General features: G+C 35.1%; 2 protein-coding genes and 2 non-coding genes across 4 annotated transcripts; 2 read left to right on the top strand and 2 right to left on the bottom strand.

Annotated features, from left to right (window-relative positions):
* Nucleotides 1–6,084: 6,084 nt before the first annotated feature.
* On the top strand, nucleotides 6,085–6,726 carry LOC128559220 (uncharacterized). Its single transcript, XM_053550436.1, has one exon. It carries the CDS (start codon nucleotides 6,085–6,087, stop codon nucleotides 6,724–6,726), a length of 642 nt encoding a protein of 213 aa, XP_053406411.1.
* Nucleotides 6,727–10,761: 4,035 nt separating this feature from the next.
* Nucleotides 10,762–10,834, bottom strand: Trnar-ccu (transfer RNA arginine (anticodon CCU)). Its single transcript has one exon. It is a non-coding gene; the product is annotated as a tRNA-Arg (tRNA).
* A 2,935-nt stretch (nucleotides 10,835–13,769) lies between these two features.
* Trnar-ccu (transfer RNA arginine (anticodon CCU)) lies at nucleotides 13,770–13,842 on the bottom strand. Its single transcript has one exon. It is a non-coding gene; the product is annotated as a tRNA-Arg (tRNA).
* Nucleotides 13,843–23,146: 9,304 nt separating this feature from the next.
* Nucleotides 23,147–28,348, top strand: LOC123546630 (trace amine-associated receptor 1-like). Its single transcript, XM_045333071.2, has 2 exons — nucleotides 23,147–23,952; nucleotides 26,298–28,348. Exons 1-2 carry the CDS (start codon nucleotides 23,281–23,283, stop codon nucleotides 26,844–26,846), a joined length of 1,221 nt encoding a protein of 406 aa, XP_045189006.1. The 5' UTR covers nucleotides 23,147–23,280; the 3' UTR covers nucleotides 26,847–28,348.
* Nucleotides 28,349–72,089: the final 43,741 nt, after the last annotated feature.

The following is a 72,089-nucleotide window of genomic DNA, read 5'->3' on the forward strand; positions in this document are numbered from 1 at the left end:
GGCTAAACGATATAGACGTATAATTTCTGATAATACAATTAGTATTATAACAACCTTCAGTTGTTATTTATATCTATGTGTGTTTTTATTATACAATAAGACCTGAAATTCTATATTATAAACTTTTAACGCCTCAAGAAAGCTAGATCCTAATATTGAAAGAACTGATAGGCATTCCGATAGACATATGACAGAACTGATAGACATTCCGATAGACAATTGATAGAACTGAAAGACTTAGTCAATCTTCTTGAAATCAAGTTCCATTTGAAAAACAGTTTAGTTCAATAGTCACATTATCATTATGTAACAATTTAGTCACTTTTAGTTTGATGTTAGACTGATATATGCATGATTTCTTCAGATTTTCTCAAGAATATTTTGAGATTTAACGCGGAATCTTTCACTTCCGGTTGTCTGTAATGCTAAGTTTTCCAGCAATCTTTACAGTATTCTACAGTGAGTCTGAAGTAATCATTATTTCAAGGTTTTTAAGTAAGGTTTTACCATCATTCTGTCAATTTAACTTTTACTGTAGCATATGCTATAGGCTGTTTTCAGATCGATTCTGCTCAAAAGTTGAGTGAGCGCCATATTTTGAAATGTCTTTCGCTCACTTCATTCGTGAAAGACATATGTCTTTCGCCCTCTATCTGATAAAATAAGCAGTTCTACCAACCTTAATTTGCATGGATAAATTCCTTTTATTCCAAAGCATCCATTTGTTTAATGATAGATAACTTTCAACTGGTTACATTTATGTATTTCATCACTAAAGATATTTCAACTGCGAGATGTCTTTCAAGATGGCGGCATTCTGATAGATTTGCCAGAGATGCTGGCTGTAACGGCTCATTTCATTGGTCGACATTTTTAGACCGCGTTTTTTCATTGGTGTTAGACTTTTCTTGCCAGACTTTTTCTCTATAAATATAAGTGTGTCACTGGAAAAACCTTAACCTTCACGCCTACGTAAAAGTATATATTGAAACTAGACTACTCTTTGTAAACTGCTACGCGACTAGTAAAACTTAGTCGTGACTTATTGTATGCCTGATAACTTAATACACCTATTTTAATGAGATGTACAGTTAATTATCATGGTTCAAAAGTAGCTTAAGTGGTAATGAACATCTGATTATAGATATTTTGAGCTGTTTACATCAAAATTACCAATTTGTGATGTATTGCTAAAGACTACTGAATCAGTTATTAAGTTAGTAAAAACTTCCAGCAATCTATATTGCTCATTACAACCATGAACTTAAAACTGTGTTGACTTTAATTTCTTCCGCCTGCCATTACTGACTTAGCACCTACGGGTGTTACAAGTGGTGTCATACCAGTGGGATCACCTTATAGGAACCCACACGGCTAATGAAGAATTATCGCGTACTACTTACAAAAGAGTGACATAACATTTAGAATGTAAACAAAAGTATCAAAGTACTTGAAGTACAAAGTAAACAATTAAAAAAAAAAATAATAAAAGAAGAAAAACAGTATCACAGTATGAGCTTATCACAGGGCCTATAAATAACAATAGCAATAAATATATAACAGAAATAAGATCAATAAATAGATAGATATATAAATTATCAATCAAAAAATAGTATTGTTACTAGAAGTAAGCATTAAAACAATTATAGAAAACAAATTTAGAAAAATCTAAAAGAAGAACAAACACAACTGATTATCTTTCATTTATTTGCTGATAAGTATGGCTGATTCAGACAGTGAAGTAAATTTCAATATAAACAATCAAAATGAGGAAGAAGCAGGTGGTACTGCTCAGTCTCTGGAACCACAAGAACAACCTCCATCTCCAGCTTCAGTGATGAATGCAGAGGAAAGTGACACAGATGATGATGTGCCACATCTTTATGAACCTCAAGCACAACCTCGACAAAGACCCGCTATGAGAGAACAACCAGCGGTGCCTCAGAACAGAAATCACTCAAACAGATCAATATCAGGTATTTGGATCTTCCAGTAAATCAACCAGGTCACTATGAGGGCCAACAGCCAAAGAATGGTCATTTAACAATCAAACCTCAGTGCTTCAGTGGTGAGGAAGACTGGGAAGTTTACTTGCGTCATTTTGAAGTATGTGCTGAACTTGGCCAGTGGACAGATCGTGAGCGAGCATTAGCACTTCTAGCCAGCCTGGGGGGTGAAGCTCAGAACTTTTCTATGACAATTCATAGTGCGGAGAGGGAGAGGTACTCAGACATAGTGTATCACCTTAGCCAAAGGTTTGGTAAAGCCAGACAGCAACCAATGTGGATGACAAGGTTCGAAGCCCGACTTAAAGGTCCCAATGAAACCTTTGCTAAGCTTGGAGATGATCTGCGTCGTTTAGCTCAGCGCGCTTACCCATCCATGACCCATGATGCCCAAGAAATGATTGCGCTTAACCAACTGTACAAGTCTGTTCCAGCTGAAATAAAATTTAAATGTCTTACAGAACAATGTCGCAGTGTTGAACAAGCAGTAGGTATCATAGAAATGTATGAAGGCGTCTTCTTCCCAACAGGTAACATGTCACAATATGCCACAGCTAGAATGGTGAGAAATGTAAATGGTACCGGGAGTGGTCAAAACTCTGAGGAGGCTGCAAACATTCCATCAGCATCAATGATGACACAGACTCTCCAACAACTCCAGGACTGTGTTAAGAAGCTTTCAGAAGCACAAGATGAGCTCAGAAGCAGACGAGGTAATCGTACTCTAAAGCAATGCTTTCAATGTCAGTCTCCAGACCATCTCATTAAAAACTGCCCTTACAACAGACATGGGTTCCGTCAGGCAAATCAAAACCAACAAAGACGATGGCTAGTGAGACCTCCTCAACAGAACCAAGTGCCACAACCCAACTCTCAGAACCAAGGTCAAGCAACTGTGCCACAGAAGAGCCAGGAAAACACCAGGCCGTCGACCCAGTAGGCCCACAGTCGATGGCGAGCAATGGGCCTGAAACTCCTGAAAATGAAATAAAAACAAGTTATGTCGGTAAAACATTTAAAAACACTGAAAAATGGGACAATGGATTTTATACAGGTGTTACATTTCAATGTTAATGTAGATATGCTTATAGACAGTGGTTCTTCCACAACCCTGTTGGCTAATAGAATATTTGAACAAATTGAAGCAGGAGTTAGGCCAATTTTGCAGAAAGGAACTATTCGTATGAAAGATGTTACTGGTTCTGAAATAATGTCTATGGTACAGCAAATATTCAATTCAAATGGGAGAAAACTGAGTATACACACACAGTAACTGTTTGTGACATAGCACCTGATGGAATTCTTGGTCAAGACTTTATGTTACAATATGTTAAAGGGGTTGATTATGTAGAATATTCATTACAAACTAAACAAGGGGACAAAATTCCATGTTGGTTAGGGGGGAAAGACTCTATGGTTTGTAGAGTACTTGTGAAAGAGAAAACTACAATTCCAGGGAACTCTAGTGCATGGGTAACTGTGACAATTCCCAGCAAAGAACATCTTGATCAAATGGCTTTAATTGAACCTGTTAAGCAAAATAAGGCAATTCAGCTTCTGCCAGGCATTGTAAATACCAGTGATAATAGCTCAGTTAAACTAAATGTTGTAATGGTGAAGAAGACCCAGTTGATATTTTTCCTCAAACTGTGCTTGGTAAATGCCAGTCTTTTAACATGTCTGTTACAAAACAGGAACACTGTGCACAGGTAACTTCTGAAATTAAAACTGAAGCATTAAGTAATAATTTTGACAATGAATCAGAATTACCGGACTTCTTATGTGACTTGTATAACCGCAGATCCAAAGGCCTCCTTGAATCTGAAAAGAAATCCTTAAAAACATTACTGTTTAAGTATCAGGACATATTCGCTAAGTCATCTAATGATTTAGGGTTAACAGACAGAATTGAACACAAAATTGAGGTTATACCGGTACTGAACCTATTAAACAACAAATGAGAAGGTTACCACTATCAAAACGTGAAACTGAAAGAACTGAAATTCAGAAAATGCTGGACAAAGGCGTCATTGAGCCCTCAATGAGTCCCTGGTGCAGCAATCTGGTAATAGTGACTAAGAAAGATAAAACTGCTCGAATATGTGTGGACTATCGCCAGGTCAATGAAACCCTTAAGAAAGACTCTTACCCACTACCAAGAATGGATGAATGCCTAGATGCCCTTAGTGGAAATTCCTACTATAGTAGTATGGACTTATTCTCGGGCTACTGGCAAATAGGTATACGTCCTGAAGATCGTGAGAAAACTGCATTTGCATCCAGTATGGGTTTGTTTCAGTTTGTTCGTATGCCTTTCGGTATGGCTATTGGACCGGCAACATTTTGCCGACTAATGGGCGATGTAATGCGTGGTCTCCAATGGTCAAAATGCGTAGTGTATATGGACGATATAATTGTTCCTAGTAAGACAGTCGCCGAAAACATTGAACGCTTAGAACTGGTCTTTAAGAGATTAAAAGATGCAAAACTGAAGCTTAAACCATCAAAATGTGTATTTCTGCAAACATGTGTAAATTTTCTCGGTCATCAGGTATCTGAAAAAGGTATAAGTACAGATTCTGACAAAGTCAAGGACATTGTTAATTGGCCAATACCTAGGTCAGCCAAACAAGTTCGCTCTTTTTGCGGGTTGTTTGCGTACTATAAACGTTTCATAGAAAATCACAGTGAAATTGCAAACCCCTATATAAACTCTGTGAAAAGAATAGGAAATTCATCTGGACAGACGAATGCCAAACAGCCTTTGAAAATTTGAAACAAAAGTTGACCAGCGCCCCAGTCCTTACATTTCCAGTAATTGGCGAACCATATATATTAGACACGGACAGTTCTCATCATTCTGTAGGGGCCGTGTTGTCACAGATACAAGAAGGATCTGAACGTGTGATTGCCTACATGAGTAAAACAATGTCTAAACACGAGCTTCAATACTGTATTACCAGGAAAGAACTGTTGGCTGTTGTCAAGGCTCTGAAACACTTTCATCCTTACTTAGTTGGACACCATGTAACACTTCGCACTGATAATGCCGCTGTGAGTTGGCTCCGCAACCTGAAAAACCCAACCGGACAAATTTCTAGATGGTTGGAACAAGTATCAAGTTATGATCTTACAGTGGTACACCGGCCGGGTAGATTACACCAAAACTCAGACGCATTATCCAGAATTCCATGTAAAGCATGTTCAAGACAGGAAAAGTATGAACTTGAACTCCAACAAAACCCTGATGAGCAAGAACATGATATATCAAAACCTGTTCCCCTTACCAGTAGAGAATCTACTGATAAACTACAAGGTAATATTTGCGCAATCAGTAGAAGTAAACAGCAGGCAGCTGAAATTGACATGAAGCCACACCCTTTACTTCTGGATGGCTGGGAACCAAGTACTGTACGCAAGAATCAATTAGAAGATCATGATATTGGACATCTGTATGTTGCTCTTGAAGGTGGTGAACGTCCGGACTGGAACAGTATTGCTAAACACTCAACAGTCGCAAAAACTCTGTGGCGTCAATGGGACCGGCTACAAATGAAAAATAATATGCTCTACAGACAATGGTTTGACCAAACAGGGGATTTAGTACTCCAGCTGATTGTTCCTACCAAACTGCGTTCAGATGTCCTGTACAATTACCATAATATTCCTTCAGCTGGTCACTTAGGTGCGGAGAAAATGTTAGCAAGAATCCAGCAACAGTTCTATTGGCCAGCAATGAAAGACTGTGTACAAGATTACTGCAAGCAATGTGACATTTGCCAGGTTAGAAAGAAGGCACAACCGGCCCACGCACCACTTGGTCAGGATCCGGTATATGCAGCTATGGAAAAGTTTCCATAGATTTAACTGGTCCACTCCCAACAACAACAAATGGCAATAGATACATTCTAGTGATAACTGATGTGTTCACAAAATGGACTGAAGCAGTAGCTTTACCTAATATGGAACATCCACCGTAGCAGAGGCTTTCATAAGTAACTTTGTAGCTCGATTTGGTGTACCTCTTGTTGTCCTCACTGATCAAGGTTCAAATTTCGAGTCAGAACTATTTAAGGAAATGTGCCAGTTATTAGGTATAACCAAAGTCCGAACCTCTGTCATGAGACCGCAAGCAAATTCAGTCGTAGAGCGCTTTAACCGTACCATTAAGACCATGCTATCATCGTTCTGCACAAAGCAACAAAATCTATGGGATCAGTATCTTCCGCAGTTGTTAATGGCATATCGTGCATCACCACATGCCAGCACAGGAATATCACCAAACAGAATGGTTTTTGGTCATGAGGTCATGTTACCAATGGCAGCAATGATTGGTCATCCTGAGTCAACCAACAACCTTACTGGTGGTCCCTACATCACTGATCTGAAAAAGAAAATAAAAGTAGCTCATGATATTGCTAGAGAAAACCTCCAGACATCTGCAAATTATCGTAAGCGCTATTATGACGTAAAATCAAAAGCTAGAGTTCTTGAACCAGGACAAGCTGTATGGCTCTATGATACTAGGACTAAACCAGGTGTTTGCTCAAAATTAGTACCAAAATGGAAGGGACCATTCCTTGTTCAGAAACGTATCGATGATTTGACATATCTAGTTAAACAAAAGAAAACTTCCAATGCTAAGGTATACCACATTGACCGGCTACTGAAGTACCATGGAAATGCACTTCCAAAGTGGTTTAAATCTGCTAAATTGTAGACAAGAATGGTACAATGAACTGAAAAGTAAAAACAGACAAATGTATTAAACTGTTACATGTTATACAAAAGTTTAAGTTTTGTTCTTTATGTTAGAGTAAAAAAAAAAAAAAAAGAAAAAAGGGAAAAATAAATAGAAAGTAAGACTGAACAATTAAATAGTATTACATAAAACCATAGAACAGACAAAGAAAGACAATAAAAAGTTAAAAATTCTAATATCACATAATACTGGTATCACAGACAAAAAATGCTTACTTCTAGTGACAAAACAACATACATATATAAATATATAGCTATTTCATATGTACATGACCACTGGTGAAAAAGGTCATGGTCGCGGCAATTTAAAAGTTTAGCAGAAGAGGGTATGCACAATAATGACTTGGAATGTAGAAGTAAAAAAAATAACGAACTTTGTAGTGTTAACAGAGTAAGGCGGCGCCGCCCGATTGATTTCGTTAAGGGCAGGAGTAGCTACCCATGTCACTTAGCGAGGCGTTTGGTCAAAAAGGAAACTGGAGCGCGTATAAAACTTAGCCTAGTTGCAGATTAGCGTTCTTGAAATCTGGAATCCGATTGACTATGTAAAGCGCGAAAATGGAACAGTATATTTAAATTTCAAAGACAAATTCCAAGTCAGTATTGAGAAATCAGTGCTAATTAAAACCATTTTGTGATGGGCTAACCTCTCACTCATTTTGCCGGATACAGATGAAAATGATCAATTTAGACGTGCATAAGTAAATGATGTCCTTAATAAGTACTCATTCCCCCCCCAAAAAAAAAAAAATGTAAAAGACAAAGTTAGGAATTGTTTTTTTTGTTGTTTTTTTTATTCTTTTCTGACAGTAACTGTTATGAAAAACAAAACAAAACAAACAAACAAAAAAAGCCTGTAACAGAATCTAAGTGCAAGACAGTATTAAGTTATTAGGCATACAGAGGCTCTTGTGTGAAGAAAGAGCTCTTCTTAAATTTTAATTATCTTCCAGGATGGCTATGCAGTGTTGGCTCTGTCCAGGCATTTTTGCCTCTAGAAAGGACCTGAAAAACCATGTAGGGGGAGCAGTTCACCAACGCTTAAAAGTCATCTGCCCATGGTGCATAGAAGTTGAGAAAGTCAGTAACAGAATGGGAGACTTGAAGAAACATGTAATTCAAAAACATCAAGGGCTGGTGAACACTGTGTCAAACACCTTCTTTTCAGAAGCTTCAGGTTTTTTATCTCTCCTTATATCCGACGATTACAGCAAAATCATAAAACCAGCTGCTGAAAATTCCCAAGATGCCGTAGCAATAAAAAATACAGTAAGACTCTGGCACACAATGGTTAAGAGCCCTAGTAAGGACTTGAACAAATGGGAGGCTGGATGGGTGCAAGGAAGCAGTACACCCCTACAAACGGAGGGTTTCTTAAGTCCAAATCCAGGCAGCATAGCACCGACAGGAGTAATTACGCATACAGCCCTAGCAGGCCTGAAGTCAGCATCAAGATTGGGGTGTTGACCAAAGGGTAGACTGTTTTAAATTACCTGTGGTCTACAGAAATACAAACTATACTGTGACACTATCTAGATCCATCCCAAATAATGTTATACAGAAGCTGGAAAGGTATGCTAGTGACATAAGTCATAATGAAAGTGGCCAAGAGCTCACTGGTTCCGAGTTCGGAGACATCTCAAATGAAGTAAGTGAGTCACTTGGATTCTCAGACTGCTACGTCGATAACATCATAAGGCATGTTAAGGCAGTATCTCTGCCTTTTCCTTTTCCCACCTATCAGCACCAGTCACCGTCTTTGCCATCTGCAGCAGCAGCTCCAGCATATGAACAGTCTAAGCCAAGTGATGAAAAGACCAACTTACAAGATGAAGCAATAATTATCTTGAAAACAGGTGCCATGCCACTTCTTCCCCTGCTAGGCGAGAATGGGACCTGTGAGAACATAGTCACCTTCAAGGGATAACAGTACATTGCGTTGCATTGCCACACTGCTGATAACATTGGATGAAAGGCAACCACAAATTCAAAACATGCCGGAAAATTGGCTTGGCGATGGGCTGCGACGCTTTCCTTTATCCCGTGGGAAATATTAGAAATCTGTAACTATATTCCAGTGATGGAGGTTTAGACAGTTTTACCGATGTGGAAGACCACTGAAGCTAAAATTTTAATTGATACAATTAAACAGTTTTAATCTCCATCGGTTACCTAACAATTTCCAGACATTGACTTCGGGATATCAGTTTCGAAAAGGTAACACATCAAATCGATGAGTAAATGACAACAAATTTAATCATTTAAAGTTTTTAAACATACCTAAAGTTTCATTAGGGCGCGAACCATTTATCAGTAACATTTTTTTTCTGATAAGTACAATTAAGTATAAACAACCTTCAGTTGTTATTTATATCTATGTGTGTTTTTATTATACAATAAGACCTGAAATTCTATATTATAAACTTTTAACGCCTCAAGAAAGCTAGATCCTAATATTGAAAGAACTGATAGGCATTCCGATAGACATATGACAGAACTGATAGACATTCCGATAGACAATTGATAGAACTGAAAGACTTAGTCAATCTTCTTGAAATCAAGTTCCATTTGAAAAACAGTTTAGTTCAATAGTCACATTATCATTATGTAACAATTTAGTCACTTTTAGTTTGATGTTAGACTGATATATGCATGATTTCTTCAGATTTTCTCAAGAATATTTTGAGATTTAACGCGGAATCTTTCACTTCCGGTTGTCTGTAATGCTAAGTTTTCCAGCAATCTTTACAGTATTCTACAGTGAGTCTGAAGTAATCATTATTTCAAGGTTTTTAAGTAAGGTTTTACCATCATTCTGTCAATTTAACTTTTACTGTAGCATATGCTATAGGCTGTTTTCAGATCGATTCTGCTCAAAAGTTGAGTGAGCGCCATATTTTGAAATGTCTTTCGCTCACTTCATTCGTGAAAGACATATGTCTTTCGCCCTCTATCTGATAAAATAAGCAGTTCTACCAACCTTAATTTGCATGGATAAATTCCTTTTATTCCAAAGCATCCATTTGTTTAATGATAGATAACTTTCAACTGGTTACATTTATGTATTTCATCACTAAAGATATTTCAACTGCGAGATGTCTTTCAAGATGGCGGCATTCTGATAGATTTGCCAGAGATGCTGGCTGTAACGGCTCATTTCATTGGTCGACATTTTTAGACCGCGTTTTTTCATTGGTGTTAGACTTTTCTTGCCAGACTTTTTTTCTATAAATATAAGTGTGTCACTGGAAAAACCTTAACCTTCACGCCTACGTAAAAAGTATATATTGAAACTAGACTACTCTTTGTAAACTGCTACGCGACTAGTAAAACTTAGTCGTGACTTATTGTATGCCTGATAACTTAATACACCTATTTTAATGAGATGTACAGTTAATTATCATGGTTCAAAAGTAGCTTAAGTGGTAATGAACATCTGATTATAGATATTTTGAGCTGTTTACATCAAAATTACCAATTTGTGATGTATTGCTAAAGACTACTGAATCAGTTATTAAGTTAGTAAAAACTTCCAGCAATCTATATTGCTCATTACAACCATGAACTTAAAACTGTGTTGACTTTAATTTCTTCCGCCTGCCATTACTGACTTAGCACCTACGGGTGTTACAGTATACAATATACCCGTAGTAAGGTTTCTCTAGCTGACGATGTACACAAAAAATCACAAGCTCTCTAGAAAGAATACCACTGTGAAAGAATAAATGAATTTCGTATATAGAGGTAATTGTCCACATTCTTTACATCTTAGAAATTAATCTCATGTAAACGCATATAACTACCCTAACAGTGAGATTTTTGCTTTTCATAGGAGTCTTTAACATGGGTTTCACCGTATTTGTTCTAATACTGCAACAATAAAATGTTTTCAAAACAGGAAAAGGGACAAAATTATGTGTATATCAGTGAATATTAAGTCGTGTTCTATGTGGTAAACAAAAATACAAAAAGGAGAGAATTCAAACATTCTATCAACCTCCGGCGGGACTCGAACCCGCAATCCCCGGCTTAGGAGGCCGATGCCTTATCCATTAGGCCACGGAGGCACTTATTTCAAATTAAATAATTTCCGCACTTTCAAGATTTCAAAAAATGTACCTTTTTGTCAATCATTTATCGTCTCCTTGTAGGTATACTGATATAATAGGAATGACAACATGTTATTGAATACCTTAACCAAATTCCAGTAGAGTGATGATCTACAATGACGCAGAGTGACTACACATTGTCGCATTTAAGGATATGTTGACATTACCGAAAGCAAAGTTAATGAAAAAAAAAAACGGAACTGACTGACTGTCAGTCTTTTTACAATTGCATTCTACTAAGAAGCGATTATAACAAAAGAGAATAGTGATTGGGATGCAGTGAAAATCGAAAACAAAATGTTGGAATTAAGAAAATAAATTCCTATGCCTCGAAAGACAGTGGCATTTCAAACATCTTCCCAGCCTCCGGTGGGACACGAACCCGCAATCCAGAAGGACACGAAGGCACTTATTTTAAATCAGTGCGTTTCCGCACTTTTAATATTTCAAAAATCAATTTCAATTAACAAGAAATTAACAAGAATGAGTGTGTGTGCCGTTTTGTCGACCGTCTATTGTCTCTTGACAGATAGTATTATGTAATGGAAATGACAACATGTTATTGCATACCTTGACCATATTCCAGTAGTGAAATAATCTATCAATTACACAGCCTACACTGAGCCTAGAGACATGTAGACATAACCGAATACAAAAATAATGAAAAAGGAAACTGTCAATTTTTGAACGTGAACATTCACTTGTGTTTGTTTTGGGTTTTCTTCTCCGTTATATATGATTTATCAATGATAAAATGAGTAAAAAGTGTTTCCGCTGAGGACTGAATACATTACCTTATGCGTGTCAAGCGGCTGTGATTAAGCCTCTATTGGTTCCAATAGTAAGGTTTCTCTAGCTGACAATTTACACAAAAGAATCACAACCTCTCTAGAACGAATGACAATGTGAAAGATAACAGGAATTTCTTGTACAGAGGAAATCGTTCCACAATCTTTTCAACTAAGAAATTAACATCATGCGAAAGAATATATCTGCCTTAACAGTGAGATCTTTGCTTTTCATAGGAGTCTTTTACAGGGGTTTTATCGTATTTGTTCTTGAACTGTAACAAACAATAAACTTTTTTAAAAGAGGAAAAAGAACAAAACCACGTGCATATCAGTGAACACGAAGTCGCTTTCGATGTGGATTAATCTTGTAAAGCGGATGTGAAAACCACTACACTACGGAAACCTTTGACAATTATATATCAAACTATGTTATGATATTATACTATCTCCGATATCTTTGAATAAAGTCTATAAACGACAGTCACAAATTACAAAAACAAATTATACCTGCATTGGTCCCAGTTTATAATAAACAGTATACAATACGAGTATACCCGTATAAAGGGTTCTATAGCTGACAATACAGCACAACCTCGCTAGAAGAAATACTAGTGGGAAAGATAAAAGGAATTTCTTGGTCACAGGTAACTGTTCCACGTTCTTTTCAACTAAGAAAATTATCTCATGTGAAAGCAGGGAGATGTTTGCTTTTCATAGGAGTCTTTAACATATTTGTTTTTTAACTCCAACAATAAAATCGTTTTCAATACAGACAAGGCAGTCTGAATGACAGCTAAATCCCCCGCCACTGCTATGGATAGTGAAAGGGTAAAACCTTTGATTTTAGCTGTGACCTTGACCTTGAACTGACATGGCTGACTCATGAATTCTGCACAACGTCTTGATGAGGTGATCATTTGACCAAAGTTTCATGAAAATCCTTCAAGGGGTTTAGGAGATACAGAGCAGAAACCTTTGACCTTCAGTTGTGACCTTGACCTTGAGTAAACATAGCTGACTCATGAGTTCTTGATGAGGTGATCATTTGACCCAAGTTTGATGAAAATCCTTCAAGGGGTTAAGGAGATACAGAGTGGACAACAAATGGAAGGCTCAAACCTTCGACCCTTAGTTGTGACCTTGACCTTGAGCTGGCATTGTTGACTCATAATTTCTGCACATCGTTCTGATGAGGTAATCATTTGACCCAAGTTTTATAAAATTCCTTCAAGGGGTTTAGGAGATATAGAGCGGACACGAAATGGAAGGCTCAAACCTTTGACCTTTAGTTGTGACCTTGACCTTGAGCCGACATGGCTGACTCATAAGTTCTGCACATCGCCTTGATGAGGTGATCGTTTGACCCAAGTTTGATGATAATCTTTTAAGGGGTTTAGGAGATATAGAGCGGACACAAAATGGAAGGCTCAAACCTTTGACCCTAAGTTGTGACCTTGACCTTGAGCCGGCATGACTGACTCATGAGTTCTGCACATCGTCTTGATGAGGTGATCATTTGACCAAAGTTTTATAAAATTCCTTCAAGGGGTTTAAGAGATATAGAGCGGACACAAAATGGAAGGCTCAAACCTTTGACCTTGAGTTGTGACCTTGACCTTGAGCCAGCATGGCTGACTCATGGGTTCTGCACATCGTCTTGATGAGGTGATCATTTGACCCATGTTTTATAAAATTCCTTCAAGGGGTTTAGGAGATATAGAGCGGACACAAAATGGCAGGCTCAAACCTTTGACCTTGAGTTGTGACCTTGACCCTGAACCGACAAGGCTGACTCATGGGTTCTGCACATCGTCTTGATGAGTTGATCATTTGACCCAAGTTTCATGAAAATCCTTCAAGGGGTTTAGGAGATATGGACCGGGCACGATTTTGTTACGGACGGAAGGACAGAAAGATGGAAGGACGGATGGAAGGACGGAAGGACGGACGGACGGAAGGACGGACGCAGACCATTCCTATAATCCCTCCGCCACGGCGGGGGATTAAAAAAATGGACAAAGCCAAGTGCATCAGTAAACTTGAAGTTGCTATCTTTGTGATAAAGGAAGATACAAAACGAAATAAAATTCATATATTCTACCAACCTCCGGCGGGACTCGAACCAGCAATCCCCGGCTTAGGAGGCCGATGCCTTATCCATTAGGCCACGGAGGCGCTTACGTCAAATTATTGCCTTTACGCTCTTTCAAGATTTTAAAAATCAATTCCACTTACCATTGATAAGATTAACGTATTTATTGATAAAGTGTAACATATACGTAAGTTTTTGAAAATATTTTTTTTCTTTGATGGTTAATTTGTGCCAGAACTTGATATAAAACCCACATATGTAGGCCAGTCGATGTAGACGAACTTACTCTTGTGATGTGCATTAGCTCGTCTTTGACACAAACATCTAAACGTTGATTCACAAGGTGTTTGATCTAAACTTCTATTAGATAAGACGTGACATCTGTCCACTAAGTCTACCTTTTGAATCCACACGGTCAAGTTTGTAAGGCAAATGGCATTAACAAACTCTACTGTTACTATTGGTTGAATATCTTCAGCCACATGCGCACAGTTACCCAACCGACTGCAGTGCGAAAAGCATTCCAGAAATGACATCACACTTTTACTGACGTAATATTCCATATCGTCTATTGTTGTATTGTGTAACCAAACGTCTGTCCGAAATGTGCAATTCGACAATTCAACTGGAATGGTGAAAAATAATAGAATGTACGATATATTTGCAGCGTATATGCTATCAGAAAGAAATTATACTATTGTGAAAATATTCCAGTAAAGCTACAAAATGCAAATGCGTTGACACAATAGTCATTATATAAGCTCGTATTTTGAATAGAACTTACTGAAACCGACTTTTGAAAACGATCTTTAAATAAAAATATTCGATAAATGCTATTGTTGCCTACCTATGTTTATTTTCGCAAAGAGTATGAATAAAAATGCACGGATCATCCTGGTATAAAAACTAAAAATGTAATATGTTTTGTTTCAAACACAATCATTCGTGTGGGTTACTTTGATGGCAAAGCGTTACATTATAATACACTCGCGGAAGTCACACTGTAAATCATGACGTCCGAAATATTGTTTACGTATTCCAGATTCTTCGCGGGCAGTTTTACGGAAATGCTTGTTTTCCTACAGTCAGCATATTTTAATTATAAACTTTGTCGAGATTAAATTTGTTGACATTCGGAACGAAACACTAATATTACCATTAGATTATATATGTACAATGGCTTCACGTGTAAACATGGTTATTAAACATAAACTGAGTAGAATCTTTTCATTTTCATAGTGTGCTATGTATAGGTTAATACATGGGAGAGCGGTGCCTTTGAGTGATAATGGCCCTGGCAAGGTGATAATAGCCCGAGGGCTTCAGCCCGATGTATTTACCTGTTTATTACATGTTTACCTATAATATAGTAAGAAATGTTTTTTGTGTCATTTTTATGGGAACTTGCATCTTCTGGCACAATAAATTTCAGCTTTTCAGTTTCTATATTATTTGTATAAGAGTCTATTTACTGTATAAAATCAAATACCTGGATAGTTGTACTTTCTTGCTTATTGCATAATTTAGGGATAAAAATACGTTATTTCACGAAGAATACACGATGTTACGCTCAAGATGATAAAATGAAACGGAAATATTCGCTGTTTTACCTCCATGAAACGCCATGACGTCATTTCTGTTTACGGACGTTAAGTTCCCGCGCTAACGCCAGGGCCATTATCGATAATGGCCCCGGGGCTTATTATGATAATGTGATAATGCATGACACAATGCGATAATGGGAGAATTTTCAGCACAAATGTGTTACTATTTATAGGTACTCATGTAATAAGAATTGATATTTCATGAGTGAGGTAGCATCAAGTAAAATATGTTTTACACCATTCCATGATAACTAAAACATACCCATGATGAAAAGAAAAACAAGGACAACAGTCCCTATAAAGAACTTCACACCTGTAATGTATCAACGTGCAGACCAATTAAGCTCATACTCTAAAGAATGACAGAAGGCAATAATATTAACACAGAAGTAACAGCCAGACAGACACATACATGCAGAAGGAACATAGAAGGACATTAACAGTGGTTTCTTCCATCAATGTGAAATTTAAACAAGTTGCCTGATGCCAAAACCCACTCTAACCCGCATCACTGTTTCTAACTCCAAGCAGTGGAGTACTTGTGGAGTACTTGTGTTATACGCAATGGTAGAAGAATGACACTGTTTACATTTAATACCAAAGACAATCATCTTCCCAGAAACATCAACGAAACTCTGTCACAAAAATAGAACCACACGCGTTGCGTACAACCCATCGTTTCTATTATTTTCATCAAGGCGATAGGGCAACCGGAATATACTTTATTTTGCAATGAATATAAAACCACAGATGGAATGCAGTAAATAGCGTTGTCTAATAATGACATTGCTTGAGTATACAGAGGCATCTTAAAATAATACCGATGTAACTGCAAAAGGAAAAAAAGTTTCGGAAAATCAGAAAATATTTTTGTTTTGAGAAAGACTAAATGCTATGAAAACAACTTGAGAATACGTATCATGTATCTTATGGTATGTGTCAACATGTCACCACAAAGTAGCGAATTATTTCTAGATATATAAGTGTTCATAGTCAGTTATGGAGATTCTACCACTGTTTTAATATTTACTTTAAGAAGAACATACTATACCATATTCATAAAACAAACATGTAACAGTATATATGTACTTTTCCTACTATAATTGAATCGCTCGAATGATTTTGAAGGTCCTTTAGACACAGTGTCGTTGTTGATGTTGATGTTCAGGGTATGCCACACTTGCTTATTAAGGTGTAAAAGTGAGGACTGAGGTAGTCGCACTTACTTGCTGCACATAGTAGAAATGTTTCATGACAAGATCAATCTATTTACCAGAAAGTGCTAACTATATTACGGTTACTTCCTGCAATCATACCATCAACACTTTGATCGATACGATGGTAGTAGGACAGGATGGTGATGGTACGATGTTAGTATGATAGGTAAGATTGTGGTAGAATGATAGAGTATCGATGGTAGGACGGCATGATAACAGGGTGGCAATGGAAGGGAGGGAAGATCTGATGATAGGATGGCGATGGCTCCCATAACTTCTCCAGTATATCAAGGTATTCATGCTCCTCATTTAAGTTTAATTGCCCTTAAACGTATTGCATCAGTACAGTGAATATATAGCGTACCAAGCTACGCACAAACAACATATCAAGAGACTGACCTATGTCAACCCGAAAGCTCATTTCTGGAATTTTCTAGAGTCCGTCATTAGTGATATTGTACACGGACGTGAGACGAGCATGAACATCGCTTGCTCAGCTGCTTAAAAATGTTGTTATGTGATCCAGCCTTCGCCTTTTATATCTTGAGCAATCGATAAGGTGGCTATGTCTTAGAATGTCTTACAATCTATGTCGGATGTCTTTTGTTAAAACGTAGATCTGGCAAGACCTATAGATCTCACACATAAAATGTTTCTTCCGGCTAAATTGCCTTAATATTTCGTATACCTATGACTTTAAGCGGATTTAGATTTAGATTGTGAGCTCGATGATAACAGGGACCAGGCATATCACTTAGTGTTTTAAACTAACAGCATACAGCTAATGATGTTCGTTTAACCTCCTGTAGGCTAGAATTTAATACCTCCCTAGCCTTTTTGTTAAAATATATAGCATTAATCTACTATAAAGGTGTACCCACAATGTTTTGGCTATACATTTTGTACTTGCCAATACCGCTGAATTTCATCTGTCTATCAGCTAAGCTAGAACCCTCCTATTGCCTCAGCAGATACAAGAAACTTCTTATCTTTGTCTAAGCTTCCCGATGCTTGGCTTAAATGCGCTATCGTATATAACATTATACTTCGGTAAAGATATAATTTCTTCTTTTTAATTATCTAACCGCCCTGACATAAGCTGCAGTAACTTCTTATAACCTTAGGACGGCCAGCACATATTTATGCAACCTCGCCAGGTATATGTATGTTTTTGACAACACAGAAAATGACGTCACTTGACCTTCAGCTATTTCCGGAAGTAAATAAAATGAAAGTAGAAATGCTAAACTTGAAAACGAAAGCCGCATTTTGATACGTAGATTGTCAGGGGTCACGCGCAGGGGTCATCCCGTCTAAATGTATGCGCGTGGACTTCTTTTTTTTTCTTCTTTTTTTTTTTTTGCTATTGGGGAGCCAATTTTAAGCACTTTATCACGAATTGAAATTACCTGGGCTTTAGTACAGCATGTCAGCTTTTAATCTATTAAAAAGTATTTGAGGTCTGGATAAACACAAATCCCACAGGGGTCCGTAACGGACCAAGGGTACATTGATAATTTCGGAACATCATCAAATCGCTCAAATTGTCATTTTTGATTTTGTCTGAGAGTGTCAGTATATGCCTCAAAAGGTGAAGATAATTGAACTTTATGCAATTTCAATAAAGTATAAGAAAGAATGTCTAATATATTTGAAGACAAAATTTATCACTGTTCACGGCAAATGAGAGCTAAACGAAAATAATCCCAGAGGCGTGGTTACTGACAATAGAGGAGAAACAAGGTTGTCCTTACAGGGGCGGTTGTTGCCACAAAATGCAGGCTGCTCGAGTGCTGGTGCTGTGCCCCTCCCTTCTCGCACTCCACTTGAGCGTAGGGATTAAGAAGTTCACAGTCACAAGGACTGTATTAGAGAGGACTGTCTCATTATGCGATAAGCACCTTCTGCACAAGATATTTGCTATGTTTCATCTACTCGCAGTAAAATGTTAAGAGAAAATTTTCTCTAATAATCCAATTGAATAGATTTACTACTGACAATCAGACCGCCTAATTCGTCAGTAATTTTAAGCGTTGTTGTTAATTGTGACGTCCTGTACGAAATTTTACAGCTGTAAAAGTCCTGTATTTTTGTTCAAAATTACAGTCATGATTATTTTAAATTTACACCTGTAGATTTTATATAACAACATTGATTTTACAGCTGTAGATTTCAATTTACATCTGTAAAACTACTGTAAAACAGGTCGAATTATGCAAATGAGATACAGCCGTAGAAAATCTTACAGCTGTAAAAATGAAAAAGTTACAGCTGTAAATATGCCGAAAAGTTACAGTTGTAGAAATATTACAGGTGTTGAAAAAGAAATAAAGTATAAATTGCTAATGCATGTGCTTACATAAGTCCTTTTACAACTGTATTATCGAATCGTATTACAATCGAAATGAACGTTTGCACTTACTCCATAATAGCTAAAATTCCAATATTTTAGATGATGTGGTGTCTCTGTGAATTTCAGTTATATCCCGCCAAAATGCATTAAAGATGGCTGACAATAGTCATGTTTCCCTCCAAATATGTTACAGCTGTAATTTTGAGACATGACCATTTTACAGCTGTAACTTCAAACTGTAATTTTTACAGCTGTATTTTTGAGACCTGCATGTTTTACACCTGTAAATTGCAACTGTATCTCTGGTAATTTTTCATTTACAGGTATTTTACAGTTGTAATTTTTTCAAAATAAAATTCTTTTACAGACGTTTACAGCTGTAAAACAGGTCCTATTTTCGTACAGGGTGTTCTATCATATGCTTTAGTAATCAGAGAGACCTCGCCACCTAGTCTATATACGCGCCACCCAGTCGATGTAATACGCCACCTATCAGGAAATGGACAGACAATCAGAATAACATTTCAAAGCAAATTAAAGCATGATTAATCTGTTTTACTGTATCGATCTAATGAAAATAAAGTGTTTCAATGAAACAATTATAACACGCACGATAACAAATCAATGTATGTAACTAATCTCTCCCCAACTAATGAGTTCACGATTCCAAGATTAGGTCATTAACCAGCGCATAACAGAAATAATAGTTCTTGCACAATGCAAATGAGGATTTCGATGAACGTCATCATTAATGACGCTACATTTATCAAAGAATTTAATTAAGCGAATCCTAACAAATATGCAAACCAATTACTCCATCATGTCACGCGGAACAATTCTTCAGTGGGAGACATATCACATATAATCTGAAAATGTTAGAATAGTTCGCTGTAGAACAGATTCAACAACGCTCTAAGTTTGAAATATAAAATTATATCAATACAAGTAAATACATATATACAGACCTTTTGGGAATAAAATGAGCTATATTAGATGAAACTTGTAAAAATAATGGAACAATTGGTTAATTTGTCAGAACCTTAAACTAATTCCAACATAAATTTACAATATCAAATTACTTAGTTTTAGTTTAAACATATTTTTATTCAGAAAAGCATGAAATCTTTACAGTATACAGGAATTGGACAGAAAGCTATATTAGCTTACAGTTGTCCTCTCCTTATTACATAAAATTACATTTTTTTTTTCATGTCACAATTATTTACCAATTAATGCAGTATTATATGAAATACATGGAAAGATGGCACATTTCAATAAGCCAAAAGGTGCTTTTGTAAAGTACAATTAAAGTTAAATATGAAAACATACTTCAGACTTATAGCAATGAATGAGGAACATTAGCTTGTTACTTCCCTTGAAAAGATGTATGATAAAGCGCAAAAATAACCAAATATTACATTGGTCCCTTTCAGTTGGATTCCTCTGACTTTTTCGTTAAAACCTTTATCCAAGATGTTGCGGTTGGTCAAAATAAATATACTTTTTATGAGTAGGTTTCTAAATAAAATGATTAATCCAACCTAAATTTAACAGAGGGCCACTAAAAGAAAACCTGTCCTTAATCATTTTCCAATCCAATGAAATTCAGTATAGATATTGCTTTTGAAAATTACAAAGAAGTCAACGATAAAAACCGAGGAAGGACCAATCTACTTCTTGGACATAATCAGGGGAAGTAACTGACTAATGTTCCCCATTGGATAGTAGGATTCAGAATCACTGGATATGAAATAGCAAGCAAATCTCATTGAACGAGATATCAAGTTACTTGTACAATACAGGAATAAAGTCCTCAGAAGAAATCCAAGTCAAACTCTTGGAGTTCAGCTTCCTTTAAATTGCAATTAAACAAAGTATTGCAAATTTATCTTAAATAGAATCATTTAAACGAATACAAGTATCATTTCTTTATACATATCATTTGCATGGAATAAATGATGAAACAGTTCAAGAAGCCATTTTATACACAATTGCCGTAAATGATAAAATATTGATGCTATCAAGTATCCTCAATAACATTGTAAATATAATATTTTTTACGAATCCTTTATGAATGTATCTTTTTCTTGTTACACATTGCCATATATAATAGGGGATGAAATTCCCCGAGACGGTAACGTCCGTATATAGTTATCCGTCTTTGTTTTTTGCATATACTGAGGCAATGTTTTCGATGTTTTCCGGTTCCGGCTTATGTACACAGCGCAGACTGGTTGTCTGCATGAACATCCGAGCACCCGAATCAGTCACAGAAATTCGTAACCGCGCCAACATGATTCTTTTACTTCTTTTACGTAATGATAACTGTACATGCAACTGAAAAACACTTTTAAAACAGTAAGGAAGTGTAAATGCCGTCAAGTTTCTGCGTGGAGTGCAAACTAATAAAAAAATCCTAAAGCCAGTGCGCGAACGCGGTGAATGACGTCATCGTCACGGCTTCCCATAAATTTTGCAAAGTATGATATTCGCTGTAAGAGGCATGATGACACTAAATGTAAACTTCACTGTAAAAGCGAACTTTCACTTTCTTTAGAGTGCTGAATATTTCTTTGTAAGTGGATGTATAATAGGTAAATCCCCATGTTACGCGATACCTTAATTCATATTATCATATGTCAGCGTGTGTGACATTGATATTGTCAGCCCGAGGGCAGAATTTCACCCGAGGCGAAAGCCGAGTGGTGACATTCTGTTTCGAGAGTTGACAATATCAATGTCACACACGCTGCCATATGATATTTATTTTATTATACCGAACAAAAATTTGTACATAAAAATGTTTTAAAATGTTTTTAATTCATTTAATTTAACTTTCATCTTTAGCGCGGTAATCGCCTGTGTCCACATTGAATAGTGACGTCACTACTATATGTGTACAAGGAAGGCAATCATATGGCTAAAAAATTGAAGCAGTTAATTGCCCTTATGGGACATTCAAAATATCAGCGCGGTCACATGACCTGACAGTCACTTTCGCTTGGTCACTTGTCAAAAAGGTTAAACTCGTTTTTTATAGTCAAAATATCTCTTTCTCGGGCAATGGGATTTTAGCATTGTAGACAAAAGACAAGTATAAAATGTGATAATGCATGACGCAATGCGATAGTAAGTTATAAAATATACTGGCGTGTTTAAATCGTGAACTAGTCCAAAGGTACGTAACAAATTTTGCATACCTGATTGAAAATGACCAAATCGTGATTTATGTCTTACATCTACATGTTATGTTCTTTCTTTCTTCTTTTGCTTTTGGCAATTGTAAAATTTAAGAGCACATAGTCATATTGATTACCTTTATCAAGTCCGAATAACATCGAACGTTTTATCTATCATAGGAGTGAAATAAAGCCATTACATAAATTTGATAATAAACTAGTGTAATAAAGCTTTGGCATCTACGTCATTTAAGTATAGGAGACGTTGGTGAAATTGACTTCTTTATAATAGTTAAAGAAAGTAGAATTTTGATGTCTCGGCAGGAAAAGCTAATATGTGATAAGCAGAATATTACATTTGTGACTTTTCACATTGAATTGATTGAACTCGTTCAAGGAGAAGAATTCTATAAGACTATATGCGTCTTTCATTCTAATCCTTTCCTATTTATCTTGTTCAAACAATGATTTATGTATTTAATTTGTACGTGTATTACTGGGAATAAAATATGTTTAAACTAAACTCGTTGAATGAAATTGATAAATGCTCGACAGAGCCTCGCATTTTATTATTTTATTCAACTCGTTTAATAAATTAAATATGAAAAGACACTCGTGTAATATCCTCTATATATATGTTATAAGTGATTTACAGCAGCTGATTAGATAAAAATAATGGAAATACATACACGTAAACATGCACGTCTACTCAATAATATGTAAAGATTGTGTATATATGTGTACTGAAAATATTTGAACAACAACGAAATAATAATATGTCCTAATTGATTTATTAACCAGAGTAGATATTTTTTCCTTGCCATATAAAGGAAGTACATTGTAGTTGTAAAAATAGTCTATGAAGGTTAAAAACCCTTGTCTAGGGAGCAGTCATATTTCTTTTTATAATTAAGGCTTTAGGACACAAAATAAGTCATTAAACTCAATCCACTTAAGTTCCGGACCCCTTTAATAACATTTGATACCGGAAATTTATTCTTAAAAATCAATTTGAATATCCGTATTCTCATAGTTAATTTCATCTTATATCAAACACTGACTCAATATTTTCTATAATGACATTATCATTATGTGACAGTTGTATTAAGTCTTAACACGGAAACGTTCATTATTTTAACCTAATTTTGTGAGTTTGTAAAATAAAAATATGGCGGGAGCTCTAAATCAAACGCTGACATGCACGGGAAATACACATACCATTACCGGTGGGGATGTACTCCGGTGCATCATCATCATCATCATCATGACGTGTATCATCACTGGAAATGTTTGTTGTCTAGTCGTGTTCAACAGCCCAAAGACCAGAAGACAGTTTATGAAGCGTGTTAGATATATGATGAATTCATTGTGCTGCACGGATTTGAGCATCGGACTTCTCATGTGCCCGTCAACGATTTACCCAGCTCTCAAACACTGCTGGCCATTTGGAGTGTTCATGTGCAAAGTTGAAGCTTTACTGATATCAGCTTTGTTTCATGAATCCACTCTTAATATGGTGCTGATTGCTATTGACAGATACTGCATAATACATTTTTCACGCTATAACACCATAATGACATCGAAAAGATTCATCTCTGTAATTGTTGGAACATGGGTCACGGTTTTCACGTGTTACGCTATAGTTATATTCGGTACTGACCAGTTTTATTTCGACGAGATTGGAATAAACTGTGAGCCGTTCTACCTGGAACCTAAAGTAACTCTGACAGTTCTCAGTATATTCTACTTTGTACCGGCTATTATTTTTGTCTTTTGCTATGGTTCAATATACAGAACAGCAACTAAAAGAAAAGTGTTGACAATTTCTTCTGATGATAAGGTAATATTTATTATCATTTTACTATTATACCAGATTTATATAGCGCCCTTTTCATGATAAACACGTTCAAAGGCGCTTTACATATTATAGCAAATATTTCACTGAACTGTTCTTATTATTTAGGTTAATCTTAAGCTGATATTTTAATCCGTCAATACACGTACTTGTAACTGTACGGAACAACTAGGTCACATGGCATTTTTTCGCAATTCCGAATCCTTGAATATCATATGACGACAGAAATGCAGTCCGTCTGTCAGCCTTTGACAGGTCTTCCGTTTGCAATTAACTTTGCAAATACTAAAAGAAACTACAAGAATCTTGTCATAGTTGTAGGTGAAAATGAAAAGAAATGCAGAGCAAAAAAAGTCTATAAGTCTGTCTTATTCTTTTTATTGTGTATTGAATGTCATAGAATATAATATTCATATATTATTTATGCTTTGGATATTTTTTTTAAAAATTTGATTTATGTTGCCATGCTCATGTCCCCAGAACTACTTACATATCACAATAAGTAGTCTTTGATCACAACAAACAAAATGACTTGACAGTTGTGACAATTGCAAACTGACATTTCTTTTAGTAAAACGGGCACAATACACTATTTGTTTTCAGATTTGTAAAATACTTTCATTTAAATATAAGTAAAATAGGAAAAGGACCCCCCCCCCTCCTCCAAAAAAAAAAGAAACAAAAAGCGGAAACAAAACAAAACAACAAAACAGCAACAAAATGAGTACAAGACAGTATACTACCGCCTTAAAGCAGTATAAAACTTGTTTAATGTACATCCTGTATATATGAAAATGAGACTATAAAAGATGTATTGTATTGTATTGTATTGTATTGTCTTTAATGAATAGTCCTGTCCTGTCTGAAGAATGGCCATTGTATATACTTGCTGTGTATTTTACGTCTAAACACGAATAAGATTTAAATATACATGACGTTGCGTACGTTGTTGGCGAACATCGGAAATTTTTCAGTTTCGTTCACTTCAATGTTTCATGAAATTCGTTTTAGAAATACGGTTGTTTATCTTCTTATATCACAAGAAAGGCAAAACAATCTCCCTGTTAGTAAATATGATCGCATTTGCGTTTAACAATTAGTAAAAATTTAATTCGGCATAGAATCATAGAAAACAACACCAAAACGTCATGTAAGATGTAACCGAATTCACTAATGCGCATTATTTAACGGCTTCGTAAATTCATAAAACTATTTTTTTTTCTGTCAAATAAGAAGACTCGGTGACGTGACGTAAACTATATTTGACGTCATTGCAGTCATTTGCTGTTCAATACTTCCTGTAACATACAGGAAGCAAAAGACAGATCCAACTTAAAACGTAAGATTTAATGTCTTCCCTCGACAGGATTTGTTAAAATTTCTGTATTTTCTTTAACCATTGTATGCTTTCTATAATATCTATTTTGACAAAAAGTACATAAATTCTACTTTTGAATTAGTAAGTTTTTGTCGTATTTTGACTTTGATAATGGCGTTTAATACATGTATACTTTAATCTAGCCGCGATGTCACACGTGTCAAAAAATGCAAAAAATAAAATTACGAAGTTGTTACGTGCCGAAATATTTAAAGAAATATGTATTTGTTTACAAAACAGCGACTACAGTCTGAAAGTACATACAATTGTCTGCAAATTGATATGCATAAGTCTTACGCTGAATATGAATTAAATTTAACACATGAAAATTGCAAAATCTAGCCGAGATGTCACAGCCGTGAAATTACTGTAACGTCGACGTTACGTTTGAAAACTAAATAATGTATATGTATTACAACTGTATCTGAACACCGCAATATAATTCACTGTCTGATAAATAATTTGATTGAATAAATATTATATTGTACATCTATATCAAATATTTCCTTAAATATCGAAACGACATGATTTATGAAAAGTGTAGTCCAACTACCCCAAGTAATCCCTGTAACGTCTAAACGGCTTAAAACGATGATAACGTCAGTTACGCTAATGTACGCCAACAATGAGCGTAACGTCACATATAAATCTATTCTTGTTAAAATGATACAGTGAAGCATTTCTATTGACGCGCCCTTTCAAAACAGGCACAACTGTAAAACATACTTGTCTTGTGGAGCAAATGATATTTCTTTAGTGTCACATGCTCACATACATTTAGAACTTAATGTGAAACGTGTGTATGTGGTTATGCATGCCTCTTTTCATAAATGTAAGTAAAAAGACTTTTCTGTTTTGTATAGTTGATAAATAATTAAAAGTTTTTATAAAATGTTGATAAAGTAACTATATAGTAATTGTAAATTACAGTAACAATTTAATTTCATTTCAGCATGGCAAAATGGTAAACGCCAACATACGGACATCAAAATACCTAGCAGCAATCACAGGAGGCTTCTTCGTCGCAGTGTCACCATGGACGCTTTGTACAATCATTATCGTCGCTGCGGAGATCAAGCTTCAGGAAGATGTTGATTACTTTGTCACGTGGTTGGCTCTTAGCAACAGCTTTTGGAATTGTCTTATTTATGGTCTAATGAATAGAAAGTTTCGTCGAGCCGCAATGAGATTTGCATGTGGCAGATGGATCAAATCCCTGAAGGAGTCGGTTCAAACGAGATCTCACGATGACAGCAGGGACTTTAGTGGGGATGATTCTACTGCTTATACTAACTACAAGCGTAGAATCTCAAAGAAGAAAAGCATGGCGAAAACTGGAGATGAGATGGTTTCAATGACAGCTTCCGGGAGTCTGTCAGTCAATAATACTCCTCAGGACACTCCTAGAGGGTCACCTAATTTAGGCGCACCTATATCTACACAAACAAGAGTGCAACATAAACAGTTGACAGGTCTGATTCACGAAACAAAAGGACTTTAATACTGATGACACACTGTTTGTCTTACTTAATTTAGAGCTTAAATACTTGAATCATCGATTCTATTTGTTGACTTCCCCGATATTTATCGAGCAGTATCCTGTGTGTTATCGTTTCCCTCATTTTTGTCACATGGACTTTTGTCCGGAACAGACGGTAGTGTTTACTCTTGTAACTGATTACGAGATAGCTCAATAAATATTGCTCCTTTTTTGAAGATATGTAACATCTAATTTTCATATTTAGTAATATGAACTTCTATGTAAACGTAGATTAACATACACTATTATGTTATGTGCATGGTCAGTTCTGTGTGTAAGTTAAAACAGTCTGCTTTACATGTAGCCAATTTGTTTGCATCATTTCAAAGACCAACTTCAAATGTAAATTCTAAAGAAAGACGTCTTGGGTATGTGACAATTTGATGAAAGAAGTACCATTCATTCCACGACAAAAATATTGTGTACTTGGTGAAATCAAAGACTTTGATAAAATGACGAAAAGGTATAGATTGTACTGATATAAAAATTAGTATAGGTAAAAACAAGAAGTTCCAACTAAATGAAATGATATGAAGACAGTAACTGTTCTTATTGTATATGAGCTTTTTTGTCATTTAATAAGACCAGTATGCTGCTTTTTATTTAAACTTCTGAAAATTGTCTATTGTTATGATTATGGAATTATGTATAGATGAAGCAATACATATATGAGCCGTGCCATGAGAAAACCAACATAGTGGCTTTGCGACCAGCATGGATCCAGACCAGCCTGCGCATCCGCGCAGTCTGGTCAGGATCCATGCTGTTCGCTAACAGTTTCTCTAATTGCAATAGGCTTTGAAAGCGAACAGCATGGATCCTGACCAGACTGCGCGGATGCGCAGGCTGGTCCTGATCCATGTTGGTCGTAAAGCCACTAAGTTGGTTTTCTCATGGCACGGCTCAATTATTGTTCGTTATAGCAGTCACATTCGTTATTTTTATGGGCCCGGATGATTTCTAAGGCTAAACAATCCAGTAATCTAATATTGTCATTAAAAGCTATTAGGCCTTCATGAGATAAATACATGAGGACATACAACTATTTGTTTTATAATAAAACTAAAGTGGATAATTCAATTTGTAACAAAAGGAACAAAATAAATGAAACATTGACTTGAGAAAACAGTGGCAAAAAACAACGTATAGAAAGAAAATTATGCAAACATATGATTTGAATTATTTCCTGAACACAATGTCTTGACTCTTGGTGGGCAAGTTTGATACGGAAGATGTTGCCAAAATAACAAGTGTCATTCAGCACACACTGCAGAAACACTCGACAATTATCAAGTGTAACATGCACTTGAGAAAACAGTGAGAAAACGTACTAAACTGTTATAACATTTGTTTTGATCTTTTCACATATCTAAAGTGTGTCCGGTCAATCATTAGATGTCCATGCTGCAGATACAAATGTGGAAATGATATTTCATTAAGATAATTAAACTTCCGCAACCATTTGAATCCTTCCTTTTTCATAAAGAAATAACACCCAGACTGTGTCTGTAATGTTTTATAACGAAAGCCCTAATTCTACTATAATTATGGTTAATTTGTAAGCATTTTACACGAATGCTAAATATTACGGTTCCCAGGTTTCTGTAATGACGCAAATCACATTGTGAAATTAATATTGTACTTCTATATGTGGTAATACAAATATACTTAATTCGATTATCTGCTTTTATCCAATAATGATATATATTAGTGGTTGCAAATTAATTATTAAATTGAATCAAACCATGAATACTATAGTGATTCCTATTGTAATGGCTATTGATCTTTTAGAAAATTTATCAAGATCACATGGAAGGTCGTGGGTTTGAACGAACTATTGACTGGTATATTTCTTTTTATAAAATGCTGAATCATTGGGGATATGTACTTTAACTGAATGACACGGAACTAGTAAACTATGACAAAGTTAATATTAATAACACTAGCTTACCTTTATCATACAACAATCATATTGTTTGATATGCTTCCATATACTTCGGAAAAACCTGTGTCAACAAAAAAGGTCAATTTAGTAGGACGGATCTGATATGTTTGATAGGTTTCTTTATTTCACACTAGTATACTTTAAACGAGTTGATAGCTTTTCTTACGTGACGATGCAATATAAATTGTTTGTTTTAAATACATATTACGGTCTTTTAAGAAATATCCGAAACATAGATCTATTTCCAAAACATCATATTCATTTTGTACTGGACTAGAGTCCAAAAACCCATATTTTTATTTTGTCGGACGAAACAACTCTTCCAATTCCTTAATAAAAACAGTCAGTCGGAACTACTTCCCTTGTATATATAGCGAATCTCTGGTATCAGTCGACATGTCTGTAACCATTCCAGCCTGACAATTAACTTACATAAATCAATTGTGGAATTGCGAATGTATACCTGCTTAATATATGCTATATGCCGCGTACCAAAATTGATACGCTTTCAACTTCATTGAACCGGATAATTGCTACACAAAGCTGTTTCCCATGATATGTATGATATGTATTAGTCTTGTTACCCGAGGAATGCGCGATGCAGAGCAGGCGCAAGGGAGCGTTCCCAGTGTCAATTTCATACTTTTCAGTCTTCTAATAGAAAGAGCATTAATGGCAAAAAATGCATTTTTAAAACAGGCTGAAACTGTGACAAAGCATGCTCCAGGATCGTCACCTATGCCCAGTTCATGTTAAAACGCTAAAATATATTGGCTAACAGTTGACATGGGTAGAAGAACTGCGGTCCTAACGCCACGTGACTGTGCAGAAAGGAGTAAAATTTTTAAGAAAATGAGATAACCTTTTTATTTCTAAACTAAACATATTATTATAGGGATAGAACATGTATTTTTTGTATGATCGTCTGCAGAAGCCCAACAAGGCCTTCTGCATACCAGACGTTAATGCGCAAAACAAACGTGCCAACGTCTTCGGCAGACGTTAATACACAAAACAAACGTGCCAAGGTCTTCGGCAGACGTTAATACACAAAACAAACGTGTATTGCCGCTATTCTTGCATAAAGAACATGCCATGAAGACTAAATGTATTGTTTTAGACAGGTTTCGATATCATGGAAAGACCTGTATCAGCAAACAAAAATCTTATTGGAGGGTCTATCTAGACTTGTGGATAGAGACATATTTCGGTAAAACGGAAAGACCTGTATAATCTTAAGGGTATATCTCAACTCGATATTTTTAATATCGTCAGATTCTCGTTCATGACTTTATCCGACCGGGTATTTTTTATTAAAAACCATCAACAGGCTATGACCGTATTGTTCTGAGTCACACTGCATTTGTAGTGTTCAGACGTTTCACAAATAGTCCTCTAACGGGACATATGGGAGCCTCTATGGCATAAAGCTCTTCATTCCCATAAGTTACTGGTGTTTTTCTTAGTGCTCTGACATCTGCAAGGTCACTGAGTACATATTTTAGCGGAAGAAGTTAAGCTAGAATGACGTCACGTTAACGTGCGATGACGTCAATGTTTTTGTTGCGACCAAGAAAGAGCGCTACTATATTTTATCTGCTTTTAGATTAAGAGCATATAAGAATCGACATAATGTATAGCAAAACCGTGTTTTAACACTTTTTATACACTCGGACGGTAATACGCCCTCGTGAAATTATTACGCCCGACGTATAACCAACCATCGTGCATAAATAGTGTTAAAACACTCTTTTGCTATAAATTATTTCTTAAGTGAACAATGTTAGAGATTGTACTGCAACCGACGCTATAGATCCATAATCCATATTCAGTATTCTTTTTGCACTTTTAGTAAATGAGACTTTTCAGCTCGAGTTTCCTTGGATGAAGGTTGGCAAGTCTATCAATTATAGCCGATATGTCATGACGAAAAGAATAGTGAATGTGAATCATGGCTAGTGATGACAGACGCTCATCTAACATGTAACAGTCCTCTGTATTGATAAATACATCCAATCTTCTATAAAATTGCCGGATTCAACATTGAAACGTTATGTAAAATCTGTAAAAAGCTGCCGGGGCTCAATCCATTGATCTTTCGAGATATAGACGGTCATCAGCAGACTGTATACTAAGGTTACAACGTCCATTATAGTAAATATATGCAAGCTGGCGAGCGTAGCGAGCCAAAAAAAACGAACAATGGACATTCCAGGGTATTTTGATGTAAAGAAAAATGTAAGCTTTGCCGAAAAGGGTGGGGGGGGGGGGGGTGCGATCGCACCCGTCGCACCCCCACCCCTGGTTACGCCCTTGAGATAAGTCTCATCCTTTTAATTAATCTGAGTTTCCGTATTTTCTCATTATTTTCCTTGACAACTGCCAGAATTTCTGACAGGAAACACTTGCATTTTACACAATACCGAATAAGCGAAAATATCGTTGTAATCTATGAAGACGTACATACCGCTCAGTCATACTTGTTTATTACATGAACATGTCAGATGATTTTTTTTTGTCAAAATGTGAAAAAAAATGTAATCTATAACTCTGATGTGAAAAAAAATGGCGTCTTTTAAAAATCTAACGGAAGTGACTTCTCCGTATTGGCCCTCTCTTTTGAACCAATCAAAATGCTTGAATTCCGTATTGCCCTGTTTTTCTCGTATTGGCCCTGTTTTTCTCATATTGGCTCAGTTATGTTTTGTCTTAGCTCTGTCTGTTTCATATGATGTTTGCAATTGATCTAATACAGTGTGTAATATTGTAAAGTTGAATAATAATAAATGACGGAGCATATAAAACATGACAAAATACAAAAAAGTAACATATCAAAAACATTTCACAGAATACTATAAAAATGAAATTAACTAAAATTGTGGTATATAACATTATATACACTCTATATAATAAATCTGTCATATCAAAGGTTGGTTTCTTAAATACAGCAAATACAGCCTACAAAATTGAAATTGGATATGTTTTCTCCTCCATATAGTTTAGACTTAGAAGCTGTTTTTAACATTTACTGAAAAAGAAATACCGAATGAATTCGAAAAGAAATACTGAGAGCTAAAAGGATGGGAAGGGCGAAATTAAAGAAAATTATTTAAAGACCCATCACAACCTAGTGACCTACTTTTTCCTCTCACATGTACTTCGTGCAAATCATTCTGATCATTCTGATAATACTGCTACATGCATAATACAGCTATTCTAAAAGATGACAGGTGAACAATTTAGGCCATCCCTGAATAAAGTGTTTTTACAACTTACAATGTACATAAATTTAATAATATATTTTAATCATTAAACACATTGTCTTGACCTTATATATGTCACTGTCAATTTGTAACTAGATCCTTGTTATTTGTCATTTTCTTCATGCAAATCATGTATAATAGCCATCATAGAAATTCAAAAGAACACAGTTATTTTGTGGCGCGTCTTCAAGCTCTTGCAATCAAGATTGCATAAATTATGAGAATTGCCGTTATAGTGCTTACACGAAACATCGCTAATTCGCTCTCGGTATGATCCGACCTTCCAGCATTGACCAGAATGATTTATGTATTTATAAATCTATTTATTCAAAAATAAATTTACTTTTATGTCTATCTTCAAACGTAATGCGAACTTTGCGCTGTTTAATGTAAAAGGCAGGAAACAAGAATATAGGCCTATATATGTGGTGTGCTGTATAGGTGGCGGTGTTCTTTCAACGTGTTTTTATTAGGCTTTTGTTCTCGTTTTATCTGACTTTCTTTATTGTTGTTTCTGGCATCATGTGACTGGTTAAAAAACTTAAGTGTTTAAAACGAACACGGTAGAAATATTATAGACTGATGATGCGCCATCTGATATGCTTATCATTAGTATAAAGCTTACCACGTACAGTATATAGCTAGTCCACATAGCTTTATGCAAAAAGGGCTATATGCTGTACTACACAGCTATTGTTCTTTATCCTGTCACTTGCAGTATTTTCGACCCGATATCAGGGTGCCGTATATCTTTCTTGATATACCGTCAGTTGATCATGTGACCAGTGATATACGGTCAGTTGATCATGTGACCTTATGATCGATATTGTTGTCATAAGAAATTTTGCAACGAAACCATCATCATTGTGTTGGAAATGTCCGAACTAATAAATGAGTGGTCAAAGAATGAGTTTTTATTCAAAAACGAAGAAGTTATTGCGATTTTGCCGGTAATCACGTCATTATATAAGTGACGTCATTACGAATATGACGTCATTAAAGCGGCTGTCGCACACTTATTTTTGTAAAATAAATTGCCAAATATCGGAAAATGAAGTAATGACAAGATAAATAGAATAATAGGTTAGTGCCTAAGATGGAGAAAGTTTATCTGGCTCGGCTCCGGACGTTATCAGGTTCGCCTTCGGCTCACCCAATAACCTCCTCCACCTCGCCAGATAAATTTTCTCATCTACGGCACTAACCTATTATTCTCTATATCCAGACCTGTCGCGAGCACAGGTACACATATGCAAATGCATTAGAAATATGTCTGTAAGAAATCAAATAAAATCGACTGTAAAAAACGGGGCTTGTTTTTCCTACACAGAGAGGTCTCGTATTCGACCGATATCCTTTAAGTATCCCTCTCATTATTATGATATATGAGCCGCGCCATGGGAAAACCAACATAATGGCTTTGCGACCAGCATGGATCCAGACCAGCCTGCGCATCCGCGCAGTCTGGTCAGGATCCATGCTGTTCGCTTTCAAAGTCTATAGCAATTAGAGAAACTGTTAGCGAACAGCATGGATCCTGACCAGACTGTGCGGATGCGCAGGCTGGCCTGGATCCATGCTGGTCGCAAAGCCACTATGTTGGTTTTCACATGGCGCGGCTCATATATCTGTTTTTGGTTGTAAAATCAATTCACATTTTTATTTTTTTTCGGTATCGATATATATATATATCCCTCTCTCTCTCTCTCTCTCTCTCTCTCTCTCTCTCTAGCTCTCTCTCTCGGTGAACACATGTTGATATGTTCCCTGTATGGTGATACCTGAACCAAAACGTGCGGATTTCTGTTGTTATTCTGAAAACGAAATATGTGTGTAATGACGTTATCAAGCCTGAATAGTTTTATATAATCAAATTATTTCATTACGAATAATAACGGAGAAATGACCCTAGCAAAGTTTTCACACAGTATTAAGGGACATCAAAGTGTAAACCATTAAAATCTTTGATAAGTTTAGGTCCATATACAACTATCAATCTATATTTGAGCCGTGCCATGGGAAAACCAACATAGTGGGTATGCGACCAGCATGGATCCTGACCAGCCTGCGCATCCGCGCAGTCTGGTCAGGCTCCATGCTGTTCGCTTTTAAAGCCTATTGGAATTGGAGAAACTGTTACCGAACAGCATGGATCCTGACCAGACTGCGCGGATGCGCAGGCTGGTCTGGATCCATGCTGGTCGCAAAGCCACTATGTTGGTTTTCACATGGCGCGGCTCATTTATAGGTTATTAGATGTGTATCGAGAAATATGCACGAGTTCTGCAGCGGAAATATTACGCGACAGTAGGAGCGCAATATTATTCCGCAAAGAACGAGTATATATACTGATCAACTGGTATTTTGGAAGGACAAACAGTCAATGTTGTGCAATCAGCCACCTCTCAAGAAAGACCATTGTTCTGATATTTCTAAAGGCCAGGCTGTAAGAAACCTACATTGAGATAATAGAACAAAGATATTTTAAAATGCAAGTCAAAAAGTTTGACTATAATTATGCATATCAAACATTAAACACATAGATACTTAACTTAAAAAAATAATCAAAGTATAAAACTAAAAATATAAGCCGCTGTTTATCCAGACTTACGTGCCGTGTAATAAGTTTGGTGTTGACAGAGCCCTGTACCTTTAAGGAGGTGAAGAACGTAATACATAGAAACAACGACATAGTAACAACACGATACCCAACATACAACAATCTCTAACAAATGCTTATACAGAAGTAGTAGCATAAAACTTACTTATATACATACCAATAAAAGTAACACAATAAAGTGGGTTTAAAATTAGCATAAATTAACTTTACAAAGCACTATCCGGAATTTCGGATGGAATAAAAGGCCTATACCCCACTATCATATGAAATAAATGTGGCAAATAACAATACCTACAATATAATAAATCAATATTTAAAATAAAATAAGAAAATAAAATTATTACACACAAAAAAGGTAACATTCTTTCGGGCGCATTTATCAAACTGAAAAACGAAAGGAATTTTTCTCGAGATGTCCGATACAAATTGCTTTCTTTTCTGCTCTTTGATTTCTTTCCTGCTCCATTTTGTTTTATAGTGAAACTTATTTTTCTCGTTTGTGTTGTCAAATCTGATGCCATTATTATGGGCCAGAGCAGACATTGAAAATAAAAATTTGAAATTTTGCAAATCGAAAAGGAAAAAATCGTCATTTACGACATGCATTGCACTGCACTGACAAAAAGCCATCAAAAATACTCCGCGCCTACGGGCGCGGACAATAATTAAATTTTGTATACAAATATATGAAATAGATAAAGCGAAGAACTAACTCCAGAAATATACTTTTTACTTCAAAACTAACATGTTTCGTCCATTGGACTTCATCAGAGTATAATAACAAAATAATAACATCTAAAACATCAGTAGCATCTTTTGAAAACTGTTCAACAGGGTTATGATCAAGTTTTTTGTAGTAAGCAGTATTATTCAGCTGTCTGTTGACTTCAGCAATATAATCAGTTCTGTTCATTACCACAATAACCGAGCCTTTGTCAGATTTCTTAAGGATTATACTATCATCATTTCGAAGACTTTTCAGGGCAGAAAGTTCATCAGTAGATAGGTTAGGTCGAAACCTGTACTTACTGTTCTTTTGAAGAAGTTCATGCGTTATAGCATCAATGTAAAAATCAAGTGTAGAGTCTCTTCCAGAAGGTGGAGTAAATATTGAATGTTTTTTCTTATATTTCTGTTTATTTTTCCCACCTTCAGCACTATCACAATCATTTTCGCCATCAGAATCCTCTTCCGGCATGTAAAAATATTCTTTCAACCGTAAACGTCTCGTGAACTCAAAAATCTCTTGTTTTAACTGTATCTCATTATGGTGCTTAGGTTTAAGACAAAATTTTAGTCTCTTACCTAAAAGTCTGTACTCACACTTTGTAAGTTCCCTTGAAGAAAGATTTTTCACTGTCTCCTTGCCCCTTTGTATTTCTTTCTGTATTTTCTTTTGTTGTTGCCATTTTCTCCTACTTTGAATTCGGATGAATCTCCTATTCCTTTTATTTCTCCCAGACACTTGATGAGGTGATCTATTGACTCCTTGAGGCAGCTCTGTGAATGCCGAGGTTTGATTCTCGGAAACTGATTCTCGTCTCTCTTCTGTTGTTTTTTCCCCCATTTTGTGACATTCGCGTAGGTCATATTCTGTGCGTTGCCTGGGGGCATCCCGTTTTTTGACTGATTTAAGTTAGGGCGAGAAGAAATTGGATTTTTTTCTGCGTTTTCTTGATTTTTTCCAGATGATGTTTTTTGTTGTGTGGCAGCAGTAGTTTTCTCTGGATCATCTCGTCTCTTTTTCTCTCTATTTTTATTGTTGTTGTTTTTCTTTTTGTTGTTTTCCTTGTTGTTGTTTTTCTTCATGTTGTTGTTCTTCTTGTTCTGAATGTTATTTTCATTTATCTCAGGACAGGAAGTGTTGTTGACTGGAACATTTAACATCCTTTTCTGCAAAACTTCAATTTTGTTGTTTTGCTTTTGTAGAATTTTATTCTTTTTGGTTTCTGTTTTTTCAAAGATGTCCTGTGTGACAGTTATCCATCTTGTTTCATTCTTTAGTTTTGCCTTCAGCCTGTTTTCCTGTTCAGTCATTTTAGGTTTTGATTCATGCAGTTGCTGTCTATGTTCTTCACAAACCAGACGAGTTACTTCAAGCGATGTTTTCTTTAACAATCGATCAACTGCAGCTTGGAGGCGGTCATTTTCTCCCACTTGAACTTTAAAATTTACTTGTAGTCCTTTTGGAGATATATTCTGTGACAAACAATTTTCCAAAAATCTGATATGCAATGATTTTCGCATTTGAAAATCAGCAAGTCTCTCAATATTCTTTATCATTTTTTCTTCTGATTCTTCCATTCTTCCGAAGGATCTGTTACAGATGCGAAGTTCTTCAGATATAGTTATAAGAAATAGATAAAGCGAAGAACTAACTCCAGAAATATACTTTTTACTTCAAAACTAACATGTTTCGTCCATTGGACTTCATCAGAGTATAATGTTGTTGTTGTTGTTTTTCCTTTATGTCATTATACAGCTGACAATAGTCTCTGGGTGTATATTTTTCTCTTTGTGGAAATTATTCTCTAGGTATACTTAACACTTAATAAGTCACTGTGTGAAGTTGGTCGCTTTAATTTTTAAAATCTTTTGGTGTCTTTAATAAATTGCTGAAACAGCTTCTGAATTTCTGCCCCAAACTCCCTCCTCCCCTCTACATTGCCTATCAGAACTTTCAGGTTTATATCTGCCACCGGTTCACCGTGTCTGTTTGAAGCCTCTTCAACTTCTGTTTCTAGTTTCTTTCTCTGTGTTTCATATTCTGGACATTCAAATATGAAGTGTCTGGTTGTCTCTACTTTGTCACAATTTGGACATGTCTCTTGAACATCCTGTAATATTTTCGACATATGACTGTTCAGATGGGAGTGTCCTGTTATAAGCTGATTTATAATACATTCTAGCCTTCTTTCAGAATTATAAGGTTTTCTTGGCTGTACTGTTGGAAAAATCTCCATAAATTTTTCATTACCTTCTGTGTTTTCATATCTTCTCTGCCATTTTTGCTTCACATTTGACCTTAAGTTTTTTGCTAATTCTTTCTTATCTACTTTCCTAGTGTTTTCATTCTCTTGCTTTCCTATCATAACAAAATAGTATGACGTCACAGGAAAGTACGACGTCAATGACGACGTCAAAAGACGTTACCCATTTTGGCGTAATATTCACCTATAGTATAGGATCAAAAATAGATACTTATTCCCTGCAAAAATTGCAAAGCAAAAATAATATTAATACAGGCAAGGAAAACTAACTTATATGCAAAAATACATTAGGAAGAATCTGTGTGAAAAAATGAAAGACTAAAATAATATTTTAGCATTCATGCCATGAGGCCAGGCTGTATTCAATGTATGAATCCAACGAGTCTCTTTCAAGAGCCTAAACCAGTCATTTTTTACCAAGTCGATTGGCATGAAAGAAAAATCACTAACAGAGTGATTTTCAGAATTGAAATGTTCAGATACATTTGTAGGAGTATCAGGAAAATGTCTGATATCAAATTTATGGCTGTTCATTCTTTGAGAACATTTCTGATGTGTTTGTCCCACATATTGTAACTTACACTTTTTGCATGTGATTAAATAGATAACATTTTCAGACATGCAGTTAAGATTTTGTTTAACATCGTAAGTTTTTAAAGTTTGAGAGCTTGTAAACTGTACAGATTCAGTGATATTAGCGCAATGAGAACACCGTGTTCTATTACATTTAAGAACACCACCATTTACATCCGAAGACATCAGGCTACTGTGAACCAAGATATCACTAAGATTTGTAGGTCGCTTGTAAGCAATAATTGGTTTGCATTTAACCAGGTTGCGTACACTGCTTTTCTCAGATAGTTCAAAAAGCCCCCAATATTTATTAAGGATCTGACCAATGTTTGGTAGGGATGGGTTGTATACGCAAACAAAGGGGATAATATCATCTGTGTTCTGCCTGTGATTGGTCATGGCTTCTTCGGTTGACAATGCTGATGCTTTATCTAAAGCATCATCAAGGATATGACTTGGATAATTACGATTTTGGAAATACGTTCGCAATTTCTCCAATTCATTTGTGAACAAATCATCATTAGAAGTGAGACGCCTGTATCGCTTAGCTTGGCTATACGGGATCCCTTTCTTGCATGAAAGAGGGTGACAGGATGAAAATTCAATGTATTGATGTGTATTGGTTGCTTTTTCATGAACAGAAAAATCAAAATTACCATCTCCTGTTCTACCAATATTAACATCAAGAAATGTAGCTGTATCTCTTGAATAACTGTGGGTGAATTTTATATTGGGATGGACATTGTTTAAACTGTCAATAAATTTAAGTAGGTCTGCTTCACTGTGTTCCCATATAAAAAAAATGTCATCGAGGAAACGTAACCAAAGCGATGGTTAAACAGTAGTATTAGCTAGGAAATCGCTTTCCAGTTTACCCATAAAAAGTGAAGCATAAGTAGGAGCCATACGTGTACCCATAGCAGTACCTAAAATTTGAACATAATTTTCATTATTGAACTGAAAATGGTTTTTAGTCAAGACTAGTTCAATAAGCTGGCAAATATCATTGACTGACTGATGTGACAAGTATGAATGAGCTTTGTCCAAATATTCCCGGCAAGCCTCTATCCCGTCATCATGCGGAATATTAGTGTATAAGGATGAAACATCCATAGTAACCAAAAATGCATTAGGGGAGATATTAGGCATAGACCCTAGCTTTTTAATGAAGTCAGTAGAGTCTTTAACATATGAGGGCAGGGCTTCCATGTGTGGCTTCAAGATATTATCAATGTATTATATACAAATATATAAGATATATCAAGATATTATCAATATATATATATACAAATATATAAAAGCTTGATTATTTGATAACAAATGTGCTCCCACTAACAATTATTGAATTATACCATTACTGGATAAATTAAAGTTATTGAGTTTTGCCTATACCGTGAAATATGACTGAATCTGATAATTTCACTTAGGTATTGATTCTGCCACTCAAATCTAAAAAAAATAATTAAGACCCGTAGAATAATTGTATCAATCAAAACACATTATGTCCTAGATCGTTTATTTTAGTTTATGAAAAGACTCAATCACCATATCCGATTGAATGCTAAAAAGTTTGTTCTGTTCTGACGTACACTTTGTTTCGAATGTTATTCTGACCTTATACAGTAATACTTCAACCGTTATTATCCGTACTAAATAACATTTATAATTGTATTGTGAATATTAATGAAATGGGATTATTTGATCGGGGTTTACCTGATGATTTTCAAAACATGTAAAAAGGTAAGAATTTCTCCAATTAGTATTCTGGTACCGCAAAATTTGAAGTCTTTGATATGATACAGTATTTATTTCCATATTTCCAGATGTAAATTCTGCATATTATATGTTTATCTTTACTTAATTATTAATTGGCTAATTTATCAAAATCATTTATGTATTTGACTATCAGCTGCTTCATGGACAACCGTACAAAAACATTCAATGGTTAAAACTGCTTTAAGTTGTGCCCTCCATTGCCATCAAAAGCTTCGTGAGTCCTATGTGATAGAATGAATATAAGGTCGTTGAAAAAATATTGCTCGAGTATACACATGCTGTAATATAAGCAGCTACAATATGGCTTTGATCTATCATATTGTTACTACTATTAGCTGTATCAAATCTGTAACAATTTTGTTCGTGAATTTTGGCTTTATTGTGCGGAGAGGGTAATCGCCTTTTGAAAATAACAGTAAGATCTCAGCACAAAGTCAAAGGTCAAGCTAGTGTATACATTTGCTATAAATTTTAACCATTCACCTTTTAACGTTAGTGAAAGAATGAAATCAGAAATATTAAATAATTATATTCCTACAGAAAGAGCTTAAAATACCATAAGCTCCTTCTACAGCTTTCGTATTCTCAGACGCAGAAAAAATTTAAAAGCACTTTTACGTCATAAGTATGGCAGTGTCAGGGTTTAAAGACAATTAAATATATTTCATCAAATCTATAATCAACTGAGACTTTATATTGAATATATCAAGAGATACTTTGGATACACAGAAAGCAATCAAGCAAAATAATAGCGGGCTCGGCTGGATTAAGTCTGTTCACGAGAGATTATGTAACAAGCAAAACCTCTTTTAGTTAAGACTAAATTTTCGAACCAGATTAGGGGTTTTAAATGGGTGAAAAACACAAGTTTTTTTCTGAATGCAACTTCACTATGCCCTAATGTCGATAGCACCCTTTAAAGTTAATGTTTGATTCCAACAACCATTTTATACGGATATCCATTAACAAAGAATGCAATTACTAAGATATTTGCAGACTAAGAGTAATCAAGATATGGTAAAATCTGATCAAACAACACCTTCTTAGAGAGACCACTTTTCAACAGAGACCACTCCGTACATTTCCCTAGAGCGGCCTGAACAGACATTCTGATTGTAATTTGAAAAGTTAAAAACTTTTCATTACAACCCTCAGAGGTCTTCAGAACAATGCTTAAGTGGAAATGGTATTGAATTATGCTTATTTAGAAATCAAGGAAAAGCCTGGCTACTGAAAACTTGGATCTAATATAGTAGTAGAGGTCAGACTAAACCAAATGCCGGCAGCTGTTGTACTTACGAGATAAGAATCAGTTTCTTGACCTGGGCACATGTTGAATTTTGTAGCACCTTAGAGGAGGTGGAGTCTATATGGTAATATGGGACAGGTCACACTAGGTGGGAACTGTGGGATACTCTTGTCTCATAACTAAGAGTTCTGAAAACTATGTCAGCTGACAATGTATTGTTCAAGGTGATATAGAAAAATGGATGATACGAGGGTCCTGCAAAAAATTTTAACATTTGGTTCTGATTTCTTAACTTCTACGTTTTATCAAAAATATTTTTATTACAAACATTCAAAGAATGCCCTCTTTACCATAACACATTTGTGTAACCTTCGCGAAAAGCAGATAAGTAGTCTTCTTTTGGTATCTGTTTAAGACACTAATAAACGGCGCTGCCAAGACAATTTCTGGACTTATATTTCTTTCCAGAAAGCATTTTCTTAAGCCTTTGAAATAACAAAAATGTTACAGGGACTCAGGTCAGGTGAATAAGGCGGATGGTTTACAAACTCTACCTTTTCAGAAGCTAAAAAAGTCTTAACAACCTCACACTTGTGAAAGGAAGCGTTGTCGTGTATAAGATGGACTATTGACCATCCTTTGCTTGGACGTTTCTTATTGTAAAGCTTTTTCACTTTCTTCAGTACATAGTTCTTGTAGAATAGTCCAGTGACTGTATGACCAGATGGACAAGGCACTTGAAAAACTGGCCCACTAGAATTGAAGAAAATTGCGTACAACATATTTTTCGAATTTATGGTTCTCTTGGCAATACAGGGGCGTTTTTGATCTTTTCGCTTCCATTGCTTATTATCAGCCCTTCTTTGTGGCTGAAACATGTGTACGCAGGTTTTGTCACCTGTTAGCAAGTTAGAAATAACCCGACTATCACAGCCTTTGTATGTTTTATAATGTTTCCCGGACACATTTAAGGCGTTGTTTCATTTGCTCCTCTGTGATCAACGAGGTACCCACCTAGCGCAAACCTTTCTCAGATCCAAACACTTTTTCAGAATTGTTTGCACACTGCCTTCTGATATGCCAGTACAACTGGCTATATCTTTCACCGACAATCTAGCATCTTGTTCGATCACAGCTTTTACAGCATTTGAAATACAAAATGTAACTCTATCATTTGAAAAGAAATTTGCACGAAATAAACAGATAACGTTCGCTATTGGATACAACATACAAATGCAATGAAGCGTTTTAAAAATACCTGGGATAAAACTACGGAAGCCTATTTGTGAAAGAACTTTTTGCAGGACCCTTGTAGCCCATACATATAAAAATAGATTGATTTAGCCTGACCTAGACAAATACATCGGCTGTAAAGCCAGGAGTACGACAGAGTTACTGTAATTATGTTGTTGATTTTAATAATCATAATCATATTCATAATGACAGTATAGTTAATGATTTTCTTTTCAAATTACGTTAAGAGTAGGTGTATTCCCATCTATAACAAACTGTTAAAAGTTTTGACAGACAAATGGGAATTTCAATTGTATTCTTTGTGTATGCCATTTTGGATAAATAGTGTCAATATACAAAACACATGAGCGATCTAAATTGCGATCGTTATACTATTTAACGAACTGCACAACGTTTTATTGTAGTAAAGAATACTTCTGGACATTATTTTTTTCAACTGTTTGTTCAAGCTTATTTGAACGATCGTAAGTGTCAGACAGATAGGCGAATATATATTGGAATCCCCCAAAGCCTAAGCCGGTATAGAAAATTCCAAGGTAAGCTAATTAGTAGATACATTTACTAGTGTTGATGGTGCACTAATTAGACAATGTAGCGTTTCGTATGAAAATGAATAAAAGATAAGTAATAGTAATGAAGAAAAACCGTGCATATATTAATGGTATATAGGCAGTAAATGCATCTGCTCTTTTACACATGAAATAAAAAAATTGTCCTGGAATAAAGATTTCAAAACAAAGATAAGAGGGAATGGTAACCCCCCCCCCCCCCCACCCCAATCCACACACACAAAAACGATTAAGATCGCAAAACACGGAACTAAGATTTCAGTGTAGCTAATCTATATTTGGAAAGAAAAAAGAAATGCGATTCCGTTGATTTTGAAAAAAAAAAAAATAAACAACGACAGAATATCTCGTTAAACGTAGTAAAAGTTTGCGAATCAAGACCACGGTAAAACGAAATAAAAATATGTTATTTAAGCGGTTCCTTAAGTACAGGCACAGTGGTGCAATAATCTGCCGATCTACGAAGAAAGAAGAAGACGAAATTAAGTCCTGCTGAAATCAGGTGGTGATGTTACAAAGTTGAAAATAGTTATTTAGTCTGGCCTTAGAAAAGAAATATCGCTAAATTCTAATTGAAGTGAAAGATTTCCATATGATTGCAACTTAAGGTATCCGATCTATAAATAGATCACAGTTCGATGCCTGGTGACCCCATGCTTTTTCGGTATCATTTGAAAGAGGTGTGTTTGCTGAACAAGAATTAGTAAATAAACTCACCATAAAGATACTTACAGTGCAGACTGGAATACTGCAATCTTCTCTGGTCATCATGCTTTGATTATAGTTGATTAACACCAGCCATAAAATGCAAAATGAACTGTATTTTGACTGAATCACATAACACAGAAGCTCATTTATACAGGTTATAAACTGGTTTTGAAAAACATTTATGTTCCATCCTTTCGGAAAATCATCAGATTACACGATGTCAGAAATGTCTTAAATAGGTCAGACACTCCTTTTATTTTTTCCATAGACTTCCATTATAAGAAATGACCCTGTCACATGCCCCAAAATTGAGAAATGACCATTAAAATGTGATTCTTTCAAGAACACAGTATTTCAGACACATAAAAATAGCAATTTTATATAGGCTTATCCAATCCATTTTCTTACAATTTTTCTTCAGACAAACCTGCCCCCCCTTTCTTGAAAGGCATTTAGAGGCAAAATGCCCACTGACACCTACTATTCTAAATAGAGAAATTTAAAGTCAAGCCAGAAACTAATAAAATATTCCAAATTTCACAGAAAACATTGTACTGCTTGATGTTGACACAAATTTTATGATTGTAAACATAACCTTTTTATCCAATCAGCTTACGTCTCATTGAATCTTACACTTTTTTTCAACCAATCCAAAGCCGGCATTCAATAACAATGTCTGGCCTAAAACTTCGGCTTTCGTCCCGTTTCCTGTTAATTCATTTATTCTGCAGGTAGATTAAAAGTCCTGCAACAAACTGTTGTGTTACAAATACGTTAATTCCTTTGCTTTACGATGATTTAACTAAAATAAGATTTCAACCTGGTAATCGCGGTCGTTCCATACAGAGTTACTGTTCTTCTATTTTAACTACTAATGGCTAACTTCACGATCCTAAATTAAATAAGAAAAATGAGAACGGCAAGAAAACACTTTTTCTTTATCTCGGAAACGATATCTATAGCTGGAGTTTATAATCTGACTTGATCATGTCAATTACGCTAGCGATGCGGCAGTCATTTTGTTTTTAATCAAAATTCATATCTAAAATGTACTTGCAGGATATGGAATATATATTGTCTCCACGTGACGTCTATTGACCAGTAGAAATGCAAGAATCTTGTAGGAAGCGAGATAAATGAGCTTACCAGGCATCAATATTTGATATATTTTAATAGCACTGTAATATAGAACTTGTCTATTTGTGGATCGGATACCTTAATTAACTCATGTCCACATGCATGTATAGTGAATACTGTATTTATGCTGGCATGGTTAGCCTTTGAAAAAGATTATATCTTGTCTTTAGTCGACAAGATAGCAAACAGGTACCAACATAAGCTCATGTGAGCTTTTGAACCGAAGAAAATCTATGTTCAGTAGATTTTATGTATTTCGAATAATGTTATATTTCATATTTTATCGCAAACTAACTTTAAAGCACATAGAAAACGCAAACTTCATAGTTATGTGACTCAGTTAAACATTTGCTCTTGTTACAGGCTTGTGCGCCTGTATAATCAATTTAGCCTATATACGTATGCAAACATTACGCAATTATTTCGATAAATTGATAGCATTTCAGAACTAAGCAGTACAATTCTTATGTCATTATGCTACTGTATATACAACATGTAAATATTTTTTTTGCAATCAATGTCCTTGTTTCAACATAACAAAGGAGCGTAATTGACTGGTTGTGTAATAGCTTATAGCTCTTAAAAGTACAAAAATATTTCATTATAAATTCACCAATAAATTAGTAACTTATTTAGCATTGTTTTGACTAGTAGATATTATTTGGTAATAATGATAACTAAAACACTTTCGAAAACATTTCATTTTGATAAGCATCAATAATGTTAAAAATAATTTATAGCAAAACCGTGTTTTAACACTGTTTATACGATGGGCGGCAGACATACTTCCTTATACAGCTGTAGTAGAAACTTTGAGAATCTTCTGGTGCTAGTCTAGTTTCAAACTAAGCTTTCAAAATTATCGCTTGAGTGGCTATCTAACTAATTCCGTTTAGTCAAAATAATGTCTGACAACTTTGGATCACTCTACTTGGCCCTCAAAGGCGTTTCATGTTTCCCTTGATGGCTGTAGTAGAATGTTTGAGAATGTTCTTGTGGAAAGTTGGCCTCATTTTTAAAATGTCTTAACTGAAATGTTCCTTTAGTAACCATCTATCAAGTTTGTTCACATTAAATTGGTTCCTCAAACGGCAATCCGATGGTCTTGTCTTTCTCTGTATGTTCATACTAGAAATCTTAAAAGTATTCTGGTCAGAAACTGCAGGCCTAACACACAAGTTAAGTTTTCTCTGGGTCTATCAAAATTGTTCAAATAATTTTGATTTGTCAAAAACATTTGACCGCTAGAGAAACAAACAGAAACTCATTTCCTAGCCTTTAGTCCGATTGTTTTAAAATTTCATTTTATTCTCTTAAGGCGATTCCAGAATTAACTGTACGTGTGTGTGCGCGCGCGCGCGCGCGTGTGTGTGTGTGTGTGCGTGCGTTGGGGTGGGGTGGGGGGGGGGGTCGGACGGCAACCGAATTTTTTATTGACGGGTGGTGGGGTCCATCGGAAAATCATAATTATGGGTGGTGGGGTCCATCAGAAAATCATAATTATGGGGGTTTGTCCTCACAAAAATCCTCTTTATGGGTGGTGTGTTGAAAACTTCTTTAAAGTTATATTACGTTGAATTAAAAATAATGTGATTTGCGAAATATTTCATATCTTTTCCTAAATATTACCAGTCTTGATTAATTCCATTATACGTATGTGGACAAAAAGATCACAAGTTGTTACGTTCGCGTTTAGCCGACCTCCAGATTTTCTCTTGAAGTTTGGTCATGTTTTGAACATTATAACACGAGTTTTTGTTTCTAATCTGTCTTAAAACGCCAAATCAAGAGAAAGAAAAGAGCATGCTCGAGTCGGGAATCAAACCCGGGCCTCAACAAAAAATATCTGCGGTCTTGACCAATACACCATGGAGGAATATGCGCGTAACTGTCATTAAATAAATATAAAAGATATAAAGCTTTATGATTAAGGCAGTTGACCTACACTATCCCGATATTTTGAATAAATCAACTAATTCTTAGGTGTTTCTATAACATAATCTGTCAGTAACTAAGTTTTAAAACCTTAAGAAATATAGCAATAATTTTCTGATATCTATTTTTTTCTTTTTTGTTGTCGTACGCTCTGGAGGTCAATGCCTTTAAACCAAGTTTATTAAAACATGTACTGCGTGAAATCATTATTCCAAAAACGGAAAGACTAAATTTCCATAAATCATGTCCAAATAAACCACAAGTCTTGTCCGCGTCAGGGCAATATACATGTATGTTTTAATGACTCAACATGACTCTTCCGAAACCATAATTCAGTAAAAACTGTGCTAGATCGATATATACATTTTCGTATACTGTTCGGAAGATTTTCCTAACATTTGGTTGAACACGCCTACAGATGTGAACATCAAGATGGAAACGTAATGAAAATCCGGCTTAATATGCGTAAATATCGGGTCTTCTTGATAGATACGGAAGCAGACGTTTCTTTTTTGTACAGCACATGCCTTCCATGATGCTCGAATGCTTACTAGTATATGAAATTACGTATTGGCGTTATATTTGCGTGTCACCAGAAGCGTTACTGTTTTGAAACTTTCATGTAATTGTAAACAAAATGCTCTACAACCAAATAAAAATGCATCTTAAGAGCTTAAATTCATATTGTGTCTGTTCGTCCGTCACAAGCTCTTATAAAATTTTATATTCGAGTTCTTCATATTATCTTTATGTGTTCAACTTTAAAAAAGAAAAGATACAAACATTTAAACACTAACAGGTTTGTAATGACGATTGTTACATTTGTTCTGGCGACACTTCTTGAAGTGCTGGGTCGGAAGCGGTAAACGAACATGTTTTACGGGTGAGCTTAAAATAAATCAGGTGGGTGGGGTTAGACATTTTTATATTCTAACGGCAAATTTTCGAAGCGGAGTGAAGCAATCTGGTGACTCTTCGACGTTTTTGAGGTACAGAAAGGGAAAACGGTAAATTCTACCGTCGTCGGTTATCACAATATACCTCTCCATGTTTCGATTTTTGTACATTTAAAAATTATAGGCTGTGGGGGTTAGTGGAAAATGCATAGATATGGGTAGTGGGGTTTGATAAAAATTAAAAATCATGGGTGGTGGGGTTTTTGAAAAAGTGCCTTCCGACTCCCCCATACAATTAATTCTGGAACTGCCCTTAGGGACCCTTCAAATCTTTCTGATTTTTTTGTCCAAAAAACCTGACCACCAGAACTAAAAGCTATATTGTTGAAACGGCAACTTCTCCTAACCAATGGCATAATTTTATAACAGTTTCATATGAATGTTTCTTGGATGACCTTCTCCCAAGACTGTTCAAAGTAATACAGTTGATGAGAAAAACAAGGCGGTATTGCCGTGGGTTCCTATGTATATTTAGTGGTAACTTTTAAAATCTTCTCGTCAGAAACTATTGGTCCTTTTTAAAAAATAATCTTAAGAATAATCTGCAAATAATTATCAAGCAAGATTACTGCGATTTATAGGAATCATGAAAGTATAACTGGTTCTCCGCGTACTGTGACACCGTATAGCGGAGAACCTTTGTCTAACTGTAACGGCTTACATAAACCGGTCTTTATGGTTTGATAAATAAATAACTTTTATTTCTCCAATTATGAAGAGCATAACATATATACATACAATTGACAAGAAAATCGAACATACATGAACAATACACTAAATACAGCACACTAAATACAACACATGAAGAACACATTGAAATCCAAGGGAAAAAACACAATTAATTAAGAGAAAAGCAATTATCGCTACAACTCACTCATTTACCGACAATCTTAAGTTGAAAGCGAAAGTAGACATATATACATACAATTGACGCATGTACAATCATTAAATACAGCACATGAAAAACACATTGGAATCTAACAGGCAAAAACCCGCATTTAATTAAAGAAAGGCAATTATCGCTACAACTCACTCATTTACCGACAATCTTAAGTCGAAAGCGAAAGTAAGACCGGGTAAATTGGTTTAGTGTTGTAAAGACTAGTAGTGAGAATACACTGTAAAATGGACAGCCTAGTAAGTGAAAGCGAAAGGACTAGGCGCCAAAGCAGTGTGGACATATGTATAATTATACTAGTAAGTGCGATAAGCACCTTGTACTTAATGAAATTTGGTGTCTTAACGATAAATCGAACATCTGGAAACAAACTGCAGTATACAAGGTAAATAAATATAGCTTAAGGTAATATTCACTGTTAAGCAATGTAGACAGACACAAGTATTAACGCGGCTGCTCGAATGATAATAATAAAATAGGCCTTCATATTCGTATTATAATCCTATTTCTTTATTTTATTAAAAACAAACTACTTACTATTTTGACAAAAAGAATAATAATAATAACTGTATACAGCTATTAACCTCAAATGCTAAATCAGTTTACAATTTTATACAAGGGAGGCAATTCAATATTGCATAACATCCTTTGATTTCCCTGTTAACTATTAACCGGCGTATGGCAATTTACTTAATCATCCTTTGCAGAACCTTTGCAACTCTATAATTGTGCAATATCAGCCCATCATTGTCTGCCGAAAGCTGTATAATGAACCAAGTCTGAGCCTCGGGAGACATTGAGAATAGTCTACAGAATACAGTCATTCCGCATATATCTATGATTGAATCCCATAGTATAGGCATATGTCTCTCATTTGTAGAGCAAAAGCAAACAAGATGTATCGTCTGATTTTCACAGAGCAAACCACACTTTTTACACTTGACCGTATAACTTGATGACAGAAAATATCCAACAGAAGTCATTAGAAATGAGCACATATGATTAAGTCTGGGGTTGTTTCTCGCCACGAACCACAACGATGCTGGTTTGTTGCACATAACAATTTTAGTAAGTTCTTGCTTGGCCGCGATTACATTTTCAATACGTTTAGCATTGGCCTTTTGTGTAACAGCTTTTAACAATAACGACTTCCAAGAGCATTTTGACGGGAAAACACCCGACTGAATAAATGAATTCAGAGTTTCCTCCAAGCCATATTTTTGAAGGAGTCTAAATATATCGGGAATAAATCCACAATTTTGTTTGTCAAAATTCAGGAATCTGATAAGTCTATGAATGAATATGCGCTTAGCGAGAAAACTACATGGCAAACGACATAGTTGGCCAAAGAACTGAAGTTTTCTATAGTCAATAATGTTCTCAATAGAGTATATGTTTAAGGAGCATAAAGCGAACTCTGTTGCAGTGTTAGGTCGAAGTCGCTGCATAAACTTCATACAAAACCGGTGCGAAATTTGTGGATGTCCGAGGAAGAATAAGAGCTCCAAAGTTCACAGCCGTATAGAGCTTTAGGCAATACAACTGAACAATAAATCGGTCTTGAAGTGATGGGATTTAGCTTGAGTGGATGTATACCACTATTCGCAATATTCAAAAATGTACCTCGCAACTTGTTACCAACGTCGTAAATAGGCTTTTGTGTACTTAAGTACCTATCACATTCCACCCCAAATGAGTGTAGGATTCTTTTACAATTATAGTTTCATCACTAAAATGAAAACCTCTATCGACGTCTGAATCAGCTCCATTATAAACAATCACACCACACTTGTTCGCGTTGTAGCAATATCTCCATTTTCGGGAATATTCATAACAGATATTCAACATTTCATCAGTCCCGCACTTTGAAAATGAAACCAACACCATGTCATCAGCAACTGTTGGCGAGCAGACGTTCATGTTATACAAGCAAAACCCATAGCCACAATCCTCTAATTGCCTAATTAGACCATTAATAAAGATAAGGTACAATAAAGGAGAGCTTTTCCCTCCCTGGCTGGTTCCTTGCATGACCGGAAAACTGGCCGATGTTATACCTTGGTATTTTACACAACTGTAAGCGTTTCTATACATTTCTGTGATCGCTATCAATGTCGTATGGTCTATTCCACTTTCAATAAGTTTATAAAACAAGCCATAATGCCATACATTATCGAACGCCTGTTTTCCGTCCAAGAAACCAACATATAGCTTAGAAGAGTATTCACGGGCAAAATATACAGATTCCCGAAGAACAAATGACGTCATTAGGCAACCCAATTGTTGTTGAAAACCTCCTTGCTGCGCACTTAATGTTTCAAGTAATACGTCTCTGCATCTGGATAACAAAACTAGTTCATACAATGTAAGAGTTACAGAAGACAGAGCTATTTTCCACATTGAGTGGCCGACCTTCACGACACCAAATATCACGCATGGCTTTCATTTTCTTGTGAAAATTAGAAAGTTCATCGTTCCAAAACGGTTTCAGATATTGTTTGAAAGACTTGGGCGGTAACGTTTGGCAAGCACTTTCAAGAAGTTTTGTTGTGAATATGTAATAAGCCCGATCTATACCATCAGTGTCAAAGTCACAATATTCAAGATTCATCACTCCCCATCCGACAATAGTAGGGACTGATACTGCACAATTTTATCATCCGTTACCTTATTCCAGTTTACATTATATACATTACAACTTGTAAAAGAGCAACAATTTTCTTCAATATACATGTAAATAGACATAATTATAGGTCAGTGCCTGGAGACATTTAAACAATCGTTATCCAGAATTTCGCAACTTGACACAAGATCTAAAACTTCAACAGGAATACATATATAGTCTATAAGTGTGTGATAACGGTCATCATATGAGACATACGAATGTGTAGCGCCTTTGCAATTTGGTAAAGTATTTACAGCTGTTAAGTTACAATCTGACAAGAAGCGAGTCATCAACATTTGACGAGATGTCATTTGCATTGTATTCCACTGTGTATTATATTCACCAATAAAAATGGTTGTACCAAATTGTGAGTACAAATTATACAGATCATACAGTTTATCAATGTAATTCGAGACAGATAGATTTGTACATGGTAAATACACTTGAAAAAAGAACAGGTATTGATTTGACGCTATTTGCAGTTGGATACCAACAACGCGATTTTCATAAATATTTAAAGGCGTTACACAATTGTCAAAACGTTTATGCCACATAATAGCTACACCGCCTCTTCCAGAACTAGTTTTTACAAAGTCACACCCATCGTGGTCACTTACAGCATTATAATTATACTCGTTTTCAATGCTATCAAAGAAGTTTATATTATGCGGCAAAAGCCAATGTTCAGAAATACCACAAATATCAATGTGTCTCCGTTTAAGTATGCCTGCAAGGTGTGAGACACTAGACATTAATCCCGTCACATTCCAGGTTATTATATTTAAGGCCATAATACCACAACAGAAACTATTTTAATCTTGACAGTTACAGTTAAGTTAATCAATGTCTAGCTGTAATTCACTGAATCGGTTACTGTAAACCAGACCATTGCTCTGTGTTCCAGAGTTATGTGATGACCTACTAACCCCGGCACGCATCGACCTACCGTCACGTGAACGTTGTATGGATTGTCTCGACCTCCATCGCTGGCAGGTCACATTACGGGGCAAAAATCTGTCATTAAGCAAAAGGTTGGCACTTTCGTCTGCAGCAACACTGAGCGCACGACAAGCTTATTTGTCGACTTTCTCATAGGGAATGTTTTTATCGTATACACGGTTGGCCCATAACCTGGTTCTATCCGATTATAAAGAAACCCGCCTTTGGATATAAAAGTATAAAGTCTGTCACGATTTCACGACTTTTTAAAACATAGAACACAGAATTGACGTGTATGACGACGGGATGAAAGCTGAAAGCCATCATCAGTCGTATTGTTGTGTCTAGTAATAATATGCACTGGGATTTGCTGCTGATTTTGTTGATTTTCAGTAGAGTGAATTTCCTCTGATGTTATATACACAGGTATCTGATGTTGGCTAGACACTTGTCCAACCACCGTATCAGCAGCATTAACATCAATATAATCCGAAGTATCAGAATCATTCGTAACCTTGGTAACAGATTCACTGACCTTTTCGAACTGATTTGCATTGTGATCGGTGTCGCTTGTCTGAAGGCTAGAGCACATGTTACAATTTCCATTAATCGGTGTGTTATGCGTGTCTGTAGCCGTTGTAATATTGCACACTGGTGTTTGCACAGATAAGAAATCATTAATTTTATCTATGCTTGCACTGTACGTATTCTTGTATTGCACTGGAAGGTGGGTATTACCAAAGGCATCTAAGGGTTCACTAACGCTCTGACCAACGTTTAACTTGACGGGATCAATTGCTACTAAGTTGTTGGTGTCCATAAATGTTTCCAACTTGGAGACTCGTTCTTGTAGTACTTGCACTTGTGTTCAATATTACTTTGGTACTCACCATTCCAATACGGTTCTGCGCATACCTTGCCTACACTCCAGTATATAACATTTTATGGCAGTCAGCATTGCTCCGTTCTCAGTTTGTCACATTCAATTTTTGATATTTATCATGTTTTTGAAAGTGTAATCATATATACAGAGCGTATTGAAATATATCTGTTTTTGAGAAAATGTTTGACAATATTTAAAAAGCACAGGAATATATTCAGAATATATTGAATTATATCATATTTGTTAAGATGTAAGACAATATTTAAAGTAGCAGATAAGCGTAGACAGCATCTTGAAATATGTCATAATGTAAGACAATATAATTATATGAGATATACATACATATAATGCTATAATATTATGTTAACAAATAAGCTCGGAGTGAAAATTTGTTTTATGACAATTTTATGATAACAAATATGTATATAAGCATGTCTAAGCACGGTCCGTTGTTTGATATTCCGAGGAATAGTCTGAGGAGATTCGCTAGAAGTGTGATCTCCGTGCATGCCACTGATTCTATGGTTCCTGTTAATTTAAAAAATAATTAAAAGGGGTTTTACGCAGGTGGCCAGTATTCCTTTGACGAATATACGATCGAACCTGTTACAAAGTTTGTTAGACTTCATCAGTTATTTTTTAAAAGTATTTCTTGGAACTTATATGACAGTCTTGATCGTGATATGCTTCATACATGTTTCATTGAGATGGATATATCTACGCTAAATGAATGCAGATCTCGTTATAAAATCATCTCGCTGATTGCACAACAGTGTTGTTGGTTTATCTAGTAGTTAAAGTAAGACGTCACATTTCTATCGTGATTCTAAAATCGTAATAGATGCGTATTGACGTACTCATAATATACTTGAATTAGAACATATCTGATAATTTCACTTATGTATTGATTTGAACGCTTTGACCTAATGAATAATTTTGTTTATACAATAATCGTACCAGTCAAAACATTTATGTCATTTTCTGAGAGATAAAATCTCCATGTCAGATTAAATTTTTCAGCTATTTGTTCCGTTGCTTTCTAATTACTATTGGTAGTATGCAAGCTTTGACCTTGCAGAAAAAAATTTCCTCGGTTATCATCTGTAATGAAATTATTGATATTAACAAAACAGGACTATTTATTCGGGATTTGTCTAAACACTCAAGAGACAGGAAAGGTAAAATGTTTTCCAGTTATTATTTTGGTAATGCTAAATTCTTAAATATGCAAAATTAAAAATAACATTCAATTTGATACCGATAAGGGATGTATTTTACAATATTATTATTCTGAAAATGTGTTTTCTGGGAATATATTTTTTACTTTTAAGTTAGCCTGTTTGTTTAAACTTTACACATGTATTTACATATTTGTGTATACAACAAATGAACAAAACTATTAAGATTTTACTAAATACATCAAATATTCAAAGTACTATCTGTTTATTCCCTTTAACTTCATAAATTCTGATTGTTAGGTCGTCAAAGGCTTTTTTAATTTTAAAGAATGCATTTGATTTGATTTGAATACCACTTTTTTCACAGAAACTTGTAGCATGAAATTGAAAGAAATTTTGAGATAATTCCCGAAAATTATTAATTTTAAAACTTATAAAGAGAGGTAATTTCAGAAACACTGAGATAAAGCTGGCGGGAAAATAATTATCCGGATGGTTTGCTCTTGTGATCAGAATATAAACATTTTAGAATATTGTAACAATCTGGCCATTATCATTTTAACTTCAGATATTTATACATAAAAAATGTAGTAAGCTATACATTCTGGCATATTATATCGTTAGGCCGCTACCGGTTTGCATGGAAAGTTAGACTTTCTTCCGCGTATTTTATGCTAGTCTTTAAAATTCTCGTACCATTATGTTCCTTAATATCGATGCCATTTCTGGCAATGGCTTCAATTCTCTCACACGAGCTTGGCAATGACGTCATTTACAAGATGGCAACCCTGCCAAGCTAGCCACCGTGTGCCAATATAGCCAGACTTTATGATGATGACATCTACCAGATGGTGACTCTATGACAACCCTTTCCAAGCTAGCCACCGTGTGCCAGTATAGCCAGACTTTATGATGATGGCATCTACCAGATGGTGACTCTATGACAACCCTTCCAAGCTAGGCACCGTATGCCAATATAGCCAGACTTGATGATGATGGCATCTACCAGATGGTGACTCTATGACAACCCTTCCAAGCTAGGCACCGTATGCCACTATAGCCAGACTTGATGATGATGGCATCTACCAGATGGTGACTCTATGACAACCCTTCCAAGCTAGGCACCGTATGCCAATATAGCCAGACTTGATGATGATGGCATCTACCAGATGGTGACTCTATGACAACCCTTCCAAGCTAGGCACCGTATGCCAATAAAGCCAGACTTGATGATGATGGCATCTACCAGATGATGACTCTATGACAACCCTTCCAAGCTAGCCACCGTATGCCAATATAGCCAGAACTGATGATGATGGCATCTACCAGATGGTGACTCTATGAAAACCCTGCCAAGCTAGCCACCGTTTGCCAATATAGCCAGACTTGATGATGATGGCATCTACCAGATGGTGACTCTATGACAACCCTTCCAAGCTAGGTACCATATGCCAATATAGCCAGACTTGATGATGATGGCATCCACCAGATGGTGACTCTATGACAACCCTTTCAAAGCTAGCCACCGTTTGCCAATATAGCCAGACTTGATGATGATGGCATCTACCAGATGGTGCCTCTATGTCAACCCTTCCAAGCTAGGTACCGTATGCCAATATAGCCAGACTTGATGGTGATGGCATCTACCAGATGGTGACTCTATGACAACCCTGCCAAGCTAGGTACCGTATGCCAATATAGCCAGACTTGATGATGATGGCATCTACCAGATGGTGACTCTTTGACAACCCTTCCAAGCTAGGCACCGTATGCCAATATAGCCAGACTTGATGATGATGGCATCTACCAGATGGTGACTCTATGACAACCCTTCCAAGCCAGCCACCGTATGCCAATATAGCCAGACTTGATGATGATGGCATCTACCAGATGGTGACTCTATGACAACCCTTCCAAGCTAGCCACCGTATGCCAATATAGCCAGACTTGATGATGATGGCATCTACCAGATGGTGACTCTATGACAACCCTTCCAAGCTAGGTACCGTATGCCAATATAGCCAGACTTGATGATGATGGCATCTACCAGATGGTGACTCTATGACAACCCTTCCAAGCTAGGTACCGTATGCCAGTATAGCCAGACTTGATGATGATGGCATCTACCAGATGGTGACTCTATGACAACCCTTCCAAGCTAGGTACCGTATGCCAATATAGCCATACTTGATGATGATGGCATCTACCAGATGGTGACTCTATGACAACCCTTCCAAGCTAGGCACCGTATGCCAATATAGCCATACTTGATGATGATGGCATCTACCAGATGGTGACTCTATGACAACCCTTCCAAGCTAGGCACCGTATGCCAATATAGCCAGACTTGATGATGATGGCATCTACCAGATGGTGACTCTATGACAACCCTTCCAAGCTAGGCACCGTATGTCAATATAGCCAGACTTGATGATGATGGCATCTACCAGATGGTGACTCTATGACAACCCTTCCAAGCTAGCCACCGTATGCCAATATAGCCAGACTTGATGATGATGGCATCTACCAGATGGTGACTCTATGACAACCCTTCCAAGCTAGCCACCGTATGCCAATATAGCCAGACTTGATGATGATGGCATCTACCAGATGGTGACTCTATGACAACCCTGCCAAGCTAGGCACCGTATGCCAATATAGCCAGACTTGATGATGATGGTATCTACCAGATAGTGACTCTATGACAACCCTTCCGAGCTAGCCACCGTATGCCAGTATAGCCAGACTTGATGATGATGGTATCTACCAGATGGTGACTCTATGACAACCCTGCAAGGCTAGGCACTGTTTGCCAATCCAAGACTATAAATACTTGGCGGACCTTGGCAGTTTTGTCAGTACCTTGTCGGAACTCACAGTGACTACTTGGTTATGCCACACATTTAATCACACCAAAGTACCTTATGAATGTTTTTCAGCTACCTAGCCACATATGATTGACAGAGTTTGGTTGACACGGATAAGTTCCCAGCCATGAAGCTATAATAAATTCCTTTGATAAACTACATTTCTTCTGACCAGATATAACATAATATTCACAAGCCAAGAATAAAAAATACTAATTCTTATTTCCCAATACACTAGGGACTTTGATAAACTGATTACTATTTACTATACTACCAATACAACACTATCATTATTTCGACTTAACACAGATTCTTTTCAACTATATAGCTTAACTTTATTTATCTATCCACGAGCCAGAATTATCAACCAGATTTCCTGACAAGACCTATAGGCAAGACGTACACCGTTTTTGTCAAGCCTCCAATATTACCAAGGCAAGCCGTGGCACTTGTTTTGTCAAGCCTTTCTTTACTCGTAATAAAATAGAATTTCCTGAACTACAATTAGTTGAGGAACTTTTGACTGGCGTAGACAAGGAACCAGAGCCATAATACAGATAGACCATATCCGATTATATTGTTTGTGTCATCACATATAAATAAATCACTGTTTTAACTTATTTCAGGTGTCCGTGTAATTAACTCCGTATTATCTCCCTATTTCCCCCACGTGGGTTTGAAAAGAACCCACGTTTGAATATTGATATGTGCGGGGGCTAGCAGACCGTATACATTTCAATATATTCAATGTTATATTTTAAATATACTTTGTTAAGTATTAACAAGGCAAATAAATACATTTGTATGTCAGCCAGAGAGGCAAATCACTGATAACGAAAAAAAGGCGTTACAGCTAATGAAGTTTGTAATACTGGTTACAATGCGATTGACGCTGTGTAGGCATAATGGTATTGTTAAAGTAACGGAGTGTTGCATGAGGACAGTGTGGAAATTTCATCATTAAAAGTATGATTATAGAATGGATATTTTTTATTTTCTTGAAATGACCTCGGTTAAAAGTAAGTCAAACAAAGTAGGCTATATTTCGTTTTAGTTATATCTGCATAATTATATTACTTTTTCATACATTTGTCCCCTTGATAATATTTCAATTTGCTCGTGATGCTAAATTAAAAGGATATCTCTTAAAATAACTCTCATTGATCAGTACAATTTTTATTTAAAATTTGTGTTTACAGATTAAAACATTAAAACAGTAGTTTAAGTTGGATGGAGTACATGCGTGTGGGGGAGTGAGAGCGTTTTATCAAATGTTATCAAATTCAGAATGATGCTATAAGAAATAATCATTGTCACATAAATGCTTACATTCACTATCATTATCTAAGATTACATTGGTTTATTACTGAGAAAACAATACTATACACTTACGTGACACAGTTCAAATAACTATTGAAATACTTTTAGACAAACGCTTTTGTACGAGTTCATTGCATTCCGTCGTGAGAGCTGAAAGAACTCAAATTTGAACTTTTCATATGGCAACTAACACTTTAAAATATATATGAGAGTTCAGTTTGAAATTACACTAATGGATAATGCGATTCTACAATCACGATTGAAACATTAAATACTGGTACAATAATTTAACGCAATTTATAACTTTATCATGACATCAGAAGTTCTAACTGACCAATCAGAGAGCTGCATTTTCAAGTACCTGCCGGTTTCCACTTGGGTAAAACAAGATATTTTTACAGTGTACATATAGTGGCTTTAAAAATAAATAAACCACTATTTAAGAAGTCAAATTAGATTTTTGACAGCACATGCTCCAGAAAATGCTACAAACTAAAACATCCTTGAAGTTCCATTGAAATATTATACGGATTTGATACTTCGATTTTAGTTTATAGCTTTAGATTTCACGCAAGGAATCTGTGGAAAAGACCGAGTAAAATGTAAGGCGTAAAAAATTGTTTGTTTCCGGTATCTCGACCTACCCTAAATTTTTGGCCCGACCCTAAATGTTTTTATGGCGTTGGAGAATATGTTTTTCAACTTTTTAACAAAATGTTGCAAAACTGCACTTTTAATGCTTTGAACATGGTCAGTGATGTAAGAAATCAATTTACTGATGCTCTAAAGGCATAACCCCCTTATTTTTATTCATTTTTTGACACAAAAATAATTTCCGAAAAGTCTAACTTAATAAAAAAAAATCCCCCCAAAAATTTCCGAACTATCTACCCTTACTTTTTTGAGCATGTTACCGGAAACAAATATTTTTTTAGTCCTAATCAGTACTAAAATGCACTCATTCCGCAATGATTCGGATATGTTAAGATTATGAATGCAATGAAAATCGCCTATACGCATTATGGGTAATAACTCTTTATATGTGAGCATGTGTAAGCCAAGTTCATCGTCTTTCTGTCTGTGTAAGAAAGGCTTCTTAGAATGCCTTCCACGTTAAGTGCTGTCTTTGTCGCGTGGAGTTCGTGGGTAGGTCTGACTTAGAAAAATACATCGACTGTAAAGTCAGGAGTACATGTACGACAGAGTTACTGTAATAATGTAGTTGACTTTTATTATCATTACTCATAAAATGATTGTACATTTAATGGATTTTCTTTCAAAATCACGTTAAGAGTAGGTGTATTCCCAGCTATAACAAACTGTTAAAAGTTCTGACAGACAAATGGGAATTTCAATTGTATTCTTTGTGTGTGCCATTTCGGATAAATAGTGTAACTATACAAAACAAATGAGCAATCTGTTTTGCGATCGCTATACTTTTTTACCAACTACACAATTTCTATTGTAGTAAAGAATACTTCTAGACATTAATTTTTTTTAAATGTTTATTCAAGCTAATTTGAAAGATAGTAAGTGTCAGACAGATAGGCATAAATTTATTTGAATATCCAAAGCAGAGGCCGGTTTAGAAAACTAACTAGTAGATACATTTACTAGTGTTGACGGTGCACTAATTAGGCAATGTAGGGTTTCGTAAAAAATGAATAAAAAATAAGTAATATTATGAAGAAAACCGTGCATATATTAACGGTATTTAGGCAGTAAATGCATCTGGTCTTTTGTATTTGTTCTGAAATAAAGCTTTCAAAACATTGACAAGAGAGACAGAGAAGAAAAAGAAAAACGATCAAGATCGTAAAACACGGAAATAAGATTTCAGTGTAGCTAATCTGTATTTGAAAAAAAAAAAGAAATGCGATTCCGTTGATTTTGAAAAAAATAAAATGTCTCGTTAAAACGAATTAAAAGGTTGACGAATCAAGACTTTGGTAAAACGAAATAAATATATGTTATTTAAGCGGTTCCTCAAGTACAGGCACAGTGGCGCAATAATCTACCGATCTACGAAGAAAGAAGAAGACGAAATATCAAGTCCTGTTGAAATCAGGTGGATGTGTTACAAAGGTGAAAATAGTTATTTAGCTTGGTATAAAAGAAATATCGCTAAATTCTGGTGGAAGTGGAAGATTTCCATATGATTGCAACTTAAGGTATCCGATCCAAAAATAGATAACATTTCGACGCCTGGCAACCCCATGTTCTTGGTAACATGTGAAAGAGTTGTGTCTGCTGAACAAGAATTAGTAAATAAATTGACCAGAATAATATGCACGAATCACTACTGTCATGTTTTTGTTTACTGCGAAATGATAGATCTTACGCTGTAATAACTGAATTTCTGTTGAAGTTGAAAACTATAAAATAAAAAAAAATAAAAATTCTTTAACATATTTTGTCATGTTTATAATTATTTTCATTTTCAGTAGACAATACACTTTCTAATGATACCAATGTTATATGAGCTTACCAGGCATAAATATTTGATATATTTTTATAGTACTATTATATAGAACTTGTTTATTTGTGGATCGGATACCTTAATTATCTCATGTTCACATGCGTGTATAGTGAATACTGTACTTATGCTGGCTGGCATGGTTAGCCTTTGAAATCTTAAGTCGGCAAGTTTGCAAACAAGTACAAACATAAGCTCATGTGAGCTTTTGAACCGACGACAATCTACGAGTATTTTGCATAAACTTATATTTCATATGTTTTCGCAAACTATCTTAAAAGCACTTAGAAAACGCAAACTTCATACGTATGTGACTCAGTTAAATATTTGCTCTTGTTACAGGCTTGTGCGTATGTATAACGAATTTAGCCTATATACTTCTGCACAAATGGCGCATTTATTTCGATAAATTGAAAGCATTTTAGAACTAACAAACACTGTACTAGCAGTACAATTCTTACGTTATTATGCTAATGTATATTACATTTCAGTTACTTTCTGTGCTTAGATATTTGTTGTATGGAGAACAGTCAGAACATTTTTGCAGAACGTAAAGTAACATAAGAATTTAAATGTGGATTTCACTGACTAAGTTTAAATGGATACGTTTTCTACGTAAGTCATATCAAGTGAACTTTTTGTTTATTTTCACTGTTCTTGCATGATCATATTTCTTTATTGTAAATTATGCCTAGCAGTTCTCACAAGGATAACATATGAATCTGCTAGTGTGAGTATCTCCTAAAATGACTCGCATAGAAAAGTAAAGTTTGTGGTTTGTGTTGTTAGATCTTGCATGTAGATATCATCAGATTAAAACGGTAGTTCTAAGAGGGGTATTATCCATAACGACAGAAGTATCCTAATTATATCAAAATAAGATTTTAGCAAATACTTAATTTAAACACCTGTTCAGAAAATCTGTACAAACCAATGTATCTTTTTTCACTGTCAAACTTGAAGATAGCATGGGTTTCACTCTTAAATTTAATTACTGAAAAACAACGTTCACCATACTAACAAAATTATGCGCTCACCTAAATGTACAAACATCGCCAGAAATATTATCATTTACACAATGAATTACGATTTGACTGATTTCAATCAAGGAATTTTGTTCAATTCATTGAACAGGAGTAAAATCCTGAATATTCGGGCAAACTGTTATGTTACGAAATTGAAATTACAAAAAAAAAGAAAAGAAAAAACATTACGAAAGATGTGATTTTACGAGCACGATTAAAACGTATAACACCAACACTTTAGTCAAAGGAATTCCATTGAAATTCAACTGTAAGGAGTCAGCGTCCGAAACGATTTGACTCTTGTTCTTTAAACATCCATGTGAAGTAATATTTGTGCAAGCCGGATGTCGGTCTCGTACGTAGGAAATGCTTCATATCACATCTTCGCAGACAGCGATCTCGTTCCGGGAAAGTTTTTCGAACATAGATCCCTCGTATTCGGTTGATAACCTTAACTACTCTTTTTGATTCATTATTATATCGGCTTTCGATATTAAAAAAAAAATCTAATTCACCTTTTTATTCGCCTTCGTGCTTGAGTGAACTTTCAGGACCGTTGGATGTCCGTTTTCAATCCGCAAACAATTTCTTTATGGTAAATCCCCCCTCGCCCTCTCAAAACAAAAAAAAAAAACAAAAAAAAAAAAACATAAAACAACAAACAAACAAACAAACCAACCTAAAACTTGAAAGTTTCGTGGTAAATCCTCTTACAGTTTCCTTTAAATCAAGGTCATCTGTGAGAACTTCTGGCAACTGTAAAGAAAAAATGTGATCCCCAAATTCCTTCAAATCATTGCGGGGCGAATAGAGTTCCTTATATAGCTATAGCAGAAACTTTGAGAATCTTCTTGTGCTAGTCTAAGTTCAAACTAAGCTTATAAAATTATTCCTTGAGTGGCTATTTAACTAATTCCTTTTAAGTCAAATTAATGTCCGACAACTTCGGATCACTCTACTTGGTCCTCAAGGGCGGTGCAGGTTTCCCTTGATGGCTGTAGTAGAATGTTTGAGAATGTTTTGTGGAAAGGTGGCCTCATTACAAAATGTCTTAACAGAAATGTTTCCTTGTTAACCATCTATCAAGTTTGTTCAAATTAACTGGTTCATCAAAACATGGCCACCCGATGATGTAGTCTTTGTCTATAAGTTCATACCAGAAATCTTAAAACTGCTGGTCTAACATACAAATTACGTTTTCTCGTAGTCTATCAAAAGTTGTTCAAATCATTTTGGTTTGTCAAAACATCTTGACCGCCAGACAAAGAAAAGAAACAAAAAAAAAAAAAAAAAAAAAAAAAAAACAACAGAAACTCCATCTCCTAGCCTTTAGTCCGATTTTTAAAAGTAATTTCACCTTATTCTCTAAGGGACCCTCCATTAAGATTTTTCAAATCGTTCTGAATTTTGTCTAAAAACTTGATCACCAGATGTAAAAGCAGAATATTGTTGAAACGGCAAGTTCTCCTAGCCTCTGGCACGATTTTGTAACAATTTCACATAAATGTTCCTTGGATGACCCTCTTCTAAGACTGTTCAAAGTAATACAGTTGATGAAAAAGCAAGCCGTTATGGCCGTGGGTTCCTATGTATATTTAGTGGTAACTTTTAAAATCTTCTCGTCAGAAACTATTGGTCATTTTTTAAAAAAGGTTTACAAGAATAATCTGCAGATAATTATCAAGCAAGTTTACACAGATTACTGCGATTTATGGAAAGCATGAAAGTAGCCATATTTCTATTGTGATTCTAAAATCGTAATATATGCTTATTGTTGAATATTCTTGAATTAGAACATATCTGATATTTTCACTTATTTATTGATTGGAACGCTTTGACCTAATGAAAAATTAAAACTATACAATAATTGTACAAATCAAAACATTTATGTCATTTACTGAGAGATAGGATCTCCATATCAGATTGAATTTCTGTTTGATCGCTCTATACTGCTTTTGGCGGCGTATTAATATTCAACGTGTCACAGACTTGATTAAAGAACTTAGATGGCAGATCAGAGGAGCATGTTTCAACCTACAAGTAACCGGCGTAAATGATGTCTGCTTTTGTGTGTGGTGGTGCCCAAGATCCTCAAGATATAAAGTGCCTTGTCTGGAATCTAATTATAAATCTAGAAAGATATAGGGTAATGTGAAAAGTAAACGGATTTGTACAGTTTATACAAGAATCTATTGCACGCGTCTACCCATAAACTCCAGTAATAGTGCATGTCTGTCTGACAATGTCCTAGGGTTGGTCTTTTTGATGAATTACGGTGTTATTTTCCATGATCAAGAGAGAAGTTTTTCTCTAGTCTAATGGTCTCTTTTGAATAGTAGTAGTATGATCTCTGTGAAATGCACGATGTGTCTAATGATATAAATATTATGACCAAATTATATATCTACATGTGTGAAAATATGACTAATGGAATGATCGAAATATTACTTGTTTCTGGTATTTTCTTTAAAGGAAAATGCTGCTTATGTACTAAATAAAGATATCGTGAAATTCTTGTATCAAACAAACTACAAAAAGATCTAAATTAAATATTGAATTTAAAATCTATGTGGTATCCAAAATAACTGAAAGGAGAATGTTCACTTTTGCCAAAAAATGGTCTAAAAACTGAACTCTAAATGGAGTAAAGAACAAGTTTTCTTTAATAAAAAAGTGATACTTTTATCAAACTGCACGAAATATTACAATTTATTCATTATCAAAGAAAATATCTGACGTAATTGAAAATAGATTTAACATTATGGGTATGGAAATCTTCATTTTTAACCAAATTTTTAAACAAATGTGAAATTCAATATGAGAACAGCTGTCGGCCTTAACCAAAAATGACCATGAATTCTGTGAAAGAAATTGGACTCATGGTAAAACAATTTTTGTGGTCCTTGAGTGTACTCACTTCTAGAAACATTCCTATGTGATCTAAATATGGCAAAAAAGGCTCATTTTCTAAAATAGTCGCAATTTCAGCAATATTCAGTGACATGTTTTGAACAAAATAATATGTTTCTAAACAAAATGAACTCACTATACAAGATAAACTTTCTGGTAGCAAGTAACATATATTCGTTCTAATAATAAATAATTTGAACATTTTCCAAATTGTGTAGGCCATATAAGGCTTAAGTGCGATATATCCAATATACATTGGAATTCGTTTACATGATCACTTGAAAAAGCGATGAAGATATTTTGAAACTTTATAATATGAATGGTATTGTTAGAGTAAAACCTTGCTACGGAATGTGTGGATCAAAACAGTAGTATACAAATGCACCGGCTGTATAGACCTTACAGGGCCAAACAGCTGTAATGAGGCAATTCTCGTGTATAATTTCATTAAAACTGCATATATAATAAACTTCATTTCATGTCAGTTTTAAGGTTATTTTTAAAAGGAGGCACATATTTGTAATCTGAAGTGAGCCTAGCTATATGTGACAGCATAGTGAACATTGTACAACTATATGGAATAGACTATATAGGGATTACGTTTTAGTGTATTACGACGAAATAATTGTTTCAAAGTCTGAGACAAAAAGAGGAAACGAATGCAAATTCCCGGTGAAATCAGATTCGATATTATAATGTTTAAGAATTGTATCCAGTTATGCCCATCACATACAGTCTCGTTTAACCATAGGAAACATTTCAAATGGTATCAATAATCTTTACCAGCCGTTTAAAGGTTGTATATTATATACAGTTATTGTGCATGATATTAAAAAGACTAACCCACACATTATAGGTAAAATATCATTTCTCTCAAAAATCCACAAAATGTTGGTACCCTGAAAGTGACTGGTGGTACAAACGTATTGGCATACTATTTTTTGCAAGATATTCTTACAAATAACCAAAAATATTTTGCAAAAGATAGTAAACCGTTACAACGCTTTTGAAATAATGCAGAAAATTCACATTCTTCTTGCTTTTTACCAATATCTAACTTCTATTTTCACCCACTTTATCATTTTTATTGCCATACATACATTCTATGCCAAACTTAGTGGAAATGAACATGTTGAAAATTGTCACCCAAACTGTGGGCGAGTACCTTTTTAAATGAGTGCATTTTGCTTCCGTCGGCACTTCTTGGGTACATTCAAATACGTTTTGAACTACTTTGTTATCATATCCGAAGACAAATGGTAACCGCATGCACAGAGGCGTGTGTCTCCGTTAATTGTTTGTTCTTGGTAAAGCCATGTGCTTTATTAATCAATCTATTCTATATGATGAATTTATTTCGCACATAACAAGCAAAGTCCTTACGTCATTGTGCTATACGGTTTATTATGTAAATATTAGCCTTGCAATAAATGTCATTGTATAAACGACATTAAGTAACCCAATTGTTCAGTACAGTTTAAACGTCATGGATAAATGAGGTTTTAGCATAGAGATAAAATCTAAAATTTATTTCATTAATATATTTATTGAAAAATAGGAAGTGTATTTTACAGGAATACAATATATTGATTTGAACATTTAATACATGTTTTTCAATTTAAAGTCCAATAATGCTATTAATTTAAGGTTAAAATCAGGTAAAGCGCCTGTACAAATACTGGGTATGCAGAATTACAAGGTAAAAAAGCACCTATGTCAATATTGCACTTGAATAATACAATGAATTAAATAATACTGTCTACAGCTATGTAAATCATAAATTTAAACATTTGACATATATATGAGAAAACAGTTATCGAAAATAGGATTTAAAAGTTAATATATATCATATTCTTAGCCAAAATGTGGCATTTATATTATATACAAAGTCATCTTGACCGATCAGATAAACAATGTTGTATGAGTTTAATGCATTTTATCAAGTAATTGTACTGAATGTATTGAAGGAGCCCCTAGTATTGAAATCATAAAATAACTAAAATTTGAACTAGTTATACGGTAGTTTTAAGTATATATGAGAGGTTGAAGTTAATTAATGAAAAATGCGAGTTTATTGGCATGATTAAAACATTAGATATTGATACAGCAGTATAAAGCAATGCAATGAAAATCGCCAGTACGCATTCTGTCTGTGTTACAATTTGAGCAAATGTAAAATAGAAAAAGTGGAAATTCCACAGTAAGCCTTGATATCATACCGGTCTCATTCATCTGTCTTCGATTGAGTTCATTGGAAGATCGAACCCTTCGAAATCCAGGAGCCAATGCTTAACAAACTTTAGTGTTTAAGTTATTTTAATTCCTCAAAATCTATGGCCACCAGAAGGTGTGATCATTTTGCCTATATGTTTATATACTGAACAAAACAGAAAGCCTGTCATTTGCTAATTAGCAAATATCTTAAAATTTACTGAAAGTATTTTTTAAACTTCAGCATACAGATTAAGATCAAGTTTTTATTAATAAAAATATCAACATTTAAAAAAGTGTATCGAGTACAGTAGAGTAAGGTGAAGGTAAAGTAATATTTATATTACTACCAAAGACACGAAATACACACAAATCGCCTTTTAAAAAGGACTGGATACTACTTATAAAACAACAGAGATGTAGATTTTCAGATTTTAATGTAGACTTTCAATTTTTTATTCAGAAAAATATAAAAGTCATAACTATCAAAAGCTGTTATTTAATAGGGCAATATAAGAAGGATTTTTGTTTTGGTTGCCATTTTCTTTTCTAGTTATACTTTTGCTAGTTTGTAAATTCCAGATATTTTAGTGATCATGTGACTTTTAAGAAATATATGGAAATTGTAATTTTATATAAAGACGTAGTTTAAATTTGTTGAAATATGTTATCAACAACAAAATATTCTGAGCATAAATTAGATGCCAGTAATTTCATAAATATTTACGATTTGGACAATATAAGAAATGGCTGGTAAGCCGTTTTGTTCAGTATGCAAAAAATTTTAAAACTCTGCTGGTCTTATTTTAGAATAAATTCAAAAAGTGTTTCCAGGATGATGCTTACCAGACATGCTGGAATTATTTTGATTTGTTAGAAAAACTTGCTACCGGAGATACAAATAGAACATATTCAGTTGATATCTGCTTCTCACTTCTTGTACGACTGATTTTGAATTCGTTCAATTTAAATGTTTTTAGTGGACTCTCCACAAAGAGATTTTAGATGTTTCGGATTTGCCAAAAAGGTGACCGTCAGAACAAGACATAAGTAATTCTTTAAACAGTATGTTTTTCCAAAGCCGCAAGTCCAGTTTTGCGATAGTTTTAAAGAAATGTTCCTTGAGGTACCCTGTGCCAAGATTTTCTAATTAATAGTCTATCAAATATGCCCACTAGAGGATGTGGTCACGTTTTGCTATGTGTTTATAGATCTTCTAGACAGAAACTGCCTGCTCGTTTTTTTTTTACAAATTTTACAGATAGCCACCAACAACGTTAATTCAAGTTATTCCACTTCTTGAAAAGCTTGAGAAAAATGATATGGTCACCTTTCCCTTTAAGTTTTAAAAAGATCGTCTGGTCAGAAACCGATGTCAAGATTTAAAATAATTTAATAGATATTTGCCATGGCTACCAAACTTTATATCAAAAAATATTGATTTATAGAAAACATAGCCAATAAGAGGAGGGGTTAAGTTTTCCCTCTACATTATATAGCCATATTGGTAATACTTGAAACACCTTTGATTATGTGGGTTGGCTTTCAAAGTGATTTGGTAGAAATTGATGACTTGTTCTCCGTATTATGTTACAAACTGGAACCATAAAGCCTTGGCATAACTATACGCATTTGTAATGTGTTTCTCAAAATATGTGCGTAATGACGTATAATGTTTTTGTTATTTTAATCAGAACACGTCAAAGAATTTCATTAAAGTATTGATTCTTTATCCTAATCTAATGAATAATTAAGACCATAGAATAATTGTATCAATCAAATACATAATGTCCTTTATAGGTTATTTCATTTGATGAAAAGACTCAATCTCCATATCCGATTGAATGATTTTTATTACAGTAAGTAGTCTGTATTCCTCTGTTATCAATGGTAAAATAACATATAATAATAAAATAGGATTATTTAAGCAGGGCTTTTGCGCAAACATTTAAGAGGTGGAAAGGAAAAGTTTGAGATACACATTTTAAATTTCATTAACAGCATGTCTTAATATATGAGTTCTTTGGAAAAAAAGTGGGAGGAAACTATATTTGATACTTTTGCAGGTCGAATGGTACGTATTTTCTGATGTTATTTTTTGCTGCAGACGTGTTTTATTGTAAGTATTTCTCTATTGTAACAAGTAAAAAGTCGGTTGGTTAGTTCGTTTAGAGACTAATTGTCTTTTTATAAGTTACTTCACGAGTAATAGTTTCGTTTACAGAATGAAACAATAAACTTAATTTTCAAATTGACTGCTCAGAATCAGTCATACTGACACCCTGTATACAGGGATGTCATTAGGGGCCAGAAAGACATGGTGGAGGTACGTGATGTTTCTTTGTCCAGGACGCTCAAGATATCTATTGCGTTTTTTAAACATAGTTAAATTGATTTTAATTTTTGAGTAACATGTCAATTTCATTAGAACATGTCAGTGACCATCAAAATTTATAACAACGACATGCATGTCAGGATAATTTTCTTGTGTCTTATTTATTTGTAAATATTATTTTGTTATGTTATTTTTGTTTCTAAGTAATCATTACTATTACATATTTTGAAGCAGGAAAGCTACAGCTGAAAGTAATAACGTAGGGATTTTGTTTCGACGTGAAGCTTTTTTTTTCAGTTTAAATGTCTTGTCTTGAATTTAGTTAAAGATTTAAAATAAAGGGACTGCAAACAAAAAATTAAGATCCTTTAAATGATTGCTAAAATGATATTTCTCACATTTTACTGGCATGCTTAATAGGTAAAGATAAGTGTTTTTCCTTTGATGATGTGGATGCGCAATTTTCATGTGTTTGCTTACTTACTCAAAATTGCGATAAAATTATAATGAAACTCATTTTTAACACTGTGAAGATAAATTAATTAGAAACTTTGATGGACAGATTATTGATTTTACGATTTGTCATATGTTATCGTAACTTCACATTTAGTCATAAAGCAACTACAACTGCAAGATTTTATTTGCTATAACGCTTCTCTGTTTCTTTTAATTAATTTAGTAAAGAAAATAGTAATCTTTTTCCCAGAATAAATACCCAAGTATCCCTGTAAAAGACCTATTTTCATTAACCTTATGTCTAATAGAAACAATAAACAGCTTGAGACAGATTTTCGTCGAAAATATATTGCATAAGTCTATTCATACAGTAACATATCTAGAAATTGCCACCTGTCTCTCGTACTACGTTCCAAACTCTTTACCCACAAAATCTACAATAGGTATTGTTTCGTGGATTGTTGCTTTATGTTTCAAGTTCCAGGAAAAAGATATACTCTATTCTGGGGATATAAGTAGGAACTTTGCAAAACTCCATTGGGAACGTTTTACTGTTGATGCACAGCACTACATTCTTAAATACTGTAAATTGTACTTTAGGACAACTTTAAAATGTATATTCAAGTCATCATCGACAGAAGTAGGTGTGAGTCAGATAGGTCGAATTTTATTTAAAGGTGCACGTGTGAATTGGGTATAGAATAACGGCTGTTTTAAGTTCGAGAAATGAACAGAAATGGTAATGCTGTTAATGGTGATTAAACAGTGTAAGTTGTGTGTTTCTGTAATCAATTTATCCTATATGGGTCTACAAGAAATATTGAGAGCATTTTAGAAATATGATCATAACAGATATTGTACTGGCAGTAGAATGCTATGGTATAGATAGTAAATTTTTCCTGCAGTCAATGTCATTGTGAAGACACAATAATGTAGCAAAATTGTGCGTTCGTTAGCTTATAGAAATTTAAAGTGCAAAAACTTTCAAATATCAATTTACGTATAGATCAGTAATTTGTTCAAACTTTCGAAACATAAGCGAGAACAATTTATTTTGATAAGCATCAGTAATGCAAACCACTGTTCCGGATCAGTGTTTCAATACGGTACAATGCGACTGATGCGGTGCAGCCTTAATGGCACAATGGTGCTGGTACATAGCGTACGGCTTTCTTTTCCATTTTATTATAATTATGATGTCATAATCGTGATGAACAAACAGTGAACATGTTGCATAACAACATACATTTTCAGTCTTCTTTGTTTAATGAAGAAAAATATCGGGTCTCGTTAAAATTCATCATAAATCATGTCTTGCTTTTCTCACAAGGTAAACAAATGAATATGCCAGTGGGCGATCTTGTGTATTTTGTGCTTTGTGTTTTTGGTTTTTGCATGCAAATCTCTACCGATTTAAAAGGTGGTTAGAAGGAGAGGTGGCGTTTTTGAAATTTATTCATAATGACAGAAATATTTACATTATTGTATCAGATAACTTTGATGCTGAAACCTGTTTATTGATAAACAAAGTCGCACAAAAGCTTTGTTCTAAGATTTTCTAATTAATAGTTTATCAATATGCCAGCTAGAGGAGGTGGTCATGTTTTCCTATGTGTTTATAGATCTTCTAGGCAGAAACTGCAGACCCTTTTTTACAATTTTTACATATGACCATCAACAAAGTTTATCCAAGTTATTCTGAGTCTTAAAAAGCTTGAGAAACAGGATATGGTCACTTTTCCCTAAGTGTTACTGTTGAAACTTTTAAAACATCTTCTGGTCAGAAACCTCTGTCATGAAATGAAATAAATTCACAGATATTTTCCATGGATAGGTCTCTACCAAAATTTCTTTCAAACAATATTGATTCATTGAAAACATAACCAACAAGAGGAGGGAGTAAGTGTAATACTTTGAAAATCCTTTCATTGTGTGGGCTGGCTTTCAAAGTTATTTGGTAGACATTATTTGATCACTTGTTCTCGGAACTGAGATACAAACTGGAGGACAAACCTGTATGCATTTCTAGTGTGTTTCTGAAACGAAATATGTACGTAATGACATAT

The sequence above is a fragment of the Mercenaria mercenaria genome, chromosome 9 (assembly GCF_021730395.1).
Source record: "Mercenaria mercenaria strain notata chromosome 9, MADL_Memer_1, whole genome shotgun sequence".
Classification (NCBI taxonomy): domain Eukaryota; kingdom Metazoa; phylum Mollusca; class Bivalvia; order Venerida; family Veneridae; genus Mercenaria; species Mercenaria mercenaria.

Coding starts and splice junctions, on each gene's coding strand:
- LOC128559220 (XM_053550436.1), top strand. CDS start 6,085: ATGTGCCAGTTATTAGGTATAACCAAAGTCCGAACCTCTGTCATGAGA.
- LOC123546630 (XM_045333071.2), top strand. CDS start 23,281: ATGGCGGGAGCTCTAAATCAAACGCTGACATGCACGGGAAATACACAT. Junction 23,953..26,297: donor CAATTTCTTCTGATGATAAG/GTAATATTTATT, acceptor ATTTCATTTCAG/CATGGCAAAATGGTAAACGC.